Genomic DNA, 72,089 nt, shown 5'->3' with positions numbered 1-72,089 from the left:
CTTCCCCAGTTTGCTGGCTAGTTTGGGGAAGTTATCCTTGTAAGTATTATTGCTCTTTATTCCTTTTATCTCCTTTACTTTAGTTTCATTTATATTGCATTTGAGTTTGTATTTTCCTTTTCCTTATTATTCTGTTGGTGTATGCTGGAGGAGAATGAGGGCATTGTCCGTTTTGGTTTGGGGAGGGTAATGCATACTTTGAGTCTACATTTGCATTGGTTTTGCATTCACGTTTATTGCATTTTAGCTTGCATTGTCTTTTATTTCAAAACAATCAAAATTGAAAAAATTAGAAAATTTCAAAAAAATCAAAACAATACACGTTTATTTTTGCATTTAGGTTAAGTCGGAATGGAGTTTTTCTGTGATGACATTGCACTGTAAATAGTTAATTTGTTTAAGCCTTGCATAAATTACTACTTTTTAGCGAAATCTTTGCATTTTACGAATTTTTGTTTTAAAATTTAGTTGAACGAATAGACTTGACATAAATTTTGGCAAACTACTTATAAATTCTAAGGAATTAGAGCTCATTAAAACTGGTGTCATCCATGACCAGTTTCATGTAGGTTTTTGAATAGTTACTCCCTGCATAGCATGTAGTATCAAATGCATAAGTATGAAATTCAATTGCTTTTTGCCTGCATACATTCGGGTTAGTGGTCGGTATCACATGTAGGAGAGATGCTTGCAATTCCCTTTTTTTTCCATTACTACCCATTAGCTCCACATTAGCCAAATTTGCCTTTTTGACCCCTTAACTACACCCAAAATTTAGCCTACCTTGACAAGCTAGTTTAGTGTTTGTTTTTGCGGGTATATTGCTTATTGTGTCAAATTTGGTTTGTTTTGAAAAGTTAGGAGTTGGTAGTTTTGAAGAAGGAGAATATTGAAAAAAGAAGTTCGAGAAAAAAAAAAAAAAAAAACAGAAAACCGAAAAAAAAAGAGAAAAATGGAAAAAGAATTTGAATAATATCGGTATTACTCCTATGCTCTCATTTTATCTCATGAGGAGTTGTTTATATTTGGTTTAGTGAGTTTTATGCCGAATAAAGGCATTGTGTTCAGTTTTGGAGATGGATTAGAATTGGATATGGTTAATTGGTTTTGTTTAGATACTAGCTTGGCCTATACCCTCTCATTCCCAAAATGTTTTGCCTCTTCTTACCCATTACCTCACTTTTCCAAACTATTGTAAGCACTTGGCATGTGTCAGAACCTCGTTGGATGGAGTGTATGTGTACGGTAGCTAGAATTGTTTATCATATTAGATTGCATGCATATTTATGTAGGTCGTAGTCTAGGTTAGCGACTATATTTCTTTCTCTCTTACATTTATATGCTTACCCTTTGCTTCATTAAGAGGGAGTGACCCGTGAGAGTCCAATTTTGAAGGTCTAGCAAGGTCGACGGTTCAGCTATATTTATAAACATCCTTATAACTCGTTTGCATCTGACACTGTTGCTATTTTGTTGATCTGTTGCATTAAAATGGTTTAAGTAGACGATTTGTGGCTAGCTCTAAGCTTAACTCCGTTCCATTAGGTCCTTAGTTGCATATAGTTTGCTTGGGGACAAGCAAAGGTTTGGTTTGGGGAAGTTTGATGCGTGCTATTTATATAGACTCTTTGTGCTTATTTTGCACGCATTTCTATGCGATTCTCGTAGTTTTAGGCTACGAAATGCCCCGAATAGTCTACTTTGGTTTGTTTGGCTTTAATTGCAAGAATGAACCCGGAAGGAGCAAAACTTAGCCTCGAACTACCTCTATAGCTTGCATTTAGGAGATGGATGGAATTGGAGCGAGAATACTTCTGCCTTGGGATGCGTGAAATCATCTTGGAAGCAAATCAACGTCCTATGAGCTGACTCAGTGGTAGCCAACTCGATCGAGAACTTTGTTGGCTTAGTTGTTCGATCGAGCCCGTTTTTATGCTGGAGATTCCTCGATCAAACTCCTGCTATGTTCGATAGAGAGGAGGATTTATGGTGTTCCTCGATCGAGTATATTTTATGCTCGATCGAGAGGATTTTGCTGGAAGTTAATCGATCGAGTAGTTTCAATGTGCTCGATCGATCACTCTGTGATCTGACTTAAGATTCTATTGCATAAACTTATTTACTTATTATTTAAGTTATCTTATTGAGGTTAATAAATATCTCTCTTATAAAAAGGAGAGACCTAATTAGGTTTATAAGGTCATTAATTTCAGAACTCATTCATCATTCAGTTTTAATTATTAGTTCGCATCGGAATTAGGAGACTTGTTGTTCGACGCTTGCCTTTCATTTTCTCGGATCCTAATTTGTGTAATTCTTTACTCTCTTCCTATTCAATTTAATTCATAGTGTTTGTTAATTCCTTTTTGCAACATTTATTTCTCTTGTCTCTTAATTGTTGTTGGGTTATTAGAATTAATATCTAGTTTATGACCGTTCTCTTAATTCATCTTTTAACCATGTCGAATATAGTTCTATTTATCGTTATTTGTTTTACCACCGTTATGAGTAGCTAAATCTTAATTGCTGGGACTAGGGGAGTCATGATAGTAAACATGCTATAATTAGCTTTAGGAGGTTTTAATGTGAGAATTGTCTTATAGCAATATAACAGTAATTACTTGGTTGAGTGCACGCGACTAAATTAATTAACCTGGTTAAATTCAGACCTAGATCGGAAGATTGGAATGATTAGACCTGTTATGAACAATAGACTACCCTAATCAGAGCGGAAGCTATTTAGGAAGCATCTAGGGCGGATAGCGGACCGTAAGGACCTTTCCACTACCCTTCTCACTATAGACCGACTGACCTTACCTTTAGCTGAATTGCGTAATATCATGGTGAACCGACATCCTAGCATCTTTCTCCCTATTTGATCACACTCTACCTCATTCTTGCCAGTTATAATTGTTATTTCTTTTATCGTTTTAAATTCAGTTCATTAGTTTAGTTAATTCAAATCAACCGAAACCCCCAATTTGTGACCGTAGATAGACTAGATAACAAGTAAATAGCGACCACTTCCCTGTGGATACGATACCATGCTTACCTCTACTGCATAAGTTTAGGCCGGTTAGGTTTTATTTTTGATAGGTTGCGACAGCCGTGTCAGGTATCAATGGTTTTAATTAAATACAATAGTTATCTCCATAAACACACAAATAGGATCCTACAACCTGTTGTACAGTAGCATTGTACAACAGGCCCATATATTACATATTAAACTATCTAAGCCCAATAAAAAAAATCTACACATCTCCATTTTTCTCTAATTCTGATTTCTCTCCAGTCGACAAACCCTACGTCCTCTTTCTCTTCTCTAAATTTGTCTTAAACGACGACAAACCTCTTTTCTCCTTAATTCTGATTCTAATATGGTGAAAGAGAAGCAATTGACAGCATAATCAAGAAGAAAAAACGCATCTAACAATATTTTGGTGAACGAGAAGCAATTTACATCATCATCAGGAAGGAAAAATGGATCTAATAATACTTTGAGGTAAATTTTTACACCAATCATACGAACTATTATTAGGAGAATACAAGCTAAAAAATTCGAGCATATAAAAATATGAGCTATTAAGATAAGAATACGAGCTAATGTAAAAAGAATACGAGTTTAAAGGATTACGAGCTTAAAAATACAAGCACATAAGAATATGAACTATTAAGATAAGAATACGAGCTAATGTAAAAAGAATACGAGCTTAAAAGGATCAAGAGCTTTAAAATATGAGGACATAAGAATACGAGCTATAAAGATAAGAATACGAGCTAATGTAAAAAGAATACGAGCTTCAACTATTTTCATGATTTAGAAATTTTGGATAAAAAAATTTCTTCCTCACGAGTCACGTCATATGATTTGTTCCATATAGTCAATTAATTATAATAATTTAAAGGAGAATATGATTCATTAACTGGATGATGGATGAAGATGGAGAGGAGTTAGAAAAATATGGAAGCAGTCAGAGATAGAAAGAGGATTGGATTCAAAATTGGATTACGTTTTTTTTTTTTTTTTGTAAAAGTATTTGGAAAAAGACTAAAATAACCTCGGATGTACAATGCTCATTGTACATCCAGTTGTATAATCTTGAAACTGCCATAAACATAGTGCGGCTCACCAAATGAACCTCCCTTAATAACTGAGATAGACCTTTATGAGTTTTGCAAATTATTTTAACCTATAACAACTACGTAAAACTAAATGGTGTTACGTAAAGCAACACGTATCATAATTATCAATATTTGGTGTGTTTAGAGAAATTGTTAAATCTCCTATAGCATAAGTTTACCTTGACTATCTACAATTAAGAGAGTATTTTGCTCTTTATATACTTCTCGTAAAATCAAATCCATACTGAATTCCAATAAATTTAATAGTCTCTAAACAACAGTACAAAAATATATGTGATTCTATCACATAGAATGCATGAGGCTCCCATTAGGATCATCCTTAACAATATGCATGTTGAATGTTCTAAGAATTCAAACGATGGTTTACATTGTCATGGTTTGGTAGTAGAAGTCAACTAAGTTGATAAAAAAAAGTCCAACTATGTTGAAAATCGGAACACAAAATACTTTACGCTTGATTTAGTTGATTGTTGATGGATCATCAGTCCCTTTAACATAAAAGCTACTTTTTTTTGTATTAATTATAACATTTGTATAGCATCCGAAGACACATCAGTTGAATTATGTAATTACTTATTTTTATTGTTGTACGCACTACCGATTTTAGTTAATTTAAATCGTCATTCCCAAAAATGTGGTTTAATTCCATAAAATGAACACGTGATAACTAGACTGGTTTTATAAGATTCACAAATTAGATTAACTTACAACATTTACCAATATTCCATTTTGTAAGCATACGATAGTGTAAATATTGAATCATGGTACGCAAAACAACATGTATCTCAATTACATATGTAGCCTGTTTGGAGGATTTTTGTTAGATCTCTAAACAATAAAATTTGTTTTTGACTATCTATCATTAAGACTGGTTGTTCCCTATGAACTTCATATGAAATATATAATACGAAATCTAATTTTTTAGATGTGAGATATATTTTTGAGTGAATTAAAACTTTTCAAAGTTTGACTTCCAAAAAAACAAATCAGGAGTTTTGTGTGGATTGGAGAGAGTAGGATATTAGGATACTACTCTTAAACTCGATTAGTTTTAGATTAATTCTATTAAAATTATAACTCATTTTTGTTTATTTGAAATGTTATTTATTAACAAAATCAAGTCTCATTATCTTACATTTTTATTTACTGTTCATAAATTCTCATTTATGACGGACATATCCGTCGCAAGCTTGCGACTGGTCAAGTACTACTCATATGGGTAGATAAGACAAAAGCATAATGCCTAAGGAGTATCAATCTGTTTTGTCTTATCTACCCACATGAGTAGTACTTGATCCGTCGCAAGGTTGTGACGGATATACCCGTCACAAGGTAGACTTGGTGTCTACTCTTTATTTATAATAACAAAATGAATAAATTTTCAGAAAAGAGTTTCAAATTTAAGAAATGACTTCAAATTACTAAATATATATGTACAATCGTTTCACTTCTTAACCAACATATATGAGTTTGACCTAATTTATTACACTAAGGAGTACTTTATATTCAACTAAACCCATATGGGATACCTCATAGTTAACCATTAAAAAAAGGGTTATTTCCACTTTGCTGCCATGAAGTTTAGCCTAATTTCACTTTAGTCCCCTGAGATTTGCATAATTTCTCTTTGGTGCATTAAGGTTTTGACTACTTCCCACTATAGTGACTTATATACATAACATTCTTAGCATTTTATACTCCCTCCATTCATCTTTTATCTTCCCACTTCTCTAATATATGTGAGAAGTATTTTATTGAAATGGAATGGAGGGAGTACTAAAAAAATATTTTGAACATAAAGGCATTTTTTTGCAATATTATGTTGATTATACTATTTTGTACGCAGTTTAATATCTTTGCACTTTATTTTACTGAAAATGTAATTAAGATAAAGGTTGACTATTAAATGTTTGAGGTGACCAAAATAAAATATTATTCAAAACTCAGGTTACCAAAGTGGGAAGTAGTCGAAACCTCAGGACACCAAAGTAGAATTATGCAAACCTCATGGCACTAAAGTGAAATTAACCTGAACCTCAGGGACCAAAATGGAAATTTTTCAAAACAAAAAACAAAAATGAAAAGGTACATTAAAAACTATTGCACTTTTAAATATACAATCAGTACATTACAAAGTAATAAGTCTAATAACCAGCCTTACGCAAACCGCGATAAATAATTAAGTGAATAATAACACATGGATGAATTGGAATTTAGAAAGTAAAAATTGATATAACCGCATAATTTTGTATATTGGCAGTTCAATACATTTTTAACGTCTATTATGGATTTGATATGAATTTGAAACCAGTTTGAAGAAAAAAATCGGTGATATAATAGTAGATTATATATAGTTCTCACAATTTTTCTATATATATATCATACACTGATTTATTCATAGTTAGCTGGTTCTTGGATTATTAGTCCCGCATAAAATCATAATTCTTGACTTTGTTCATTTGTATTTAATTTGTTGGCTCATTTGACAAAATCGATATGAGACTTATTTAATATTTATAAATGGTAGCTCAAATTTTTTTTAATCTGACGTGAATATCATTGGTAATCTAATCATACACATTTGATACATTATAGTAAATCAGAGTTAAAACTATTCCATGCCATCGTTGAAATTGTTTATTTCTAATATTGTCATTGTAGAAATTTTTCTCTGCCAAATGTTAAGTAAATGTTAATCTTTACTTCTTTTTCCTTTTATGACGTGTTACTTTTTCTTGAAATATTTTTTTAAAAATAAAAATCAGGTTTGTCCTAAGGTTTTTGTAAGACTATTACGGGTTTGGTTATAATTAAAAACTCGTGTAAACTTTTAAATATTCAAAAAAGTTTTTAAATAAAATTATCTTTTTTACTACAAAAGTTTTACTAAGTAGTTAAAATCGAACAACTTAGATTTTTGACAATATTTTATATTTGTAGGAAATTAGGATCTTTTTTTCTCACAAAGATTAATTGTATGTCAATAAATATACAATTTTAACACTTTTATACGTTTATTATATGATTTTTTTTTTGCTTTATAAATGTTTCTAAAATAAATATTCTTTATAGAGTTATTTTCTATTATTATTTTAGTAAAGAATAATCGATAAATTATTAGATCTACTTCGACTAGTATTATTTTTCTGATAAATTATTAGATTTACTTCTATTAGGATTACTTTCTCATAAATTATTAGATCTACTTTGATTAGTATAATTTTCTCGTAAATTATTAATAGGAAAAAGCTAGATCTACACTTATAGGATTTCTAAAAAAGTTGGACTCTCTAATATCGCTCGAAAAGTTCATGCTTTATATATATGTACTAGATTTAATGCCCGTGCGATGCACGGGCCGCGAAAGAATGTCTTTTTTAGGTGAACTTGTCACATATTTGGAGTACTTTAATTTGTAGTTCGAACTTTGAAGTGATCTATCATACTTGATATAAGATTTACATACTCTCAAGTCTCGTCTTCTAACATGATCGTATAGTTAATGTATTACTCCATTAGTTCACTTGAATTTCATACATTTAAAAAATGGAAAAGTAGATAAAGTAAGGGGGTTAAACAGTGATTATACTAAGTAATAAACTATCCTTATTTATCTTATGTCCACTTTTCATGAATGGGAAAATATGAGTATATAATTGTATTTTGATATGGTAAAAGTTCTCCAAAATATGAATTTTCGAAATCAAAATGAACACCCTAAATTTTTTTTTTTTTGGCTCAATGTACACCATGAAAATGAAAACGTATGTAACTGATCAAGTGAACAAAGATAGTATTTAAGTACACATCTAATTTTTTCAGTCTTGATTATTTCTTGAGTACGGCTCCATTAGGCGATCCATGTCATCATACAATCATTGTGGTGCCCTTATATATGTACCTACGAATTTTTCTCATTTTCTATTTCATTTTAAATAAAAATATTTAGCTATTTATAATCCTATTTTTTGCATGTATTTTTATTTGATATCAAGTTTTAAATTATTGTCTTATCGCTTAAACCATCCCCGGGCAAGGTCAATTGTTAGGTCATGATCTAGATTGATCACCTTAATTACTAATTAAGGATCAAATTAGCATGATCTCCTTGTTAAAGAGGTCAATTGGTGACCTCTTCTTCACCTTATTGACCCAATTGGTGGCCTCCTAGGTGGCACACTCTAGTTGGTTGTTGGAGAAAAATAGAAGGAAAAAGAATTTTTGGTGGGGTATGGAATGATTGAAAATGTTGGAAAGTGAAAAATGATTTAGTTGATGATCAACATCATAACCTTATGCTTGGGAGGGTGAAATAGGTCAAGATAAATAAGGTGGGATTAAGAGTAAAACCGGATCGCGATCTAATTAGCGCGACCCTTGCTTGGGGATGGTCTTAGTATAACTTGTAAATCACATTATTACTCGAAGTCATAGGAGATAACCATTCTTAATGCAACTTAGGATGTTAGGAGTACAATTTAGAGTAACAATGTACTTGGTTAGTTGGTTCTTGGTTGTATATATACTAATTGTTAAACTAACAACATATTGTGGTATCGTACTAAAACTTGAGCAGAATTTGTTGCGACACGTACAAACGTGTTGCAAAGCCCATCATAAATTGGTTTCATCAAATTAATGACTTGTAAAAGTTTTTCATAGATTAATTCATCAATTGTATAAATATTTTATGAAGTTGAAGTTAAGGGATTAGGAAACACATTAAAGCATGATGAAATATATTGCTCATGAAAGCCTCAGTTCTCACCTCTCTTTCGTTAATCACAACCCTTAGGGATATGGGCATTGGGCAGTTATAGGGTTTAAACAGGTTTGCGGAATCGTGTTCATCAACTGAGATGGCCTAAAAGTTGGAACTTCATTAGAAAAAATAAATTATGTGAACAATAGATATCCTTATTCATCATACTCGCTATGAGGTTGGTTGTAGAGAGCTCCTACCAAATCCTTGTATTTATACCAGCCAGGATCACTTTAGTCATCTTCAAATAATGTAACACAAATTCGTGTTTAAGACGGCACAATCCGTCTTAACACAGGTCAAATATACCCATTCGAGATGAATAAGACAAAGGTATAATGCATAGGGAAAAATAATATATTTGTCTCATCCACACAAGTGGTGTATTATTACTTAACCTGTTTTATTTATTTAAGAGAGACCGACTGATAATGTAATGCAAAGTCGTACTATTAAAGCGAAACAAAGAGGTCATGAAAATTATAGAGTTCCAATCAAGAATTTGTGTAAGACCGTATTACACAATCATCAATCAATCATCAATCAATCAATCTATATATATAAAAGAGACTTTTTTCCAAGCATGTAATAGTCTCCAAGTTTTTTCAAACACCTAAAATTAATAATAATATATATTTGTATTAAATTTGACTATAAAAATAAAAGATAATGCAGAAGTTATATTATATAAATTTCCAAGTATAATTGTATCTCTATGCCAGAATTTGTTTTGAACTAAAACAAGTTACTCCATAATTACAAAGCTGTTATATATACCACACCACCTAGACATATAATAGGCTATCATCTTCAAATTGTTATGCAGGCTGCTTAATATTGAGTTTTTCATGGAAATACATACATACTTGATTTCATTTTATCATCTTAGATATGTAAGTTATTGATTCGCATAACAATATATCTTTTGTTCTATTTGTTAATCTCTTTAATTTTTCATCTTTGACAGATATTAGGAGCAAAGTAATTTTTTAGTGGTTGCATCATCATTAGAGGTACGCAGTCAACGTTATATCTGTTAAATTCCAGTTGAATCTATGTTTCGGGTATCAAATTGTTAATATATAACCAATATTAAACTTCAAATCAGTAAGGGTGTGTCGATTTGTAACATAATAGATTACTTGATGGATTCTCAGCCTCCTGAAATTGATAGTGTTAATTACGTTTGTGGAGGTACTTATTCTTTATCACAATTATTGTAATTGTAATGTCTCACATTTGCTTATTAACTTTGTTTTCCTTTACCTTTTTTCTTTTGCTTTACTTCACCCTGGATGTTGTGGTTAATTCATGTTTGTACTTTTGTTAATGTTGTCGTTCCTCTTATATATTCTATATCATAACATTTGTTTCTAATTTGTAGACCGTGGACAAGAGAATACATCAAAGACGGGTGATGTGATTCAATGTCGTTACTCGTGAGTGCATATACTCTATTCTTTACAAGAAAACATTGATACGTGAGCAAAATAGTTAAAAAGATTTTGATTGTATTTTGAAATAATATTATTCTAAGAATCAAGGCATAAAGACTCATGAAGGTGTATTTGTTCAAAATCTAAGACTTCATGTTTAGTGTAGCATGCTCATCAGAACTTTGTGATTTTAGTTCGGAAGGATTATACATTCTTCTTATTCGGAAGTCCTGTATTAAAAGTTGGTTTTGTAAGCTCCCACAACTTCACATAACAATGTTTGAATAAACAAATTTGTGAATTTAAGTATAGGATACTTAAAATTATTAAGGCAATATTAAGTCACCTTATTGTAAACTAATTAAAATTTACGATTTAAAGTAAAAAGAGTATTATAAGTAATAAAACAACCACGAAATAAACGAAACGAGAAAAGTCTCACATCTATGATATCATATTAGAATGTATTCTATTCCATGTTATTGAACCAAACGAGATGTTAACGAGAAAATGTCTCCACCTACAATTTATGATGTAAAATATTGTATTTTTTTCTTAAATCTACGATTTATGAATTCGAATTAGAAGTAAAAAAAGTAAAGATAAGTATATCTAATTGGATTGGATTTGAAGTGGTAGGATTCTACAAGTAATTGAACTTGACTTGGACACGAATGGAAGATGAAAGAAGTGGCATAATGTTTGTTAATTGATCTACAATCACTATAATTCGTATGATTTATTTTACCTAAATTTAGACATATTTTAATTATTTATATTACTTTTAATTAATATCAAATTAAAACTTTTAAGAGTAAATCTCCTTAGAGACGATATCTTAATAAACTTATTGAAAGACAAGTTATAAGTCTTAATATTAAAATAGGTTAAGTATCATTATCCAACTTGTGTATATAAGACAAATATGTTGTTTTTCTCTATACGTTATGTTTTTATCTTATTCATACTACTTGACCCATTTTAAGCTTAACATGGATATACCCTTCTTAAATAAGAATTTGTGATTCAGTTTTGGTGTTACTTAAACAACTTCACATAAAGCAGAATAATTTGACACAAAAAAATAACACCAAATTCTAATAGGACATTTGTAAATACCGTGCAACGCACGAGCATAAAATCTAGTTTGTAATATAATTAGAACACGGATTCAATACTCCGTATTATTTTGGTTTCTGAAGTCGTTGACTCGTTGGGTTGCCAGATAACTTTATCAACCGAAAAAAACTATTCTCCGAAAATATGGATAATTTTTTTTTATCAAATAAGATAGATATTTTCAGAGTATTTGTAACACTGAGACAACTTTTTTACAAAAAACATCAGAATCTTTGATCAATAGTCGAAAAAATTAATTTGACTTGAGTATACAATTGGCGAGTAGATCTTATACGTTAAAAAAATCTTAAAAGCAATACGGATATTGAAGCTTACCATTTCCAATTGAATTGTGTGAAGATTTGTTCCACCCGTGAATTATAAAACCATGGGATACATACACTTATCTTAATATTGTACCTGAAATTTCAACAAAAGCGTACTATTAGTATATTTGAAAGGCCATATAATTGACTAAGAAACACTTTAATAATATAATGATTAGCATAACAATTTATACATCTACAATATGATATATATAAACAATGTAAGAAACAATCAAAAAGCTAATTTAAGAGAGTAAAGGGGTTTCACGATTTTTAGGTAGGTATAATCTCTTTTGTATGTAACATTAAATACATTTTTGAAGTCTTTTAAAACTCCTCTTACTATTTATTACTAGATTTAATGTCCGTGCGATGCACGGGCCTATTTGTAATATCATATGAGTCAATTGCTTAGGAGCTTAACTTTTTCTAAACTGGACTTATATGACGTATAAATTGAACTTAACTTTCTGAACTAAACTTATAGGAGCCGAACTAAGCTAATAGGAGCTTGATTTTTCTGAACTGAACTTATAGGAGCTGAACCAAACTAATAGGAGTCTGATTTTTCTGAATTGAACTTATAGGAACTGAACTAAACTTAAGAGTTCAACTTTTCTGAATTAAACTTATAAGATCTGAGTTGAATTTAAAGATATTGACTTTAAATCCAAAAAAAAACACGGCCCAACTTCTACAATTTTGTCACTAATTTAAATTGCAAATTTTCATTTTTGATAGGCTCTTTTTCGTCAGAAATTATGATGGGTCCAAATGTGACCATTTTAATGAGAAAATATAACCATTATTTTATAGGTAACATTTTATGAGTGGTGAATTTTATAAGTAATCATATTTATAACCGTCACAACTCAAAAAGAGAGACCAGCTGAATTTAAATATAACTCTTAATCTCAAGTAATTAAATTAGATGTGACATTATCTTTGTAATCCATGGCTGAATTTTAATGTCACTCTTAATTCCAAGTGATTAAATTAGATGTCACATTATCTTCGTAATCCATATAGGTGTTGAATGAAATATTAAAAAAACAGAAAAGCAACAGGGGATAAGGTCAAATTAAAATCATCTTTCATTTTCCTATATATAATACGGAGTAGTATTAATTGTTTGAAGTGTACTAATACTCTTATTGCTTTTTATATTAAAAAATTAGAAAAGCAACAGGGAAAGCTTCGTAGGACAAATATGCCTCATTCATTATTGATAAGCTTCTCCGGACTTTACAAAACATATTCTCTTTTTATATAATCCGTTTAATTATGAGTTTTTCTAACATGTGCCATTAGGACACATGATAATAAGTTAAGTAATGAAAGATTTTCAAGATTATTACACTAATTATGGTAAATATGAGTTTCAACTCTAATTTATCATAAAATATTCTCAACAAAATTTCCCTAATTAGATTATTATCATGTGCGAGCACATGTTAGAAAATCCGATTTATTATAGTAGAACTTTTCTAGTTAAACATGACCACTCGTCCCCTAAATTAACGTCAAATTCCATTAATCAATCAATCAATCAATCAATCAATACATATATATAAAGCATAAACTTTTCGAGCGATATTAGAGCGTCCAACTTTTTTAGAAATCCTAACAAGAGTAGATTTCGAAAAAAGTTAAATAAATAAAACTATCCTAATAAAAGTAGATTTCTTTGTATTTAAAACAAATTTTAATAAAATTATCCTAATATAAGTAGATCAAATATATTTAAATAAAATTATACTAATATAAGTAAATTTATATTAGTAAAGTGTTATGTTAAGATGATGTAGTGTAATCTTACGCGATTACACGAAATATAAATTACGATTTCATCAAAATGTAATCACTAAATAATCATTGGAGTGTGTGTATAGAAATCATAAACATAAATGCCTCTATATACATTCAAGTTATCAATACATAAAACATTTCACTAATCTATATATGTTACTATTTTTGTTTAACTAATTTACTTTTTATAAGAATATGGAGATCATTAGATGGGGGAATGAAACCGAGAAAAACTGAAGTATAATTTGGGGGTTTAAACAACTCACAGTGTTATTCATATGATGAATTGATGATCGATTGTAGACTCACGCATTAGTAGTATCACCTAATTTCATCTACTACAAAATTTCATATAAACCACCCGCATATATCCAAGTAATCTAAACATTACGAAATAGTAGGTGCTACATACTCAAAATACACTATGTAACTAATTATATTGTATATTAATGTCAATACACATTATTCATATACTATATCTCAGATTTCATTATAAAAATTAACTGAAACCTAAAAAATGAGCTTAAAAGATAACTGAAAATTCGGAACCGATCAGTTAACTAACTAAATAAAAACTACTTTTTAAACTAACCGAAAGATAGTTTTTTTGATAATATGGCATAAAAGGACATAGTAAGTACTTCATATTTAATATTATAAATTGAAGTATTTAAAAAAAAAAAAAAGGTAACTTATTACTCACATGCTTCGCTTATTTTGGTAATAATTTGTCCACCAAATACTTACAACAAAAAACATAAATGAAGTTTTGGTTAGATAAATTTAAGTTTATTTTGTTCGAAACATGGCCTAAATATTAGATTTTTAATTCCATGATCTCTTAACCTTAATAATATCAAATTAATTTCTTTTTGATATTTTTTTGGGTCCATGTTTACTTACTTTTGAACCTATTGTTAGGAGTTAATCTCATGTTCCATTTTTAATTTTATAAACTTGATTAATAAAATAAATAGCTATTGGTTCAGAATAAATATTAGCAATGAGACATTATAACACAAAGTACGTATATATCATAATCATGAGAAATAGAATAAATAAGCAATTGGTTCAAAATAAATAGCATTCCATATTAAAAAATTGTTAACTCTACAATAACAAAAAAAAAACAAATTTTTTTTTTGCAAGAAAGGGTACATCTTATTCTTATTCATCCATAAAGGGTAGAAAATAGGAATGGTTTTCTTACAAAGGAGCATCCAAATTATCTAAGCATAAATAGAGCTTAAATGATCAATAACCATGTTACTATGCTTAAAAAAAACAAATTTGATCAAAAGGAAAATCTATCACAATTATCCAATTATATCTCTTTTGTCTTGCATACAGCGAATATAAATAAAGTTTCACAATCAAACTGAATTTTAAATCACGTCAACCATTGGTGTATGTTAGCTAAACATGGGTAAACAAAATATCGGAAATATTTGAAAACTATAGAATAAGCGAGAATATAACATTTTTATAGAACGAACTATTTTAAGATTTACACAAGTTGATCTATGGTTTTGAAATTTTTTACTTGTGACAACTAAGGGCATGTAATTTTTCTAACTAATATGGGTATGAGAAAACCTACATTCGTCCCGTCCCCTCGCCCATATGACATCTTTGCTTTTAGTATTTTTTTTCCCTATTATTCGAGACTTGGTAGAGTATTTTAGTCCCGTTAGACTTTGGGATCAAAATTCATTATCTTTTAGGAAATTCACACTAAATGTACGTCCTCTTCCCCAATGATCCTATGTATTTCTTTTGCAGAGTCGTCAATACATTAGTCTAACCATAAAATACTTATTTGGTAACTCAACGATTTTAAATGATGTCATAAAACTAATAAATGATGTTGCCCAGTGCATTCTATGCAATAAAATCACAAATATTTTTTATTGTTGTTTAGAGAATAATAATTCTATTGGAATTCAGTTTGAATTTGATGTTGCGAGAAGTTATACAAATAGGATTATACATCCAGTTGTACCATAAGCATTGTACAACTAAGGTATAAGAACCCGAGTTTATATGTATTTTTTCTGAGCTAATTCAAAGTTCATGTTTTTAATGTGTAAATGGATGAGTTCAATATATACTTTCTAATAAAGCTCATATTATTTAACATAAAGCTTAGATACTTTATCACAAAGCTCAGATTCTACATTGTACAACATATACAACTGGTTATATAATCAATGAATTAGAGAAGTTAATAAGAAGCAAATATTCTTAATTGTAAATATATATAATCAAGGTAAAATATGTTTAAGAGATCTAACATTTTATTTGAACACACTATATATAATTATGATAATTGTTGTTTTACGTAACATCATTCAGTTTACGTAGTTGTTGTAGGTTAAAATAATTTACAAGACTCATAAAGGTCTGTCTCCTTATTAGGATTCATTTTAGTGAGCTCCACCATATTTATATAAAGAGCGTTTTTTTATTGAATTAAAAACCAATTGTGCTTGTGATAATGAAAAAGCAAAGTACATATTATAACTAAATCACTTGATGTTATAAGTACTATTGAATGTCAACTTTTTAGGTAAAAGCACCAATAATTCATCAATCAACTATACCAATCATGATTTTTTTTTCATCAATGATTCAACATAGTTGGATTTTTTTGTTACTTAAAAATATATTTTTACAGATAATTCTAATAAGAGCCCCGTGCATCGCACGGGCTTTTCAACTAGTAAAAGCTAAAATACAAATAAAAGATAAAGATCAGGGGAGTATAAGATTTATACATTAGGCAAGTCTTCTTTCATATTTTTATGTTTTGATAGCGTCTACTTAAAACTACTACACTCCCGTGTCATAATGTAATCTATCTATATGTCATAATGTAGAACTTGCTTTTTTTAGAAACTATTTATAGCCACTAATGTTGTCGTATTTACCATATTTACTAAACATATGAGCTAATTCAATGGCATCAATATAATGTATTAGGCTATCGTTCTATCATTTTCTAGCTAGAGCTGAATAAAACTTGAGAGTAGGATTTGCAATTATCTGATCATTTAATGGAGTTCGAGTTGAGCTTGAGCCAATTCTAGATTACCTTATTTGTTTGGAGAGTTCCCTGCTAATTCCGAGCTCGAGTCGAATTTCTAAGCTGGTTGCTTAGCTCGAGCTCAAATCGACTCGGTTATATCCTACACGTGTATACGACCCCTTAAAGAACTTATTGCGATGCGAATACAAATCATAGGTCTTTTTCGACACATTTCTCTATTATATTTTTTAAAATTATTTTTTCATATAGGCGAATGAAATATATTCTCATTCTATACGTACTATTTAATTTGTAAGCGTTTTACCAGTGAAAAACAATCGAACAAAAGATAGAGTAAATAAACGTAAAACCATTTATTTAGTAAAATTAACTTTAGTTTTTCCTTTGACGTACTTTTATATTGCTATCAAACTAACTGTATACTCTTTCGCTTCTACAAAGTTGAATATCGTTGAAGTTCATCGGAAGGAAATATGTTATATTATATAGAAGGGAATAAAACATCATGAAAAACATTTGATATAATTCTATCGCAAAATTGTACTGATATTAAAAAAAAAATCCAACTTTATAGAACTTATTTGAATATCAGGCAATTGAATAGCTATAAAAATAATAAGGCTATCGAATGCTACCTTTTTCAATAGAATCATATGAGGATTTGTTCCATGCATATTTGATTAACCATGTTATACATACATCATATTGTACCTGGAATTTTATTTAAATTGCACTATTAATATATTTGTACGGGCATATAGGCTAAGAAACAATATGATATAACGATTAGCACAATAAGTAAACACACTATTAGCACATAGAACAATATACATATCAATATATCATAAACAAAGTTGGCGTATTGGAAGAAGAAATAGAAAAGCTAGGAGGAAAATAAGATGAAAAGGGTCTCAAATTCACTGTACCTTAAATATAATCTCTTTTATAATTATTAATTGATAATTGATACTATATTATTGTTATTTAATATAGACACTCTTGCCGTAGGTTCCATTGTTTTTTGTTTTGTTTTTGAGAGTACATGAACTTCTATTGTTATAGGAACACCACCTTATTTTCTAGTATTGTGTTGTCAATTTGCATTAATTTATTGGTCGAAAGTCTTTCGCAGAAGTTGGACTCTCTATAATCGCTCGAAAAAAGTTTCCTTTATTAATATAGATAGATAGATAGATAGATAGATAGATAGATAGATAGATAGATAGATAGATAGATAGATAGATAGATAGATAGATAGATAGATAGATAGATAGATAGATAGAAGCTTTTTTCGAGCGTTTATAGGGTCTCCAACATTGCCGAAACACCTAAGACTAATAAATAATGGAATTAAATCTAAATGAAAAAAAAAAAAAAAAAAAACCAAAGAGAAAACCAACGTACAGTGCAACACAAAAACTTCAATTTCAGTATGAATTGGAGACTTGCTCCCACTATTTACATATATATAAATAGGAGATATTGGTAGCCCTAATATGATCTTCTTACGTATTTTCCCTTTCCATAGTATAATGGCTTTTTTACATGTATAAATCATATTCCTATGTTTGTTTGTTTATTATAATAGGTTTACTAAATAATCTTCGTTTTTATCGCAGGAAATATATATGAAGACTAAAGTACGATGATCACTTTTTGGAGTTTCAATCGACGGGGAGGACCAATGAGACCAATGAGTATCTTCAGTTTTGTTATCTACTTTATAGTTTTATAGCCTTATTACTCTTCGTTATACCTGAGATGTTTTTTATAGTTTTTTTCTTAGTTATTATTATTGTATTATGTACCGCATATTATTTCTATACTAATGAGTATCTTCAGTTTTGTTATTAATTTAATGATTTGTTGTTTGATGACAGGTATGTATGTATGGGTATAATAAACCAAGTTTATTATGATGCTCTCGACAAGTACACAATCCAATTAAGGCTGGATTTTTCATTATAAACCCTTCATTGTTTGAGTTGTGCTTATTAGAATAATAACCAGTAAAAGTATTGATTCTAGATGAACGTATTGCTTATTTTTCACAATCTTAATCATCATTATTATAATTCAATTATTATTATTTCCTATTCATGCTTAATAGTTTTTGGATCATAATTTATTTGTTTGGGTATGTAATCTGCAGTACTTTTTAATTTTTCCTAAAATTTTGTACTGACTCCTAATCTGTTCCAACTTCCAACAGTGTTTTGTATGCCTGCGATTCTCTAAGATAAAATACAATAATTCAATGTCAAGCAACCTTGAAAGTAAATAAGACAATAAGACAATAAGTGTTGTCAATGTAACAAACAATTTGGAGAAGAATATTTTTTAGAGGAAGATTTTTTGTGATTTTTATTGAATGAATAAAAACTGAGAACTACAACAACTTAAATAGCAGACTTAAACCAAAGCAACTAACTCCTACTTCCTCTAACTGACTCCACTAAACATGATTAAGGAATCATGCCTAAAGAATAGGACATGATCAACACTTACACCAAAATAAACTGAACAAACTAACTGACACTCCTGAAAGATAGCAACTAAGTCTGACCAAGTTTGCTGAGTGTGTGAATCATATTTCAACACCACCCCTTGATTCAGACACTCTGACTCCAACCCTTTCTACGAAGAACTGATGCTTAGCATGAGACAATCCTTTTGTGAATAGGTCAGCATTTTGAGCATTTGTTCCACAGAACTTCAGTTCAACTTTTCCATCATTCACAAGTTTCCTGATAAAATGATGTTGGACCTCAATATGCTTTGTCCTGGCATGAAATGCAGGATTCTTTGTCATTGCTATGGTGGACTTATTATCACACCATAATTCAGTTGCCTCCTTCTGCTCATACCCCAGATCAGCTAACAATTTCCTTAACCATAGTGCCTGTCTTCCTGCTGCTCCTGCTGCAACATATTCTGCCTCAGAGGAAGACAGAGCCACTGTCTCTTGCTTCTTTGAACTCCAAGTGACAGCACCTGACCCAAGACTAAACACAGATCCGGACGTGCTCTTTCTGTCATCTATGGAGCCTGCCCAGTCACTATCTGTATACCCCACAAGCTTGAATTTTTCAGACTTTGTATACCAGATTCCATACTCCACTGTGCCTGCCACATATTTCAAAACTCTCTTTGCAGCACCTAAATGTTGCTTTGTTGGGCTATGCAGGTACCTTGACACCACACTAACACAGTCAGCTATGTCTGGTCTAGTATGAGTAAGGTAATTCAAACCACCCACAAGACTCCTGTAAAGCTTCTCATCTGCACCTGGTGTTCCATCATTTCTTTGCAGCTTCTCATTGGTGTTCATTGGTGTGATTGCAATATCAGACTCATTCATGTTGAACTTCTTCAACAAATCTTGAGCATACTTCCTTTGACTTAGAAATATTCCATTTTTCCTTTGCTTTACTTCCAATCCAAGAAAATACTGCAGCAAACCCAAGTCAGTCATTTCAAATTCCTCCATCATTGATTTTTTGAAGCTTTCTAGTAGTTGCTGAGATGAACTGAAGTATATGATATCATCAACATAAAGGCACACTACTAGAAAACCCAGTTCTCCATGCCTTTTGATGTACAAGGTTGGCTCATTTTCACTTCTTTCAAAGCCATCCTTTGCAAAGAAGTGATCAATTCTGCTATACCAGGCCCTTGGAGCCTGTTTTAGCCCATACAATGCCTTCTTCAACTTGTACACCTTTTTCGCTTCTTCTTCTTTGACAAACCCTTGAGGTTGCTCAACATATACCTCCTCCTGCAACTCACCATTCAGAAATGCAGATTTAACATCAAACTGAAATACAGGAAGACTGAATTGGGCCGCCAATGCAAGTATAACTCTCACTGTCTCAAATCTTGCAACAGGTGAGAATGTCTCACCATAGTCAATTCCCTCAAGCTGTGCATACCCCTTTGCAACTAGCCGTGCCTTATGCTTCTGTATGGACCCATCTGTATTATACTTGGTCCTGAAAACCCATTTCAGACCAATAACATTCTTCTGAGTTGGAGGATCAACTAATTCCCAAGTCTCATTCTTCTCGAATGCACTTGATTTCTTCTGCATTGCATCGCCACTCGATCGACTTTGCGCTTCAAAGAAAGGTTGATGGTTCTGTGACTAATAATGCAAAACCACAGGTGTTATAGATATCTACCAGGATCTTTTACCTCTTGGACCAAAGATCTTCTTCGAATCGAGTATTCGGTGGTAAACCTCCATGACCTGGTGGAGTAGTCGAAGGAGTGTTCTCAACATTTTCTTCCTGAACTTTTTCATCAGAGTTTTCAAATGTGAAAACTCTATGAATTTCCTTATCTTCAGACTTCTTTTCCCAGTCCCACTTACTTTCTTCATCAAACACCACATTTCTGCTAATAATGACCTTGGCATTGACTGGATCATAAAGTCTATATGCTTTTGATTGAGTTGCATAACCAATAAAAATGCACTTAGTAGATTTTTCATCTAACTTGGTTCTCAAATTAAGCAGGGAATATGCAACACAACCAAAAACTTTTAAATGACTGACAGTAGGCCTTACTCCTCTCCATATTTCATATGGAGTCTTATTTGCCACAGCTCTTGTAGGAGAAATGTTTAACAAATACATCATTTGTTGAATCGCTTCACACCAAAAATCATTAGGCAACCCTTTGAACCATAACATACTCCTGGCCATTTCCATCACGGTTCTATTTTTCCTCTCTGCCACCCCATTCTGCTCAGGTGAATAGGGTGCTGTAAGTTCTCTCTTGATCCCATGATTCTCACAAAATTCATTAAACTCTTGTGAGACAAACTCTCCTCCTCTATCTGTCCTTAGAATTTTTATTCTTTTTCCACTCTGATTTTCAACCATTGCCTTAAATTTTTTGAAATTCCCAAATGATTCACTCTTGGTTCGTTGGAAATAAACCCAACTCATTCTGCTATGATCATCTGTGATGAGTAAAAAATACTTACTCCCACCTAATGACTCAGTATTCATTGGCCCACACAAGTCGGCATGTAATGTATTCGGACACTCCTTTGCTCTCCATAAACTCTCATTTGGGAATGATCCTCTACACTGTTTTCCTTGAGTGCAACTCTCACAAAATGACAAATCACCTAACCTAGGTAATCCATCTACTAAATTCTTATTACCTAAGAACTTTAGACTCTGCATATTTAAATGCCCGTACCTCAAATGCCACAACCTTGTAGTGTCATCACCTTTCACAGTGAAGGCTTTGCCTACCTTTTTTGCTAAATCCAAGGAAAACATCCTATTTCTACCCATGAGAGCTTCAGCAACAATTTCACTTGTTTTCTTATCCTTTACAACACAGGACTCATTATCAAAAGATAAGGAATAACCACAACTCAATAACTGACCCACACTAAGCAAGTTATAGGCTAGCAAGGGCACATACTGAACATGGTGTAAAAGTTTTGTGTTACCTTGTTCAGTTTTGACAGCAATAGTACCAATTCCCTCTACTGTCAACTGTTTATCATCCCCTAATCTGACCTTGCTTTTTACAGATTCATCTAGCTCCTTGAACAGTGCTTTGGTACTCGACATATGGTTTGAGCACCCACTGTCAATGTACCACACACCATTCTCTTTGTCTTGTGCTTCCTGTGTTGTTATGAACAACTTCTCTTCTTGTTCAGCAACATTAACCTTTCCACCATTCTTCTGATCTTCTTCTTTCTGCCAACAGTTTGCCTCCATATGGCCTGGCTTGTTGCAGTAATAACACTTCATTGGACCTCTTGTTGCTTGAGTTTTCTGCTCTTGGTTCTCAGATGACTGGCCAGAAGATCTGCCACGTCCTCTACCTCTGAAACCTCCTCTTCCTCTTCCTCTTCCATAAGATTTCTTTGATCTTTCTTTGGAAGGCTCCTCTTTGGCTTGAAATGCCTTCTCCTCCTTCTTCTCTGAGATCTATTCACCCTTTCTTCATGTGCTTGAAGAGAGCCCACTAACTCATCAAGGGAATAAGTCTCTAAATCCCTTGTTTGTTCAATGGCTGCCACCACATGATCAAACTTTGGTGTGAGACTCCTCAGAATTTTCCCCACGACATGCTCATTGGTCATCTCCTCTCCATATGCCTTCATCTGCTGCACCACTTCAGTCATTCTGGACAAGTACTCTTGCAGAGATTCCTTGTCATTCATGAGAGAAGTCTCAAACTCTCTCCTTAGAGATTGTAGTCTCACCTTGACTACTTTCTTATCACCTACATATTCTTTCTGCAGAATATCCCAGGCGCCTTTTGATGTGGTGGCAGAAGCAATACGAGGAAAGATCTCCTCATCTAAGGCCTGTTGAAGTATGAACAAAGCCTTAGCATCTTTCTTCCTCTTTTCTTTGAGTGCTAGATCTGGTTCAGCTGGTTTAGCATCTTCAAACCCAGTCTCAACCAGTTCCCACAGTTCCTGAGACCTGAACAATGTCTTCATCTTCAACTCCCAGAACTGAAACTTCACTCCTTTGAAAATAGGCAAATGAGAGAGACCATTGGAACTCGACCCTGATCCATTGGACATGATGAACACTCCCTGAATCGAACCTAAAGACCTGATACCAAATGTTGTCAATGTAACAAACAATTTGGAGAAGAATATTTTTTAGAGGAAGATTTTTTGTGATTTTTATTGAATGAATAAAAACTGAGAACTAAAACAACTTAAATAGCAGACTTAAACCAAAGCAACTAACTCCTACTTCCTCTAACTGACTCCACTAAACATGATTAAGGAATCATGCCTAAAGAATAGGACATGATCAACACTTACACCAAAATAAACTGAACAAACTAACTGACACTCCTGAAAGATAGCAACTAAGTCTGACCAAGTTTGCTGAGTGTGTGAATCATATTTCAACAATAAGTAAGCCTTTTGCACGTAGATGGAGATGGTGTTAATTAGGACATTGACACACATGAAAGAGCATATTCATGGTAAATGGTAAATCCTCATACGTGATAACCATGTTAATATACGTGTAATTTTGATGGAGTAACGATAATCGATTTAACATTAAAATTGTGGGTCCGTTTCGAACATTATGGTAAGTCTCGCTGACTTCATGTTAATGTGTAGACAAGCACACAACACGATTTCGATGAGTTATATACTTATATTACTTAAACGTCTTTTTTATTTGAAGCTATAGTAGGTTTAAATGTCGCTCCCAAGTTTTTGTGTGTATAAGGGTAGAATTAGTTTATATTAATGAGTAGGAGGATTAACTATAATTATAACTATAACTATCAATTTTAATAACTAACTTTATATATTAAAAGATACCCCTTGCCGGTTATTTATTTACCTTTGGTTTTTGGACAAAGGGGGAGGAGAGGATTATTTGTGATATTACTCCGTATTGAAAATGACAAGTGAAAAACATTCTCAATATAAAAAGATACGGTAAATAAATGAATAAGACACCAAATATAGAATAGGTAAACAAATGACAAGACGAAGGGGTAAATTGATTTAGAGAAATTAGATTATATACGAGTATTAATTTATGGTTCACGTAGTGCATGCATGAGTCAAACAATATTAAAAATTAAATTTATAAATATGGCTATTAGAGTTTTATATGTTCAACAAAAATCGTTCTAAAATCCATCAACGTATTTGTATTATTATCTTTATCCAATTAGAAATTTTGGAACTCAACTTATACCATGATGACCATGATGAAGTGGACGATCATATTGGAAAGTACTTGCCCGATATTAATATTGTCGGTTAATGTCTGATGAATTTCTAACTCTTTTGCATCCGATAATGAGAAAGTACGGGAAAGTTGTCCCGATATTGGTTTTTGTAGGCGGACTTGCCATTGTTCATTCTACGGATATGCATGAAGATTGACAAAATTAGCACGAAAGCTTTCCTTTGCTGACTACCAAAACCGAATTCCATTCAGTCCTGTAATGATACTTTAGTGAACTTTAAATCTTTTTTAGGTTTTTATTTGCATGCATTACTTCACATTTGAATGGTGTGTTTATTTACGAATTTGTAGGTTTAGTTCGTGGTCCATATACATATAAAAGAGATATACTTTGTATTTTCGAGCGATTATAGAGAGTTTTAGCTTTTCTAAATGGCTTTGGAGCATTATTAGAAAATCCAAATTTTGGAAACTACTCTAAAGCTATATGATTAAAAATAGAGGAAGTATGTTGATTTTTGTTGAGATCTATTCCTATATGTGTGTGAGGGTGAAGGGACGAACTTATAAGTAAGTGGGTTATATGCGGAGAACTCAACAATTTTGTTTGAGATTATAATTGAGAATTATTTAATTTAATAATATGTTACACGTGCGTCTTTTACTTGGTCTAAGTAACAACATTTATTTAGTCTAAGTAACAATAATTGTGAATTTGCATAAGAAACTAAATTGCTTAGTACACGATTAGACATTACAAATAGGCCCGTGCATCGCACGGGCATTAAATCTAGTACATTATGATAACAAACTGTCATATATAATTTAAAATATATTAAAACTTTATCTATTTAACACAATTAGATTAGAGATTTTTATCTTTTAACAAAATGCTTTTATTTTATTTTTAAAGTGATTTAAAAAACTTGGAGTCGCTGAGAAGTGCCTCAAAAAACACTCTTTTATATAAGTATATACATTGATTGTTATTTAATAGATAGATATATTGCAGCCATGAAATTCCATTGCTATAGAAACACCAACTAATTTCCTATAATAATATAGATAGATGTATTGATTTGACTAAAAAGTCAAATGGGAAGGAGAAAAAAAATAGAATTAATTAATGGGAATAATCTGAACTATAATGGTGCTGCTCAAAATACTATTAACTATGTTTTAAGGGTTTTTTGTCAAACACAACCTTTAAATTTTTTTTTTCCAAACACCCCTTTAAGAAAAAAGTTTGTAAAACACAACCTTTAATAAATTTTTTGTTGTCAAACACGACTTTTTGGCTGAAGGACTTAGCATTTTGCAATGGGGTAACTTTCAATCGATGTTTGGGATAGCAAACAATGTCGGTTTGAGGTGTTCTAGGACTCGTTGGAAAGGTGGAAATACAAGCTTTCCATGGGTTATCAACACGATGGTCAAAAGTGGCCTTATGTGGGGTCTATTGTTGTGTAAAGTAAGGCTGGTCGGAGAGATTAGCGAGTCGTTGGGGATTTTTAGTGGGTCTTTTAAAGAGGTTATGATGCTTTGTTTGGTCTGAAAATTGGTATGTAGGTAGCGGGGAGTGTAAGGTAGGCCGTAGTTGTGTTGTTTTTTGTGGTTGTTGGTTACAAGTGGTGGTTTGAGGGGAGTTAATTTGAAGGTAAAAAACATTCAAAAGAATGTCAAAGTAGAATTTCCTTTTTGTGGGTCAATTCACTCACCTCAAACCAGCACTTACAACAAACAACCACAAAAAACAACACAACTACCGCCTACCTTACACTCCCTGCTACCTACATACCAATTTTCAGACCAAACAAAGCACCATAACCTCTTTAAAAGACCCACTAAAAATCCCTGACCACTCGCTAATCTCTCCGACCAGCCTTACTTTACACAACAATAGACCCCACATAAGGCCGCCTTTGACCATCGTATTGATAACTCCTGGAAAGCTTGTATTTCCGCCTTTCCAACGAGTCCAAAAACGCCTCAAACCGACATCGTTTGCTATCTCAAACATCGACTGAAAGTTACCCCATTACAAAATGTTAAGTCCTTCGGCCAAAAAGTCGTGTTTGACAATAAAAAATTTATTAAAGGTTGTATTTTACAAACTTTTTTTTTTTAAAGTTGGTGTTTGGAAGAATTTTTTTTTTAAAGGTTGTATTTGACAAAAAATCCATGTTTTAACTACCAATAAAACCAACAATTACCCACTTTTCCTTTAAATAGAATGGATATCTTTTTAACCTGTTGTAGGTTGTAGCAGGTTATTTTAGACAGGGTCCACAACTATCCCCTTTAACATACTCCTCCATCTTCCTTCTCCCTATTTAATTCAGCGCAACTTTTTTTTCAAATCTCCTCTCTCTCTCTCTCCTCCATCAAGAGTACTTTCTCTCTCGCCTTGTTACTTCCCCTCTAAATTGTTCCTCAAATATAGCGCCCATCATCATCTTCATCAAATTGTGGTTCGAAAAATATGAGTAGCGTTGCTTAAAATAGGATCCTTAATCCTATCATCATCTTCGTCAATTCATGCTGCTAGGAAGTAGAAAACAAACCTCAGAGAGGGACATCAAGCACTCGACCAACAATAAGATCTTTAGAAACCTTAATTTTAGAAACCTTAATTTTATCAACGTAGACGTCGTCGTACCAAAGTCCTCCGCAATCTGCTCAACATTACTCCCAGCGGCCACCAAGTATCCATAGTGGACCACCTTCTCCCCATCCACGTCATCACAGCTACAAGGAAGCAGGATCCACAACTTATTCCCAAGGATAATAAGATCCCATTAGCTGCTTGTATTTGTTGATAAGTAACTAAATCCGAGTAGACTTGCATCGCAATATGTGAAAATCAGTCATCCTTAACAATCTTATACTGGGGAACTTTCTTGGACAAATTGGTGCCGTTAACACAGCGGCAGGGAAATAGGATTTTGACGGTTGAATTGACCGAAACGGTGTGGTTTGGTGAGGTGGTTGGTGGGAGGTTGTTGATGGCTAAGATGGTGCGAACTTGGAAGAGGGATTGGGAGAGGGGAAGTAACAAGGGGACACAGAAAAGAGAGGAAAGGATAGGTTAAAAGAGGTTAGTAAACGTGACCTATTTATCGGGTCACCCGTCAGTCTATTGTATTTAAAGCGAATGTGGGTAATTGTTGGGTTTATTGGTAGTTAAAACATGGGTTAGAATATTTTGAGCAGCATCCTCATAATTTAGACTATTCCCATCAATTAATCCAAAAAAATAAAGGTAGAAGATAACTTGATTAAAAAGGATACCAGTAGGTAGGGATGTCAATTTCACCCGCATCCGATCGAAATTCGATCCACCCGATCCTAAAAGATGGATGAAAACCCGACTTAAATGGATGATGGATGGGTTGGACGAAGAAATTTCACCCGTCATCCATCCATCACCCGATTTTATTACTTTTTATTTAATGTTTTTTTTACATATAACACATTAAAATATAAAATATTCATATTTTTATACTCTTAATATAGATATTTTGTGAACCTACCCACTGTCATCCCGACTTAAATGGATGATGGGATGGATGATGGATGGGTTGGACGAAGAAATTTCACCCGTCATTCATCCATCATCCGATTTTATTACTTTTTATTTAATGTTTTTTTTTACATATAACACATTATTAAGATATAAAATATTCATATTTTTATACTCTCAATATAGATATTTTGTGAACATACCCACTAGAAAGTTAAACTAAAATAATAATCTAACTTTATTTTTGTAGAGAATAAAAAATCAACATTTTTTTAACTTCAAACATATAAATACACAACAACCGTTAATCACCCGATCCACCCGTTTCATCCTAATGGATGATGGATGATATGTTTCATGGATGACGGACGGGTTGGATGAGATTTTAAAAGGACGGATAGATGACGGATGAGGCTTCACCCGACCCGAACCCGATCTATTGACATCCCTACCACTAGGCAGTAACCCACCATTTTTCCCCGGGATCTTATAAACTGAGCCAAAAACAAAAAGGATAGCGAGCAAACAAGTGCAAAAAAGGTTAAAAACTCTCAACTTACTGCTGTTCTATCATTCAGATTTTTGTAGGTTAACAAACCTTACCTATGCTAGCAAATCAGAAAGTCAATTTTCAATCAAAAATTAAAAGTGATTAGTGAAACCAAAATATTACTCCCAACATTATTGTTTCCAGAACAAAATAGTAATATTCAAATCCACAAAACCCAAAATTGGCAATGGTAAAATACACTCACAGGTCAGTTGCCTTGATCCTACCATACATCGGTACATATAACTTATTGCTCAGTTGCCTTAATCCTGCCGTAAATGTTAAATTGGTAATGGTAACAGCAGCCATTCCCAGGTTTTCAATAGATCAACCAAAACAATACATCATGGAGAAGTCTCCTACCATGATGGCCAAATATTCACCGGGAGAATGTAGGAAGACACTCAGCTGCGCTTCATGCATTATAAGAACTACAATGCAAGAACACCGTGAATTAAAAATTCATACTATGGATGACCACAAAATAAATCTCAGTCTTAAATTAGTTTCAAATATATGAATTTAAAACAGGCAATATATGATGCAAATACGTGGGCAATGCTAAATTCTAGACTTTTTGTACAAACCATTCTCACATTTCGAGATATCTCTTCTAAGATCTCATATAACATGTGTGAAAATATTATGAAAACATATACCCTTGTATAAGTGTGTCTCGTTATGATATAATGGCATATGTTTCAGAATTATTCTTATGTTACATTTTACAAAATCTAAGAAATCAAAGGCTACCCTAAATAACGGCAATGACATGATAAAAAAACACGAGTATCACAAACATTACAGATTCTCATTTGAGACCATTGTATGGATCGTTATATGAAACATCCAGCCCCTTAAGTTAACGAGATTATTTGGATTCGTTGATTCACACAATCATTCGAAGTTTTTGAATGGGGCATAGGAAAAGTCAAAACAGCAGACAAAGCTTCTCAACAAAGTTACATATTATTGTTGTTAGGTCCAGAACTCCAGAAGAACTAAGGATTACCTAAACAGTAACAAACAGATCCCTCAAGAGAATCAACGTGAAGAAAATAAAAATAAAACTTACTTTTGTGAAAGTATTTCACGATATAAAACTAAGTATATATTTTACATAATGTGTAGTCTTATAAAATCACAAATAAATGGAGGACCTGTGAGAACAGCATGCAAAAAACGAAGGTAGTACATTTTCAGGCTTAAGTGCAACCAACCCCTCAACTACAGAACAGCCCTACACAACAGCTTCTTGAGCAAATGTGGGGAGCATAACGGTAATATCAACACGTAAGCTAATAAGATAATTTGCATTTCCTGATTCAGAACTAAAAAAAACGCGCAAGGTTGCTTATTGTAAAGAGACAAACCTCTTTCAACAGCTTCAATCATCCAGGTAATAGTAAGTTCCAGCTGATTTCTGCTCTCTGTCCTTTGTGGATTCCAATTTGTTGATCCTTGGGCGGTAGTTGGTCGGGTCCCTTCTAAATGTGATATCCAGATGCTGCGATTCAACCAAAGAAAAGGTGATAAGTAGTCTTTTTCTTTTTGCCCTTTTGACCGTAAAAAAAAAAAAAAAAAAAAAAAAAAAAAAAAAAAAAAAAAAAAAAAAGATAGCACAGTGCAACTTACAGATAGGAAAAGATTCATTCCAGTTAACAAAGACTGGGGGGAGTTTGCAGTACAGTCCACAGAAGGTGACCCCTCATAAACAATGACTCTGTCCGCCAGATATGTCGCCATAATAAAGTCGTGCTCAACGATAAAGGCAGTCTTCTTAGCATGGAGTATAAACCTCTTTATAACCTTTGAAGCTACAATACGCTGCTCGGAATCAAGATATGCACTAGGTTCATCTATCAGATAAATATCTGCAGGCTGCATTAGCATAGAAGGCAGTACATGTTAATGCAAGATTTCATAGTAAACATATACTAGCCACACGTAAAGCAGAATACATAACCAGGGGTGTTCACTGCTGCTTTACGTTTACTATGACACTTCACTTTAGTAGTGTGTCGCTTTGGTAGTGTGTCGCATGTCTGAATTAACGACATTTTGAGACAATACAACATTTCATGGATACGAAAAAACACGAATCTTCTTCACAAATTAATTGTCTAAAACCCGACATCGCTTGCAGCTGAATCGGAGAGAGTAACATACATGCTCGACAAGGCACCTTTCCGCAACTGATTCAATAGAATACAGAAACATGAAAGATACTGCACTCTAAAACTCGAATATCTCTAACAGAGTTATTTAAAAAAAGGCACATTGAGGCAACAGAGGCTGGTGAAGGTAGTGCACAAAGCAAAGGCACGTCTCTCATGCACACAAGGCACACAATTTTTCCAAAAAAATTGTGTTTTCAAAATATCTTATGCCGACACAAAAACATGTAAAGATATGGAAAATGACATCATAGGGCAACGGAAAGGCACAATACATTAGTTTAAATGAAAAAAATTATAGAACTTGCATACTAGTGTGTCTTGCTAGTTGGGCCTTCTGCACAAAGTGCACATAAGGCGCTCTCAGGAATGTTGAATAGTGCCTCAACGAACCTTGCCCCCTTTTTAAACTAAGTCTCAATCATGTGAACAGAGAGACTTCTACCATACATTGACTGCTCATAATCAACGAAGGAAAAGGAAAGGAGGTAGCAGCGAGAAGGACAGGAGTGTACAATGAAATTACTCAGCAAGTTATAAAGGATTACCTTTCCCAAACACAAAGCTAACGCAACTCTCTGCAATTCTCCACCAGATAGATTAACGACTTCTTGGTCCATTAATTGCTCAATCTGCAAAGGCTTCATAACATCTGACACAAACTGAGGATGCATATACGAGTCCCTAATCTTTTGATGTAGTAGGTGTCTAACGGAGTGTTGGAATTTCGGACTGATCTTTTGCGGCTTGTATGAAACATTAAATTCAGGCACTTCCACATCGGAATCTCCCACGTCGTCGGGCTTAAGCAAACCAGCCTGTAAAAGTTGGTTTAAATGTTAATTCACTTTTCAACTGTTAGCAAACTTCAATCATATATCAACTCAGCCATCATCATCATCACTCAATAAGTTAAGAAAGGAAAGTACCAGCATCCGAATAAAAGTTGTCTTTCCCGTGCCATTTTCTCCCAACATCACAACAATCTGGGAATCAGTAAATTCACCTTCACTGACACGTAGCCTAAATCCACCCTGAGTTTTTGTCATAGCAGGGTATTTGTACCGAGCATACGTCTCAATCTCCTCAGCATTATCTTGGGGAGTCTCTGCAACCTGATAATCTAATAAGAATACTGTCCCCCCACACACACACAAAAAAAAAAACATGGCTACTAGGTATCAGAGTATGTCCACAGGAAAATACCTTGAATGTAAGGGACTCGTCACGGAAACGCAGATTTTCAGTTGGCACAAATCCTGACAAAAATATATTGATACCTTCTCTCACAGAGAAGGGAAGGGTCACAACTCCATAAGCACCCGGTTTACCGTACAAACAGCAAATGAAATCCGAAAGATAGTCCAGAACACTAAGATCGTGCTCAACAACAATGACGTAGCTGAAATACAAAAATAAACAAGGCAAACAAACGTTAATATTAATAATATTCTAAAATCCCAATAGAGTATAAACTATAGACGATATGTGAGGAGCATAAAGGTATTCCTCATACTACCTAAATGTTATCCCCGTTTGACTTTGAATATTAATTTCTACAGATCAATTTAAAGATATAAACCTAAAGCCTCTTTTTTCATATTATTATTACGTTTAATTTATTTTCGCAGTACATATTTTACTCATTGTAGTACTTTTTGTACCAAAATTTTCATTTGTTTACCCTTACCAAAAACATGAAAAACCTAATTCTCTCTACCTTCTCTCTATTGCCACTCTCTTACCTCCATCAAAAATGCACAAAATTCTTCAATTACGAATGGTAATTCGATTATAGAGCGGTTATTTAATTCATTAATCAATTGTTATTATCAATTAAATTGATTATTTGTTATAATTTTGCATCCTTTTTTCAATTAAATTTATTAGGGTTTAATTGGTATGGCATGAAGGTATTGGTTCACTGGGATATCGCCGGCTACATGGGAGTGTGCCGTCGGCGAAGAGAAGAGAGAACGACAGGTGGTTGTCGGTGGTCGTTCGACGGAGGCAGGTGTGTGAGGGAGAGGTCGGATTGTGCGCGAGGACGGATGGAAGAGGGGTTGTGCGTAGACCGGTGATCGGCGCCGGTGGCTGCCTATTGTTGTGGTATTGGCGGTAATGTGTAGTACGTGGTAGTGTACTGGTGTTGGTAACAAGATGTGACGTAGTACATGGTGTACTGGAGTTGGTGATGGAAACATGATGAAGATGGGTAGTACCAGTGCCATTGTTCATTTGTTTGTAGATTTTTCTTTTTTTTATATCATTTTTAGAGATAGTACGTAGTACATTTATTCGTTAAATTTATTTATGCATTAGTGTAAAAATAATCTAGTGACGCAATAAATGTGTTTGTAAATATAATTTATCAATGAAACACATAATTTATCGACCGCATGACATAATTATCTGTGTTTATCAAAATAATTTATTGATGTAGTACACGTGAAATAAGAGGAGAATGTGTGTGAAATTAGAGAGAATATATTAGAGAGAGATTAGAGAGGGAAAATGGGAGGAGATAAATGAGAGGGTATAATTGTCAACATTGTACTGAGATGAGTAAAATATGCACTGCAAAAATCAGCACCCTATTATAATTATCTTTAAAAAGTTGTTGGCTAGGTTGAATTATGCATCTGAGACCCGTAACTCTTTTATATATAAATAAAAAATATTGGTCAAAGAAAAAATAGTTTTACCCCAAAAGTCAAGGAGAGACAATATAGATGGGAATCTAGGATGGGGCAATAGACAGGAGTGGATACCTGTTAGGCCTAAGCAATGATCTGACAACTTGTGCAGCTTTGAGCCTTTGCTTAACATCAAGGTAACTTGAAGGCTCATCAAACATATATATCTCAGCATTCTGCATAGCCACCACAGCAATAGCAAACCTCTGCAGTTCCCCACCAGAAAGATCCCCAACGTTACGATCCAAAACTTTGTTAAGCTCAAGATCAGTCAACATTTCAGTCTTCATATCTCTCTCATCTTTCTGATCTAACACCTGTCCCACATTGCCCTGGACAGCCTTTGGAATGTTATCCACATACTGGGGCTTGATAATTGCCTATTAACAAACATACGTCAGTAAAGAGGCAACATGAAACAACACCACCAACAAATGGAAGAGACGTGCGAAGTAAGATGTATGCAGCGTTACCCCTATGTTATACAACGAGAAATTGTTTCTGTATGACCCATAATGAAGACTGTTGTAAAATGCAGACATCTTGCTACTTCACGATACAAGAAGCATACGGAGTTTAGTAAGTAATTTTGATTCAGTCCATAATAATCCTAAAGCCAATAAATAGTGAGTTTTTGGCCTATTAGACGCCACACAAAACAAGAAGAAAAACTACGACTGCCCAACTGAGTAACACGAGTTCTTAAAGAACAACACTGTTAAAACGTACAACACTAAAAAAACTAATAGGGGAAAAGTAATAGGGGTGGAAAACTGAATAAGCAGGAAAAAAACACTTAAAGAGAGACAGCACCTTCAAATTATCTTCCAATATGCGCGTGAAATAGTTTTGCAGCTCAGACCCACGAAAGTACGTTAAAATCTCTTGCCAGTCAGGAGGGTTCTGCAAAAAACACATCAGCCTAAAGAATAGAAGGACAACAATAACTGAAAAACAAAACCCGCAGAACAAAAAATTACATTGAAACGCCCCAAATTAGGCTTCAGCTTTCCAGCTAACACTTTAAGAGCAGTTGATTTTCCAATACCATTAGTTCCAACTAAACCAAGAACTTGCCCCGGCCTCGGAACGGGTAACCTGCGGTACAATAATCTCACAAGTCAAAGCTGAAGAAAAAATCGGCATGAAAAATCACAAATCAACTCATCTAACCTGTGTAACTTGAATGTGTTGGGCCCATAGCGATGTGTTGTATCCTTGTCCAAATCTTTAGGCAAATTGATGATTTGAATTGCTTCAAAGGGGCATTTCTGCATCCAGAAATAACGTAATCTCTCTCAGTCATTTCACACACACTTACCAATGACATTACTTCATGACATGAACATGTACATCAGTTCAAGCATGTATCAGAGACGGAATAGAGCAGAGCATGGGAAACAGTGTTGACCTTGACACAAATACCGCAACCAATGCACAGTTCCTCTGAAATGAAGGCGACTTTTGCTAATGTAGTGACCTCTATACATAGCTTCCCTGCAAACCAGAGACGTAATTTAGAAATACATAGAAAGTTCACCAGTAACAGCTCGCATGATCTAGCGCCATTATACTACAAATTGATATTACATAGCTAGTGACCTAACAAGGTACCACTTAAACCTACACAAATGGATAGCAGCGCTTTTATAAAATGCACAGCTTTGAAATCCTTGTAAATGAATAGAAAACTATATGTTCACCACTTAACACCCCCTCCCCCCCCCCTCTCTCTCTCTCTCTCTACCAAATAGTAAGGAATATTGTATTATGCACAAAAACAAAACAAAAAAAGGAACCCCACTAGAGTCATCCTCCAAAGTAAAGTGCATAAATGCTTCAAGCAAAAGGTAGTAACAATAAATATACCTCAATAATTTAGTACGTCTACAAAATCTGTCAGACGACATGTTGCCAAAATGCTTCTAGACTTGACCACAATTTCAAGGAACAGTAGGAAAGTGTCTGATGACTAGTAACAATTATAAACAGCCCACTTGCTAACCCATCAACCGAAAAAGGGTAGTGCAAATATACAAACGCAAAGGAACTTAAATAACGAGAATCAACAAAGATAGATCACTCATGTACAAGCGTAAAACAATCTGTCAGGTTGCACAGGAACAAAACTATACCTGTCTTAACCACAGGACAGCTCTTCTTGCACTCTTGACGGCACTTCTTTGGCTTGCAACGATCTGAGCTTACAATGGCTATACGGGTCAAACGTTCTGACATCTTGCTTGTTGTTTAGAAGAATGTCAAACACTTGACCTCGAAAGCTGGGAGAAAGAGATGAAATAAAGTCAATAGAGAACAACAGAGCTGGCAAAATAACCACCGACAAACAAGAGAAATGGCACCCCATGGATGAGCAAGGGGAAGAAAGAGCCATTATTCGTAGTCTAGAAAATAAAGCACCCCATAAACCTATTATATCAAAAGTGATAATAATTCCAACCCTTCACAACACCATAAATCATTCCATGTTAGGTCCAGCAACGCATTAAAGCAGCACATCATGGAGTCTCAATGCAAATTTAGATTTAGACAATGATAACAGAATTCCTCCACTACATGACATTACCTTTCCAAATTAGAAATTACCTAGCACTCAGGAGAAAAGGACGAAGAGTTCAGTTTCAACACCTTTGCATTTAATTTAACATCATAACAACTAACACATCATATGGTCAGCCCCAGTGTGCTTAGTCGATCAGCCAGGACTTAAGTCAATCGACAACCTGTGTTCCGCATCCCGCCAGCACCGCATACCAAACTACCCACAATACAACCACCCTAATCAGCCCTCAAGACCGTCCCAAGACGGCAGCGAAAATAGCCACAAACAGCAGCCATACACGGCTTACATCTGTGTTGGTCAGCCCTCCAACACAGCCCCTTATCGCCCATACACCATGTATAAGACGGTCTTAAGACGAGGTATAAGATGGTATAACAATTGGGCATCAATAATCCTAACATACGACTCAACCAGGAACGATTCTTAGTCCAACAAACCCCAATCCATGGTCAGTCAACACATATATAGCCGTCTCAACAAACTATAATTAAAACCCCCAAATTTCTATTCTAGGGTTAAACAAATCGACATATACACTACTCTAATTAAGCTAATAATCGAATGAGAGATGTTAGAATGAGTTTACTTACGATCTAGGATGAAAACGAGCTAGAAAATCGTCACAAAATCAAATCAATGACCCTCTTCCCTTCGTCGTTCGTCCGTCGCTCCTCCTCTCTAATTAAGCTAATTTTGTTTGTGTTTATGTGATATAACGTAATAATTCTAATTTTTGAATACATATATATGATTGGGTACTTTGGGCCTTCAAACAACTCGGCCCAACCGAGTAATTAGTCTTTTTTTTCCTCAAATGTAACTAATAACCCGTCTCATCAATCAATCAATCAATCATCAATCAATCAATACTATATATTAATTCCAGAAACCAAGGGACTTCAATGTAATTAAAGAAAGATATACAAATTAATTATACTATATAGTTTTAAATCACTAGCACCGTGTGATGGACCCGATTAAGGGATCTCAATGCAAATATTATATAGTTTTGGTTAAAATTAAATTATATAGAAACTTGGTAATTTTCCTAAACATTTATAAGACTCTAAAATAAACTAATATGGTCAATTTCCTTAAAATAAAATAATTAATTAAGATGGTCAGATATACAAATTAATTATACTATATAGTTTTAAATCACTAGCACCGTGTGATGGACCCGATTAAGAGATCTCAATGCAAATATTATATAGTTTGGGTTAAAATTAAATTATATAGAAACTTGGTAATTTTCCTAAACATTTATAAGACTCTAAAATAAACTAATATGGTCAATTTCCTTAAAATAAAATAATTAATTAAGATGGTCAATTTCCTTAAAATAAAATAATTAATTAAGATGGTCAATTTCCTTAAAATAAAATAATTAATTAAGATGGTCAATTTCAAGGAGACTAAAAGAAAGAAGATGCTTGATAATTTTTCTAAATATTTATAGAAAACTAAAAGATGATCAATTTCCTTAAAATAAAATAATTAATTATTATAAACATGCACATTTATGGTATTAATTATTATCATCATAAACTTATATATTTAAATTTAACTAGTTGTTGCACCGCGCCCTATCGGGCGCGGTGCCCCAATTCGGTAGAATGCCGAGTGGAATTCTGTTGGTAGTGTGTTGGTGAATGATGGTCGTTTAATACTGTAGTTGTCAAACATGATTTTGGTTACGAAATAAACAGTGGACTGTAGTGTAGTGTATAAGTAGATGGTAATATGATGCTGTTAATAAGGTGAAATAAAACTATACATTGATGGCAAAAGATTTACATTATAGAATCAACAGTCTAATTGACGAGAAACATGATGAATCAAATCCGTAATGAAGGATCAAAAGCAAAGGGTGTATTGCTTTTGGACAGAACACTTAGCATAGTAAGCTTCGGTGTTCTCAAAAGGTTAGTCAACATGCCTGCACTGGGCATTTGTCAAAAGCATTGATCGGCTACTCCGATTCAAAAGGACGCTAAGATTAGGCTAATTTTGACCTTCACATTTCAGATACGGGAATTTTAGCAGATGATGGTGCTAAATGACTGAACGCTGAAGATCGGCAAGTTTTAGCAGGACACTGTTTATGACCACTGCGTACAGAATTTCCCAAAGAGTTTAAAAAGGAATCTGGTCCCAGAATCAGAATGATTATCAATCTCAGGTGAGTCTGATGGCATCTCTTCCATATCAAGTCCTTGTTCCACCACATCCTCCCTACGCGCAAGCAAAGAAAAAACAAAAATGGTAAACTTTACACCCAAGTCACTGCCCAACATTTTCGATAATGTTCTTCATAATACTCAAGTTCTCAACCAGACATGAAAACCATATCATCCATCCAGGCAAGGTCCTGGGTCACCTGTCGTCGTAACGGGTTTGGTCATTTCAGAATCGGGTTGTTTTTTGTTCAGTTGTTACAGTTTGGGAAATCAGATTATTTTGGATTGATTTAGGCTGTGACTAATTCACCTTTTGCTTAGATAAATCAAATAGGCATCATTTTGGATCATTTCCTTTATGGTTGGTAGTTTAGAGTTTGGACTGGTCAAATCGGGTCCACTTCAGGCTACTACTACTACTACTACTGAAAGTTTTGTTCAACAAGTGTTAGATTAACTACCTCAACAAACTCCCAGAGATGTGAAATTTCCAATAATAATTAGTTGAAACATGAGAATGTTTGGCTCTACTGCTGATAAAACCTAAATTAAAAGAAGGATGGGTAATGGGGTTGAAATTAAGGCCTACTCTTGTGGTTATAATAGGAATATGGCGTTCAAGACATACGAACATGATGAACTGGTCAGTACCTGTCATTTCGCAGTATAAAGAGCAGCTCGCCTTCCCTCTTCACAGTAAGCCAGCTTCCATAGCTTGGCTCCAAGCTGTAAACGATAACATCAGCACCTAGCAAATTGGGAAAAAAAAAACACTAATCCCTAAGAGAGACCACTTCCAGCAAACATACATACAAATGACCCAAACAAAGCACAGTTTAATCAGGTATGCATATGCCACGACAAGGAACATCTCAATGCATAATGACCGCTTGAATTAATATGCAAATACTTTGATTGACTATTTTTTGAAAAAGATATATTTTGGAGACAAATTAACGCCCTTACCAGGGGCGGCAATTGTATCTCCTCATCACTAAACTGGACCACATGTAAGCCTTTTGATACTTTAAGGGGACACGATAACTCGGATTTCCAAGCTGACTTCTTGGCCTTGATTAGCAAAATGAGAAACACACAGTTCATAATATGAATATCAAAGATCACAGCTCGAGCAACGATGTTAGCGATTTGTTATCGACTACCACCGACAGTGTAGTGTAGAATTGTAGAAACATTAAATGAAATAAACTGATAAGAGCAGACCGTCTCATGATAGGACACGGTGGAATTCTAAGGCCTTGGGGAAAGTTTTCAATTGGAAGCCTTACAAGTTAACCGGAAACCTTGAATGTTCAGTCCGTCTAACTGGTATAAGCTTAAGAAAGTCGATATATGTAGAGGGTAAACATTTATGACAGGAGCTGACCTGCTCGCTGTACATTAATACGGCATATTTGTCTGTGGCCTTGAAAATCCTGAAGAATGCAGTTGTCTACTCTTCTAAGTCATCTGAGGCAAGGGTTAGGAATCCAAATGGTCCAAGGCAAAGAAAGATTCCCCAGAAAAAGAAAGTGCTCCGTATAAGTATCAACACCATCAACCCAAAGAAAGATGGATGACATAGCGCAGAGATAGGGAGGGGGAGAGGTTGGAGCAGAAGATGAAAAGAGAAGCAACCAAATTCCAGACTGGACCTCAAAACCTGGTGATCGGTACTTGCTAAAGCCCTGAAATAACCCAGGAAGTTCAGTTAGCCTAACTTATTTTATGCAATCAATCTTATCCTCTAAAAATGCCCAGATTACTACAAGCAATCAAGCTAATTCCAAAAGCTAAACCCTAAATTACCTAAACTAAATCACACTATATTTTCATATTCTGTGTTTCACAGTATATTTTTTTTGTGAGCCCTATGGTGTTTTACAACAAAAGAGTAAGGTTTTAAGATAATAAGGTGGGTGGTATAACTCTACGCCAAGACAATTATTTTCACAAAAAATATAGTATTATTAATAATTGGCACAACAAGTTAAAAATAATCTTCAATCCAAACACCACGATACTCCAAAATAGAGCAAAATGAAGCAAGAACACAAGAGTTCTACCAAGCAGCTAAAATAACTACGATCACCCTGAATTAAGAAACAAAAAGTAGTTCCAACAAACATCAACACCTAATTTGGTAGTAGTATTTTGAAAATTTGTTTACTCCGCTGGCACTTCAGTTACTTTGTGAACATTGCAAGTGCATCTTCATTTGCGTTGGAAGTTGGAACTTGGCAAGACATCTTTCGTGAATTTTCTTTTCCTTCTTTTCTCCATTTTCTCAAAGTTTTTCGTGGTTGGTTATTATTGTTAATTGATTGACGGTTCATAAAAGTAGATGACCATAAATCATGTTTTGACTAAGGCTTTGTTCTTATTGCTAACGATCAGATTGCCAAATGCACCTTAGACGAAGATCTTCACTTTATGTGGAGTTGGCATCCCAACCGAAAAAGCATATGTATATAAAGTAACCCCTTCAGCTGACTCAGTATCCCATTTCAGATAGATATATCAGCTAATATGGGATCTCAAGATAGTTCTTTGGGTTTGTGTCCATACTACTTACCAAGTGATCATATAATTGATTTGTAGCAATATGGTACATTTGCCAGGAGCTGAGGGCACATGTAATTAGGTGTCCCGACAACCTACGCAGAAGAAGCAGCATTGTATTAGAAACGCACATTAGCTTATACCATCATTGTGCAATGGCCTAAAAGGTGGCAAAAATTAACACCGAAGAAGAATTGCCGTCAGGCATGACAAGTTTTGCAAGTCCAATGTCACCCGTCAAGAGTATTGTTTTAGATATCAAGAACAAGAAAACGATATTTGTAATCCTACACATGTTTCAAATCAGTAAAATTTGTATGACATGCTTTCACATGTGAGACCAGCACAAGGCCTAAGCATTCCTTAAGCTCACCCTTTTCCTCCCTCACTCTTAAAAAATCAACCAGAGACTCTCTCTCTCCCTCACCCCTTCCTTCCCTCTCTCCTCCTTCCTTTTCCCCTTCCCTCCCAGCCTCTTTTGCATGGGTCCATGCTGAAAATTACATGGTGCAGAAATATAAGACCTGATACGGTAACAGGTGTACATTTTGTGTTGATGCGATAGATGTGCAGCTTCTCATATAAGTCGTACTTAATAAGGGTATAGCACACATGCAAAGGAACGACGGTCTCCCTTTTTCTCTCTTAACATCTCTCAATAAACCAAAGCCCAAACGCTCTCTCTCCCTTCCACCCTCCGCCTCTCCCCCTCGCTCCCTCTCAATCTACACACAATCAAGCAGAAACAATTCGTCCCTCCCTTTCAATCTAAACAAAACCAAGTCGAAACTATTTGTCCCTCTCTCCATTCCCTTTTTCCTGTTAAACTTATTTCATAGTAACAATCCTTGACAGACCTACAATCCAAACCCCAAAATTGAAAAAATGTTGAGATAAAACCCCATCAGAACCCATTCTCAAAGAAAACATCTGAATTAAAATATTTCTAATGTACAAGCACTAACCTTGCTCGGGCTGTGAGCAGAATATGCTCATTGGTAATCTGGCCTCAATATCCCTGAATGGCCATCAATCCTGTGATAAGGATCCAACTGATGACTCGGGAAAAAATTACTCAAGCAAAAGGGCTTGGTACACTTATACAAAATTTGCAAAACACTATCGTTGGTTTTTGGATCCCTTACATGCGAAACCTTGGTACAATATTGATAAAGAAACTAACTTAAGGTGGGATGGGAAAAATGCGTTCTTTATCCTCCTTCCCCGTCTCATTCCCTTTAAGCCGGGAATTTGGTGACTACACTTTGAATATCGCATATTGAACCAGGAAATTGGTTAAAGAAACACATAGTATATACATACCGCGTGATTACAGACTTCAGCTGGGAATCAAGACTCTTCTTTCAAGGGATCTCCTTCAGTTTATTCCACTTCTACATTGCAGCTTTGGCCTAATAACCAGCGACAAAGGTCGCGAACTGCCAATAGAATTCTAAAATTAATCATTCTTGCCATCACTTAAGGAATACTTCATCTTATTATTAACCGTATATCCATGCCATCATCTTAAAGTATCAACACCTATCAGTCTTTCATGTTTCTCCTATGTGTCTTTCATACTCCCTCCATTCCAATTAATTTTACACATTTGATTGAAATATAACTCACATATATTGAACAAATTAATGAGAGTACACCACATATGCAAAGGAGACGCTTTCCCTTGTCCCCTCCTAACCTCTCCCCATCTCCCTCTCCCTCTCAATTCCGAAAAAAAAAAACAGCCCCCAGTTGCTCTCTCTCCCTTGTTGCTCTCCCTCCCTTCTAACCTGTGCCCCTTTACCTCTTCCTCGCTCCCTCTAAATCTATATTTCCAATGGAGTAGGGAAATTAATTAAAGAAACTTTACGCTAACTAAAACTCTCACCCCTCCTTTTTGTTAGTATTTCTCCGGTAACTGAAACTTAGGCCCTCTGTTTTGACGAAAAAATAAATAAAGGTTACGATGAAAAAGGCACGTTGCATTAGAAGTTTTGTAAGTTGACCAAGATAGGTAGAATGAAAATGATAAAGAAGGTCTAGGACTGTTCATGTGACGTGACTTGAATCGTAGTTTTAACTATACCTAAATTATATTACTCTCTACCTAACTTGATAAATAATGCCAAAGACTTCTAATTACCACTACAAAGTACAAACCACACATTACGATATTGAAGAGCGGGCTGTAACCTATCATCAAACTAATCATCAAACCAATTCGTGATTTAGCTAACTTCGACTGTAACTTTCTTAGGTGCCTAATTTAATTCTTAGATTAGAAGTTAGAATTCGCCTATGACCGTAACCTATATTCAAACCAATCTACAATTTAGCTAACTATGTTAATGCACTGTACAATCTCCAATAGCTAATAACACCACACTAAACCAAAATTTCCACTTATTGGACATTAGCTCACAAGTTAACCATCTCATCAAAAAATCAAAATATCATCTCAAGCAATTCCGAAAAACTACACAATCAATAACCATTTTAGACTCTAAGCTTATGAATACCTACACAACCAACATCAATTGATTAGTCCCTTGAATTCCTAATGAAAATCGTCAAAATTAGCATGGCAGGAGTCATGTACGTAGAGGGGAAAAAGGGAAACGTTGCGGGTTTCATTTAAGGTATTAAATATCCAGCGCTACTTAGTCATCAAGATTACGAAGTTAAAGGGATCGTCTTTTGAAGTGGTTTTTGCCGCATTTACAGTGCAATTACCAAGAAGAGACCACCAAGACATATTTAAGGATCAAATCTCAAAACCGATATATATAATCCTGTACCATAGTTTGGAAGTAACGAAGCACCATGCTTAGCGACAAAGATAAATAAAACCTGCAAGGATTAAATCTTGAAATTATTTGTCAAATAAAAGCAAAAATAAATCAACCTAAAGTAATCAAATTGATAAGGTAATTCAATTTTGCAAAGTTGGCAATACTGCTCATAACTTTCCTTCTTTTCCAGGGCCCATCTCTTCATCTCCCTGAACACCAGCAGATAAGCACAGTGAGGCAACGAGATTACAAGACTATGCATTCAACTTTCACACTTCTCGGATGTTTTTCTCCTGCTCCGGTCGAGCTTTGAATTCATGTTGATTCATCTCAGCCATAGCATGTTCCTATATGGATTTGTAACATAAAACTTAATTAAACTACTTTGAACCTGAACATTAGTTCAGAAGCAAAATAACCAGTATGGCTTAAGAATGTTCTCCGTCATGATCTAAGATAAGCCATCGATCAAGAAGTAGATTCATAGATCAAGGTATACATGGTATATAGTGAGAGGTAAGACATATATAAAGTAGGAGTTTATGTAATGTACCACACTACTACTCTCCAATAAAGCAATGATATTAACAAAACTAAATATATTAAAATTTTGCAGCCTTTGGGTTAATTCATTTTGACTTAAAAGTGGAAAACTAATGACGGGCTATTGGAGCTGAAGATTAGCAATTATGAGAAACAAATATTTGTTTGTTAATGTTCTAACTTCTATCACTAAAAATCAGATGCCTTTAAACATTTAAGTATATGAAGGGACCTCTTGCCTCTAAAGTCAATGACTCTCGACTTCACTACTCAAGCAAGAAAAAGGGCTCCAGATATTTGGAGTAAAAGGAGTGCATAGACTTATTGCAGAGTTCAATGAGAAGAGATGGGTGATCAATTTAAATTTTCCCTAGCACCACCATTGCCTTTGTTCTCCTCTTCCCTTTCAGTTCATCTAATACACACTAAAACATTGAGGAAATAATAAATCTATGGATGATAAGACTAATCAAGGCAAGAATTTTGGCCCTGCTTGATGCAACTCTTTCGTACAAGCCTCCCTGGTCCGAGACTTATAATATCATAGCTCATGTTTCAAAATCATTTAAAGAGACATCTTTAACGCTAAAAACAAGCAATGTGATAAAACCTATGAGTGAATAAATCCAAGTGATTATCCAACTCTCCATTATAAAGACCACCAGAATGGTGTTCTGAATCCTCGGCAACCGGAACAGATGAAGTAGTGATGAACTCATAGCATCATGCAAATCTTGCCGAGATGTATCACCCACCAATTTTTCATGCTCTTTTATATCCTTATTTATTTCATCAGAAATTTCACTGAACCATGGCTTAAATATAAGGTATGTGACCCTTTTAATGTCAACAAAATCTCCAATTAGAACAATCACTTTGATTCGGCTCATTAGCATCATTCTCGTCAAGACTAATCACCGACCGACTACAAGTTTCATTCACTACCCGAGCAAGGAACAACCAATGTATCATCATATGACAATTCAGATTTCTAATACACAATAAAAAAAAATGATTCAACCATTAACTACTCTCTTATCCTTTCGACTACAATCATTTTCCCGAGCACTCTATCCTACTTTGTGTCGCATCTCCGCCATCTGAAACTTTTGTTGATTAGGCAATTGGGCAAATTCTAATGAAATGTACAGCCACACTAAGATTCCATAAATCTCATTTCTTAATCTAGCATAATTCCAAATTTCAACATTTCTATCCTACCACAAAATTAATGACGCAACACAAAGCATAGAAGTGCATATAATAAAGTAAAAGGGTGTATATTTTTCATTTTTGGCATTCCTAACAATCTGGCTAAACAAGGAAAGTATTGTACCACACCATGGTACGCATTTCATATTATGTGCCACTATTATACAGTTATTAGTAGTGTACACAGTACATAGGTGTAGCACTCACACAGTCACGCAACAAAATCAGTTAAAGAAGTTTGCTTAAGTTATAGAAACATATACCAGTAGACGCCACACAAAAAGAGCACATCATCTCTTTCTTAAAGTCGTCTCTCAATGACCTCGATCACTGCCAATAGCACACATGTCGTGTTATTGAAAGGTAACAATCTGATCAAAGAATAATAATTTGTTGTTAAGCATGAAGTTGAACCTTTTTCAGCTTGCCCGGTGTTCAGTAGGAAAGTATACCATACTTCATTGAACACATCGAGTTGTTCCTCCCCTGTACTTGATCAACCTTGTTAAAAGACTGAAATTCCTCCTAGACAAAATATTTTTCCGAAGCAAGTATTTTTGTCAAAAATCAACCAAAAGTAACATTATCAAACACCCAGATGGCGTAAAAGCTAATAACTCAAGTTGTTAGATGTGAATCTATTCCATTTGTCATGGCCCTTTTGCAATGATAATTGTGCTTTTTGTTTGCATATATTCTGCTGAAATATCAGCTCGTAAAGGCATTTCTATGGGGTCTAACTGAGGACAAAGTCAGTTTGTCAAGAATTTTTGGGTGTCAAAAATTCAACCATATATTCTGTCAATTAACTTCGACTATGTGACCATTTCATTTTCAAATGACTTCGTGATTGAGACATGAAAAAATGAGTTCGTCATTTTCAGTTGTAATGGTTGCGTTGATAGCAAAATCTATCAGGTTGATATTATCAATAACCATTAAAAAAATGAAGAAACCTACGTGCAATTTTATAGTAAGCAATCAACTCCCCAAGCCTCTTTGCATGAATAGTTTCATGATCCGCGTGCTGTAATAATTTAAGATTGAATTCATGATAAACATCGCAATTGGTGAATAAAATGGAAATGAAATTTCGGTACTATGAAATTCAGGCCAAAACAAAATTTAAGCATAGTTTCTTACCTGCATGTAAGTCATCTGGTCAAAAGTAAGTGCCTTGTTTCTGACATTTGGGTCTGGTCCATCCTGCAACATCAGTACACCTTAATTCTACAAATCATTACTTAACACATCCTTGTTCCAGTAGAAGGGTAGATCATTACCAAAATATATGCCTGAAATATAAAGAGCGCATACTTTGACGCAACGTTGCTATGATATCTGGAAAAGAACGATTAGTTGATCAGAATATAGAATCAAGGTCACTAAAATATTTCACACATAAACACTGAGTGGTGGCCAATGGGTACAGATGCTAAACGTGGAACGAGACACATGCTTCAAAATCGATTTAATAGTTCTTTCCAGGTAATCAGCACGATTGTAGGCCATGGCAATGATAGCTGCCACTGGTACCTATTGGTTTCAGCATATTAGAAAGTTAATGAGTCAGGTGCTCAATTAATGTTCCTGAAAATGAGAACAAGGGCCTAAATTAAATGAGTTGAACCTCTATTTTCTCGGTCAACTGTTGATGGCCTTTCCCTACTCAACAAAATAGAATAATTGAACACAAAGCCTCAGTAAAACATCAAGTTAAAGTAAGAACGACATATTAACAAATTGACGGAACTCAAGTGAACTTTTTTTATTTGTAGTTATGAACATGAGTTCTCCAACACGTACCGTTGTATCATTATATGGATTATATCTACACGGCATTACTACTATACCTTAAGGCTTGCAGTCTACGACATGTTAAGGAGGTCGAATGTACACAGGATTTCCTCAGAGACTGAAACTACACAAAGGTTTTTCTGAATGACACATAATGAAATAACCTGAGAATAAAATTGACCGACTGCTATTTCACAATATAGAAAACACCTACAGCCACTTGTCTTTACGCCATACATCGATCTAGCTGTTAAACTCAAAGTTCAAGTGCTAACAAAAAACAGAAGAATGGAGACAGGCATCCTGAGCAAAATAAATCAACAAACACACACAAACTAATATAACACAAGAGCTACCCCTAACAATGAATCGATGATCTTGAGTCTTGACTCGAACAAATCAACCATTATTTAATCTTTGTATTATTGTCCTGCTAATTACACCAACCTATCAACGATTATAATGGCAAAAAAAAACCATGGTAATAGATTGAAAGACATGAATCCATCATATTTATTGTAATTTGTAAATTTCTACCGAGTTAATTATCTTCAAAGAGGATTCACACAAGGTTTTATTGCTTAATCTCACAATAGTTTCACAAGAATTCATTTAAAGATGCTTGTCCAGGAGCAAAAGAGCTACATAAATTCCAAAACTAAAAATGATCCAATGCATAGATTTCTTCACTACCATGGCAAGCGAAATCAATGCATTGTAGTAGTCACTTATACTTAAACCTTTAAAAAAAGTCCAGATCATTGCATGCAATCAAATGAAGCCCTAAATTATTTAAACTAACTCACAAATCAATAATCCATCCCAATAGGTAACATATAGGAAGATAATCACAACTCGAAGAAAGAAGAATATGCTTTACAACTCTATAAAATAGGAAGACAAAAAAAAAAGAGGAATCAAGGAAAATCACCCGTGATTGATCTACCAAAAGTAGATGAAAGGGGGAAAGTGGTAGTAGTGCTTCTCGATGATTTCAATTGTCTTCAAGAACAACTATTCTAATCGCATAGCAAAACTCACAAAGGTAAGTACTAAGTAGTACGGAAATCGTAAATTGATGAAAAGAGAGAGAAGAGGAGAAGGTGCGAAAATGGTGGTGTGACGATGGAGATGGAAACAAAAAGGAATTTAGAGTGAGTGAGTGCAGGAGAGACGGGTTTAAGAGGGAGAATGAGGAAGAGAGGAGAATGAGATGTAAAAGAGGCGAAAAAAGGGCAGGCAAGTAATAAAAGACAAAGGTAGGGGCAGAATGGGTAGAAATGCTTAGAAACACTGTTACAGCTACAGTAAGTCCCTTTTGGGTTTTTAAAAGAGTATGGAAATCTATGCAATTTCATTAATAAACTTTATAGTTTATTAGATGTATAGAGATGTTAATTATTTAACATACAAAAATATAATATAAGTAGGTTATAAATAATTCAACTTAGATTCCATAATATATAATATTGCATAATTCTTTTGATTTGATTTAATGCATATATGTAATATATTTATATAAATATATAATCCTCTTAAAATTGCATGCTTAAATACTAAACGTAATTTCGTCAGTAAAGAAAAGAATGTAGTTTGGATATAGTTATATGATATGAATAGTAAAAGTAGCAATATTATCAGCGAGATTAGTGAAAGTGGTAGAAACAACAACGAGAGTAGTGAAATAATCAATATTAATGCGGCAATAGTGAAAGTAACAATAATTACGGCGGGAGTAGTGAAATTATCAATATTAATGCGGCAATAGTGGCAGTAACAATAATTACGGCGGGAGTAGTGAAAGTAACAATGATTACGGGGAAGTAGTGAAATGTTATTACTATTATTTCATTAATAAGAGTAAGATATTAATAGCGGGAGTAGTGAATTTGTCTCAAATTTATTTCATCATATTTTTAGGATATGTCATTGAAAAATATATTAATGATAAATTTATGGGTTATGAAACTTTAAGTAATTTTATTTACTGAAAAAAAATTAATGGTAAGTAGAGGTAGCCCGGGCGAAGCCGGGCACCAATACTAGTAACTTATTAATCCCGACTCATAATTACCTTATTAAATATATATATATATATATATATATATATAATATATAAAATGCTAATCTATAAATATTATTAAAAGGCTAGACATTAAACGCCACGTACACAAATGTGACATGGCAACAATTTATTGTGACGTGGTAAAATATAGTCAACGTGGAAATACTAGCATAATAATAAACATGAGAAAAAAAAATTACCAATTCCACATTTAAAAGTTACTCTCGTAATTAATGGTAAAAAACTAGATTTAGATAATTTTAATTTCATAGGATAATTTTTAAATCACTCTCATGCAAAGTGAATTTAATAATAATAATAATAATAATAATAATAATAATAATAATAATAATAATAATAATAATAATAATAATAATAATCTATAAATATAATTAAAAAGTAAGCCAAACTATTAACCATCAACTATATGTCTTATTTTAATTTCATAAGATAATTTATAAACCACTCTCATGCAAACCTTTTACATTACATTTATCCTTGCTCCATTTTTGTGTATGTAAAATCAATAACTCTATAATCTAAATACAAAATCTATATATCTAACTTAAAGGCATGCTAAATTACCTATCATAATCTACATGTCATATCTATACACTAATATAAAAAAGCTACCTTGAGCATATGTATAAGACATGCGACAATGTAGAATCACTAAGAAACTTTCATTTGATAATATGTGACTAATTAATAATATTCATTCATATAATTAAGATAGAATACTTATTATCACGTTTATGACCCCTTATTCATCTCTAACAGATAGGCTTGTCGTGTACCTATGCAAAGATAAATTCCCTAAACACAAATAAATGTAGTAATATGGGTCGAACCACAAGAAAACGGGAATTGCGTTGTGAAATGCTATGGAGAGATTCTTATCAAGGTCGATTTCGTTTTTAGTTTGGTTTTGTTGTTAAATGATTAACAAAGGTTGTAATGTAAATTATATAATAAAATGGAGTCTAATGGGTTCGGGTCACACATGCAAAGGTAAACATATGATTATGATAAATTCGGTACTAATAACATTGTCAATTGCTTAGGCTTAGAGACACCCACCTTACGATATTAGTGTCAACCATAGACTGAGTGCTAGAGAAACTCTCGTCCATGACTAGGTCGTCCTACTATACATGCTTAGTCTAATTCAATTCCGTGCCTCTCGACTTATAGAACGAATGAACAAACTTAATCGATTGAATAAGGCCTTAAACAAAGATTAAACGTTGTGGCACAAGCATGCGATAGAAGCAATTTGAACAATATTATTATTAACCTATTTTATCATGTTACATATTTATTTTATGCATGGCTCCCCTAGCCCTTAGACTAATTTTTTGCCGAAAAAATAGAGAAATTTTTTTTTTGGAAAGTTTTTTTTCCCTTGTTTTTTTTCCTATTTACCGAATTAGAATAGGAAAGAAGTTGTTTTTTTTATTTATTTCAGCCGTGACAAAAAAAAAAAAAAAACTTTTCGTTTTTTTTTGGCCGAGACAAATTTAGAGAATTGGATTTTATTTTTCTTTATTTTGGCCAATTAGTTATTGTGAATCGGTTCACAATTTAATGATACCGAGTTATTTTAAAGCAGTTTAAAATTTTTGACGGATAGAATTCATATTACAAGTATAATATGGATTAAGTATGAAATTAATGTGATTAAATTGCGGAATTGTCACTTAATTTAATTTAAATAGGTGGTTTGGATAAATTAATCAACATAATTAATTTATTGTATTATGTATGTTTAATTTATTTTTAGTTGATGCTTTTAATTATGATTGAATGAATCGAATGAATGAATTTTATTTACGTATTTAATTTTGCAATCGGTTGTAATTTGTAATACTTAGTGTGGCCTTAGTCAATTATGTTTTCGTAATGAAGGAAACATAATTTTTATGTAATTATGAGATCTCGAATCTCCTTTATTTTAGTTTTGGGTTTTGAAATTAGAATATAATTAATAGGTCAATTATGTAATTTTAATTATTGTAATTTCAAAGAAGACTAAAGATGAAGATACAAGCTTACTCCCGCTACATGGATCAAGATGGAACATCAAGACAAGCTTTTCGGGTCCAAGGATGGATTCCAAACTTGTATTTATTGTTCATTTTGATAGGATAGGCCACACTAGGACTTTTACTGTTTTTTTTTACGTTTTTCATTTTATTGCTTTTCATTCACATGCTAGTAATTGCATCATATTCCGCCTAAAACCAAACCACCTACTACTAAAATGCATGAAAATTGACTCATATAGGTTGTATGTTAGTTTTCATGGACATGCAGATGTCACAGTCTTTAAGCCATCACCTTACTTTAAATCATTCTCGCATGCTAGATTATAGTTCACTTAAAATGAATTAAAAAGTTGATGTGATCTTCCTCTAAAACGGAAATTGAGATTAGTCTTTATAAGGGCAAACATCTATGAATCCCTTCTTCGTCGGTAGGCCTAATATGGCCCCTTCTACGTTGGGTAAGTAGTTGTGTTGACTTAGTTTACCTCAACATTGTAGTCCGAAGAGTTTCTCGTGATTATGATGGACTAAAGATAGTATTTACAGAAATTTATCGACCAAGAATTCTAACGGTAGAATTAGCTAACAAGTTAGCTTATCAATTTACAGAGAATTGAGTCTTGGGGTCATTTATATAATTCTTGAGGGAGGTCAATTGTATAAATGTTTTTGAGTCTTCGCGTTATGACATTAGTTCATTAGACTTAAAATAAAAACGATGCATGCTTATTATTTTATTCTTCTATCGCAGTGTAGAACACGCTTATTATTAATAATACTGTTACAACAAATGGCTGGAAATAACGCAATCCCAATGCCTAGTGCCACACTAGATCGTTCTTCCTGGCTTAAAATGTTCATGGACCAAATGAATCAGTCCACTCGACTGAAGAATGATGGGTCCAATTTTGCGGACTGGGAGGCGGCACTACGGAATGTCGCCATCGCGACGGTAAGCTCAGGTATTTAACTGAGCCAATACCGGTCAACCCAGGCCCAAATGCAGGAGTCAACGAGTCACTCGTTTATAGTGAATTCGTTATGGAAGCGGGTGCGATAAAGAACGTACTCATCTTGAAACCAATTTGCAGAGACGCTTCATTGCCCAAGGTGCAAACAAGATTTTCACCACGCTCACTAACGAGTTCTCAAAGGCACCGAGAATCGTTACATATGAGCATACCTGTCGCTTCTTTGATGCGAAACTCCAGAAGGGCCAACCGGTTAGCCCACATATTCTTCACATGATTGAGAATGTCGAGAAACTGGAGTCACTGAATTGTAGAATCAGTGAGAGCATTGTCATTGACCGAATGCTTCATTCTCTTCACGATGGTTTTGCCCTTTTCAGGGCGAACTACTACATGAATGACTTGAAAAAGAGTCCTCATGAGCTACACTCCCTTCTCGTACAGACCGAGAAGGATATGAAATTGAGTGGGAGCATGAAGCAGGATGTTCTCACGATTCACAACAAAGGTAAAGGTAAGGGCAAGGCTCATGGCGACCTAGGCGTAGGTAAGCCAAAGTTTAAGAAGTCCAGAAACGGTAAGAGTGGGCCTGGTGAGACTAGTGGCTCACGGGGCAAGACAAAGAGCAAGGGCGGTGACATAGAGTGCCACCATTGTCACAAGACTGGACATTGGAGGAGGAACTGTCCCGTCTACCGTGAGGACATCAAAGCGGCCGTGTCGCTCCCGTTGGTATGTCATCTTATATTCATATGATTGAGATTAACCATGCAAGTTTCGGAACTTGGGTACTAGATACTTGGTTGTTGTTCTCATCTGTGTAATCATTTGCGGGGCCTAAAGAACATCATACCTCTCGAAAAAGGTGATGTGGACTGCGAGTCGGGAATGGAGCACGAGTTGCTTTCGCCCTCGAAGGGGACATATGTAATCCAACTCCCTAGTGGTTTTGAGTTATCTTTAAATAATCAATTCATTACTATGTACCCAGTTTATCTAAGAACATTATTTCTGTTTCCGTACTTGCTAAAGACTGTTTTACATTTTCAATAAAGGATAATAGTTGTATTTTCTCTTTTAATGAAATGATTTATGGCAAAGCAGTTTCCATGAATGGAATTTATATCTTAGATCAAACCACGGAAGTATTACACATGAATAATAAGAAATTAAAGGTTGGTGACAAAGATCAAACCTATCTATGGCATTGTCGAATGGGACACATAAATGAGAAACGCGTAAAGAAACTCGTCAATAATGGGACTATTCCCTCATTCGGATTTTACTCGCATATGGCACGTGTGAATCATGTCTCATTGGCAAGATGACTCGAATTTCCTTCAAAGGTGTTGGAATGCGCGCTAGTGACCTATTAGGACTCATACATACGGACGTATGTGGACCTATGTCAATTACCGCTAGAGATGGCTATAGATATTTTATCACTTTCACGGACGATTTGAGTAGATACGGATATGTCTACTTAATGAAGCATAAAAGCGAGTCCTTTGAGAAATTCAAGGAATACCAGAATAGGGTACAGAACCAACTGGGTAGAAAGATTAAAGCACTCCGTTCAGATCGGGGTGGCGAATATCTTTCAAATGAGTTTGATCAACACCGAAAGACTGTGGAATCGCTCTACAGTTAACTCCACCTGGAACACCTCAATTAAACGGTGTGTCCGAACGGAGAAATCGAACCTTACTTGATATGGTTTGATCCATGATGAGTCACATCGTAGTGCCTGATTCATTATGGGGTTATGCTCTTTTTGTCACCGCTCTTATACTTAACCGAAGTCCGTCTAAAGTCACGACAAGACTCCATATGAAATGTGGAAGGGAACGGTACCTAACTTGTCCTTTATTCGGGTTTGGGGCTGCGAGGCTTATGTCAAGTGGAGACACGAGGATAAGCTCGGCCCGCGATCGGTCAAGACATACTTTATAGGTTATCCAAAAGGAACATTTGGTCATTACTTCTATTCGCCAACCGAACATCGAGTATTTGTTGCGGCTAGTGCGACGTTCTTAGAGAAAGAATTTCTCGAGAACAAGTCGAGTAATAGAACCTTCGAGCTGTCGGAGATTCCAGAACCAACAACCGAGGAACAGATGGAGAAAGCTGTACCTCCAACTGATGATACGGTTAATATTCCTGAGGAACCTAGGAGGTCGGGTAGAGACTCTCATCCTCCGGACAGATACATTGGTATAGTCGAGGAGAATGATGTTTTACTTTTAGAAAGTAATGAACCCGCAACCTATAAAGGTGCTATGGCCTGTTCCGACTCAAAGCTATGACTTGAAGCCATGCAATCCGAGATGGACTCCATGTATGAGAATAACGTATGGGATCTAGTTGATTTACCTAATAAGGTAAAACCTCTACAGTGCAAATGGCTTTACAAAATAAAGTGTTCTGTAGACGCGCAACCTGATATCTATAAGGCACGACTTGTGGCAAAAGGTTTCACTCAAGTGCAAGGATTGCATTATGATGAGATTTTTGCAACTGTAGTCATGCTACGTTCAATTCGGATAATCTTAGCGATTGCCGCATTTCATGATTATGAGATTTGGCAAATGGATGTGAAAACCGCCTTCTTAAACGGTTATTTGGAGGAAGAGTTGTACATGGTGCAACCCGAAGGTTTCATAGATCCTAAACATCCTAAGAAAGTATGCAAGCTTAAGCGTTCCATTTATGGACTTAAGCAAGCTTCTCGGAGTTGGAATCATTGTTTCGACCAAGTGATAAAAGAGTATGGTTTCACTCGATCGGTCGAAGAACCATGCTTATATATCAAGTCGAGTGGGAGCAAGATTGTATTCTTGATATTGTATGTCGATGACATACTCTTGATTGGGAATGACATTCCTCTCCTATCTTCGGTTAAAGAATGGTTGAAGAACCATTTCCAGATGAAAGATCTGGGTGAGGCACAACGCATTTTGGGAATCCGTATCTACCGAGATAGATCACGACGGATGTTATCACTTAGTCAGGAGTCTTATTTGGATAAGGTTCTTGAGAGGTTCAACATGACCAACTCCAAGAAGGGGAACCTTCCAATGACGTGCGGGATGCGATTGAGCAAGTCTCAGTCACCCACGACGCCTGAAGGGGTTGAGCGCATAAGTCGTGTTCCTTATGCATCAGCTACAGGATCAATCATGTATGCCATGATATGCACACGTCCAGAAGTGGCATATGCATTGAGTATGACGAGTCGGTACCAAAAGAATCCATGTACCTACGGAGGACTAAGGATTGGGTATTGACTTATGGAGGAGATACTAAGCTATGCGCAACCGGTTACGCAGATGCTAGCTTCCAAACGGATCTCAGTCCGGTTCGTCTTCACTCTTAGTGTGTTGTAGCAGATTCTACTACTGAATCGTTGAATTATGATAAGCATGTAGGGCACGTCATTTCCATGGGAATTAAACATGTTCCTGAGTTGTAGTACTTGATTATGGATTTGATACATTATCTTTTTCATATATTATTTATAACTTCATCGTTTTATATATATAATATTTTGTTTTTCATGTGGATTGTACTGACAACATTGAACTCCACAAAGTGAACTGAATTACATTATATTTGTTTTGGTCTGTAATCGCCAATGTGAGCTGATAACTCCGGCTATTATATTGTGCAGTCGATTGATGGTGGGTTCAACGAGCCATAAGTTAAACGATTGACTAATCGATCACAGAAACGAGATTATGACGATACCTCGTAGGACAATTTTTATTTGTGACAACGTAATGGAGTCTTAAATGTTTTATAACATTCGGTGCCAGGTCGTGGATAGGACATCTATTGTGTACCTAGAGTCGATTCTTTTGACTATCAACTGTCTCTTGAGATTAAGGCAGTCTTTGGGTGACTTTGGTTTCTTTCTCACGATCTCATGCGTAATCGGGGCTAAGTAGATTTTTTCTGGGTCATTTCATACTGTGCTTACATCTGCAAGATTTGAATTGAGGAAAATATACATCCCTTATCGGTATAGTTATTTCTCGGGGCCACTCGAGGAGTTGAATCAAATGCATGGCCATGCTCGAATGTTGATTCGTTTATCGGTTAAGTTACTCTCTAGTCGGGAAAACCACTCTTGATACCGATCGCTTGTAAAATACGACCTTTGTGAATTCGGATTTGCAAATTGTTTTACATTGAGTGGGAGAAATTTTAAAGGATATGAGAATCGGTTATCGCACATACACTTGTGAGGACAAGTGGGAGTTTGTTGGAGCTTGTGTCCTCCACAAATTAGTGTGATAACATTTGTAAATCTCTTACGGGTTCACAAGGGTATACTTCGTATATTTAATCGGTTGATTAACGTTTACCTAATAACGGTTGGCTTGCTAGAAAGTTTGACGTTATTATCATACAGATGGCGGTGATCAACTGGTCCCTAAAGGTCACACCTATAGGACGTATTTGAGAAATGTGGTTATAGAAATATAATTACATTGATGCCCAAAATGACTAAAAAGTTAGTCAATGTGGTGATGAGATAATTATTTAATGAAAATTAAATAATATTAAGTTGAGACGAATTAACTGTCAATTCGTAAATTAAATATAATAAGTTATATTTAATTAAATATATATAAGGTTAGTTTGAAAGAATTAATCTGTTAACTCGTAGTTAAATATAATCAGTTGTATTTAACATCAACAAGTTGAATGTGTCATAGTGGTAATAGTGAGGGTACACAAGCCAAGAGGTCATGGGTTCGATCCTCACTAGATGACAATTTAACACACTTTATATATTTTTGGAAAGACCAAAAATAAGGAAATTCTATTCCTTATTTCGGTCAATGTTGGCCGAAAATTAGGAGATATATTTCTTTCCTAATTGATTTCGGATTTTGGTCTATATAAAAAGAAAGGTAGAGAATTATTTCTGACCTAATTCTTTTTCTGACCTTGCCTCCTCTTTCTCATCACAAAACACAAAGACAATAAAATTTTACAGAAAATTTTAGATTGATTTCTAGCATAATCAAAGGGTATATCTTAGATTGTCTTGGGTGCAACTAATAGGCGAATATCAATTTTGATATTGTTCTTAGGCCAATTTTGCTAGGACCCGAGGTTAATTCTAAATCATTTTACTTATGTTTATGTATTTTATTTTATGACCTTAGATCATCATATATATCTCTAATGCAATAGCCAAAAAAACGACGTGGCATCCTATTTTTACATTACAATCCTATGTGGCAGCATAAGATGCTAATACTTAATTGTTGCAATAAAAGAAAAATCATAAAAACGTTAGCATAACAAATTCATGCCATAGAATAAAGAATTATTATAGTCAATGGCTTGAAATAAAATCATGAAAAAACCGGAAACATATCAAATTAGTGGCATAAAATGGAATGTGCATTGGAATATTCTATATATTATCCAACATATGATGATTAATAATTATCTTTTCCAAATTTGTTGAGATTTTTTCAATAATTCAACATTTTCAATTATCTCCCCTAATCTCGAGATTTATTCCATAATACGAGTATATTCCTTATAATCACGCTCAAATTAATAGAAGGAAAAAAAGACTATAAATTTCTTATGTCAAACAAGGCTAAAATCATTCTCAGTAGTCAGCATTAATATTTCACGACTCTAAAACACAATTTTTTATTTCAACCATGCCTTTTAATCTTTATTTGCACTCATGTCGCCATACATCACTTCAAAAACGAACATGCTTATGGCGGAGATCACCATGCTCAGTTTGGAATGACTATGCGAAACACAAACAACAATTTGGTAAACTACATAGACGAAAACAGAGTGACAACTATGAGACATGATACTCGCTTCTATCTCAACCCCACCATACAAGAGGTAATGATTTTATTTCGAATATACAAGCATTCCAAAAATCTAAGGTGATTTTCTTATTCCGCCATACGAGACAAGGGCAGTGGGACTTGGGAGTATAACCGGCTCAAACAAGCATTCCAAGAATTCAAGGTGACTGTCTTATTCCGTAATACTGACTTTTATATAAGAATATTAAAATTATAATATCTGATATACAAAAATGTGTGTGTTTTCAGATTTTAGGTAAAGTTTCGTGTGATTGACATGAATAACGGGACCTCTAAGTTTGTTGTTATCTCTGAAATCAAGATGTGAATTTGATGACGTAATATGCAGCGGGCTTGCTAGCCTACATCAAACGGGTGATCCAACAAGAATATTGGCAAATTTAGACCATGAATCAAGACCAGCCCACAAATATGAAATCTCATTAGTATAATGAGTGTTAATTTATACTTTGCAATGGAAATACATATGTTAATTTAGCCACTATAAACAGTAATTACTACTCCCTCCTATTCTATATATTCTTCCCTATTTCCATATTCGGTTATTCGGGTTTTCTTCCCTATTTCCTTTTTTAGGTTGATTTGTGTGGTCCAAATTCAATGGCATGTGGGGTAGGGTGTATTGTGTGGTCCAAATTTAATTTCTTATTTTTTGAGGCAAAATGAAAGGGGAAGAATATATAGAATAGGAGGGAGTACGTAAGATGGTTTCACACTTTGAGACGATTTCAATACCTGACCATTCCTTGGTAAAAGAAAAAAAAAACAAAGTTGAAATTTATCATCGTAAAATTAATATAAAAGTAACTATATTACAAATAAGATTCGCATCATAAAATGAATGTTATCATTATTAATTAAGTAATAATAATAAAAAGTAGTAATAGGAGCTTTAAATTACAAATATACTATATTAAAATATATAAAACAGACCCGTGAATTTCACGGGTTTAAACCTAGTCTTCATTATATCGTTATAATCCTTCATGTTAAAGGAAAGTATACAGATTATTTCCCACAAATACCCCTCCAATAGACACACCTGCAGCTACTCGATCGAGTGAGGGTCACTCGATCGAGTGGCTTCAGGTAAAAAATGCTCTAAATTTCAAACACAAGCTATATAATCGCATAACCACGAGTCGGGATGATATCCCGACCACCAATCCTGTAAAACAAGTTCAAAATAAGCAAGTACGGCCTTATGGCCACCGATACAACCAAGTTCCAAAATAAAGTACCAACCGAAACAACTAACATCCATAAAAACTACAAACATAAAAGAAAGGAACGGAGTATCACTCCTGCTGCCGCTGCTCGTCCATCACGACATTTTCATCTCCACCACCACTCGAAGTCCGTGCTCCCAACGTACCAAGACCCGCATCACCACCGGCTCCAGCATCTGGCCTCACGTACCAAGGGGTCAATCCACCGTAAGGGTACGCCTGAGGCTCTCCCCAAGTCGACATGTCCACTCCATAAGAGTGGAAAACCCCGCTGCTGTTCCCGACTCCCCTCCACCAAACCGGATGAGGTCCCGAGGTCCCAATTCCTTGAACATACTGTTGGAGTATGTGTCCTCGACAATAATGCGATCACATGTTTAAATCTCATATTAAAAATACATAAGGGAATGTAACATTTTATTGTCAACCGATTCACATTAATCGGTAATGATTGGCTGACTAGAGTTTGACATTAATGTCGTGCGACGGTGGTGATCAGTTGATCCTTTAAGGTCATACCTCTAGGGTAACACTCTTAATTGATTAATTAATTAATTGTATGTCGATACAATTTAATTAATTCCTTAAAATTGAACGGATGATTTTGTGAGTGAAATTACGTATCTTATTGTAATTCGATTAAATAAGATTCGTGCTAAGTAATTAAATTGTTTTATTACTTAGGTTTATTTATTGTTTATGAAACAATTGAAATAAGAATGAATTGTTTATTATAAATACAAGTAGTTGTGATTTATAATTATATGACCTATTTTAAATAATGGTAATTGTGAATTACTAGTTAATTTTTGTATGTGATTTATTTCATTTACATAATGATTTTTAAGTTGTTAAAGATGCATTATTTGAATGACATGTCTAGCAACATGTCCAATTTGTCACACTACACAAATTGACAATTGACAAAGTTAAAATGGAGGTCACCTATTATGAGGTAAAACCGAAATTAAGAAGGTGATAGTGGGTGTTGTTTTATCAATTATTTTAATAAGCATGCTTAAGGACATAATGATGTGCCTTTTGCATAAAACAAGAAGAACACCTTACCCCATACTTGGATAAGAGAAAAAGGGATTTTGAGAAGATAAATCCTCTCCCCCATGAGGCTAAAAACCGGTGGCCTCCAAAACACACTCAAGGAGTGTAGTTTATTATTCATTGTTAAAACATAATTATATGGATAATTTCTTAACATTCTCTCTAGATCTTGTGAAGAACTAATATGAAAGAATAACTCACATATCTCTAATATTATTCCCATTACTAGTAGTAGTATACAATAATATTAGTTGTTAATTTTAGGGTACTTCTACTAATTTCTAGTAACAAATTAGTAAAAGTATTATGAGTGATTATCTTGGTACAATCCTTGAGAAGAGATTCTATATTTGAATCTTGTTCATCCATTAGGAAAGCTCAAGAACTAAGTAAGGTAGGAGACCTTACTAGTGCCCTAATAGCCGAAAATACATATGTAAGTAACCGATTTTTTTCACTCTTGTATTTTGTTTTGCATGCATAAGATCCTTCAGTTTTTATGACTAAAACTTTAAACCAAAATATGTGATATTTAAAACATGATTGCTAACACATACGCCATCTCATGCAAGTTCCAGATCATCAAGGTGGAGGACACCCTCTCAGCAAGGTAGCTCTCACGCATCTCCGGGGTATCAAAAGAAGGGTAACCAGGAAACGGATATTGTGGTGGTACCGGCTGCTGTGACTGAGTCTCTGCCACTCTCTCTCGCACTCGGTGTGGCCCTCTCCCAATCCTAGGTCGATCCTTCTCAGCCCTCACGTTTTCCCCCTTCCTCGGCTCAGGCATGACTCGGAGGTCGAGGCCTTTCAAGGAGAGCACAACAAAGACTTAAAGGTAGAAATTCCTTATTTTCATGGTAGTTTAAACCCCGAGGATTTGATAGATTGGTTTAGAACCATTGAAAGAGTCTTTAAGTTTATAGCATACTCGGATGCTATGTGTTTTAAAGTTGCCATCTTAAAACTTAAAGACTATGCTTCACTTTGGCACGAGAACTTAAAGAACCAAATAAGAAGGGATGGTAAGGAACCTATGAAGTCTTGGCTAAAGTTGAAAAAGAAGCTTAAAGATAAGTTTGTGCCTAAAGACTACACCCAAGATATGTTCATTAGGCTCACACAACTTAAGCAAGACCAAAAATCCCTTGAATCCTACCTTAGAACCTTTGAACAAATCACTTTGCAATGTGAAATGAATGAGAAACCCGAACAAAAGTTTGCTAGGTTTGTGGATGGATTAGATGATAAAATTGCTAGTAGAGTTAGAATGCACCAAGCTTGATCCTTTGATGAGGCTGTGAACTTGGCCTTAAGGGTTGAGAAGATGGATAAGGCGAATACCACTAGCTTAAAAGTAATGCCCAAAACAGCCCCTAGACCCCCCCTTTGTCGAGACCAAACCCAAGGAAACCAACACTCAAACCAAAACTCCTATGTTTGACAAAGGTAAAGCACCCGAATCCTCACAAAGAAAAACCGTTGGCTTCAAAAAATGCTTCCAATGTCAAGGTTATGGTCACTTTCCTAAGGAATGTCCTACCAAGAGAGCCCTTAGTAGCTTTGAAGTGGTTCATTGGGGAGATGATGAGATTCTTGTTTGTGATAAGGATGAGGAGGATGTGGAACAAAGGGAGGATGAGTTGGTGATGCCAGATGCGGGTCTTAGGTTAGTCACTTGGATGATAATGCACACACAACCCCAACCCTTGGAAATGGACCAAAGACAACAAATATTTCAGTCTTGTTAACAAGCTATCCTTACCTACACGAGACCACCCACGTCCTTACAAATTGAGGTGGCTCAACAAAGGGGCCGAGGTGAGGGTTGATAAGCAATGCTTGGTATCATTCTCCATTGGCAAAAACTAAATAGATAAGGCTTTTTGTGATGTTCTACCCATGGATGCTTACCATCTTCTACTTGGTAGGCCTTGCGATTTTGATAGGGATTCGGTTTATCATGGGAAAGACAACACTTATACTTTCAAATTTGGCTCAAGAAAGATAATTCTCTCACCCTTACCACCGTCCATCAAGCCTTCTACACACCCATCCATGCTCGAGCCTTCAAGGGAAGTCCTATTGATTAATGAGGCCGAAATGTTACAAGAATTGAACGGAGAAGAGGATGTCTATGTTCTAATTGGTAAAGACTTGCTTGAATGGCAATAAATGTCCCTTCCTAGTGAGGTTAAAGAGTTTGTTGGTTTCTGAAGAGTTAAGAACGATTTAACACCTAAGAGGGGGAGGGGGTGAATTAGGTGTACCTTTTTAAAAATTTATTCTTAACTTGGTTAATTAGTTAACTTAAGTAAAGAATATTGAAGTACAAGACTTGAGAAACTTAATTGAATGTAAGTTCACAAGAGGTACAACAGTTCTATGTCACGGTATAGGTGACTGTGACACAGAACTTGATTAGGTACATGCGAGAAATAGCAAAGTGGAAGAACGTAAAAGTAAATGAACAAACAAACGACATTTTAAAAATTGGTTCAGCCTCTACTCCGAGGCCTACGTCCAACCGTTATTTTATTGCTTGTTTAGAAATTTACTCAAACTTACTAAACCCCTTACAATGAAAATAACTCGCCAACCTACTCCGGTTGCACTCAAACTTAAAGCTACTCCGCTTCAAGAGTTTATGGGTTCTATCTCAAGGTGTTACATAATCTTGAATCTCAAGAGTTCACTTAAATGAACATGGAGATTACAATGAAGATCTAACACGAGAATCATGGAACAAACTCATCATGTCACAAAGACAAAATGAACGATACTTGGAGGTTTTACAGCTTTTTCGAAAACAATTTTGAAGACTTAAAAACAGAAAAACGTTTTGCAAATACTTGAAGAACAAAGCTTTCAATGCACAAATGATTTGCAAGGTTTTTACAATAAATGCTTTGGAAGTCTTAAGAAATAAATGTGACTAAGACACTCTATTTATAGTGGATTTAGTCTTAGGTAAGTACACTTAGAAAGATTAAATCCAATATTAAAATGATAGCTTTGAGTGATGGTAAGTGTTAGACTTGTAGGTTTGGGGCTTAAGAAATCAGAAAACTTAAGCTTCTACACTCAACATGTGACAATTTACCAAAATGGCAAAAAGCTTTTCTTACTTTAGAAGTTTGACAAGTCTTCTTTGCCATTTTAGTAAAAGGTGTTTGCACAAATCTAGAGGCTTAGACAAGTGGGCTTGTGACTCCAAAATTTCAGATTGTTTTCAAGCTTTTGAAAATTCAAATGTTTAAGGTTTAAAGTTTGCAAAGTTTTGACACTTAAAAACATTTGGACGAAAACTCCTCCGTATGATAGTACCGAAACCACGGTACAGATGCCGTTGCATGGTTTTGCCATTACTTGACTTAAATGAGAATGTTACACTTACTCTTACATATATTGACTAAGGCTTTGGAAAGTATCATTGTCTTGACTTCCTTGATTGACTTGATCATCTTGAATCATTGTTGAAAGTCCATTTGATTACTTCATTCACTAATTATTTCAACTAAGAGCAAACAATCAAATAACAAGGGGACTTGGCATCATCAATCTAATGTGTTCTAACAGTTTCTATGATGATGTATTTCCAAGTGAGCTTCCTAGTGGCTTGCCTCCTCTTAGAGGCATTGAACATCAAATTGATTTCATTTTGGGGGCTACATTGCTCAACAAAGCCGCTTATAAGAGTGATATTAAAGCCAAACTACAAAAACAAATTGGAGAGCTTATGAGCAAGGGCTTTGTGAGAGAGTCTCTTAGTCCATGTGCGGTTCCGGCCTTGCTAGTGCCAAAGAATGATGGTTCTTGGAGGATGTGTACGGATAGTAGAGCCATCAACAACATTACCATCAAGTATAGGTTTCCTATACCAAGGCTTGATGACATCTTGGATAAGCTTAGTAGGGCCAAATTGTTCTCAAAAATTGATTAAAGACAAGGTTACCATCAAGTAAGAATTAAGAAGGGTGATGAGTGGAAAACGGCATTCAAGACCAAACATGGTTTATATGAGTGGTTGTAATGCCCTTTGGTCTTTCTAATGCACCAAGCACCTTCATGAGGCCTCACTTGGGCAGCTTTTTAGTTGTTTACTTTGATGATATCTTGATCTAAGTCCTTTCAAGGAAGAGCATATCAAACACTTATAAGTATTGTTTGAAACACTTAGGAGTCACAAGCTATATGGCAAGCTAGAGAAGTGTTCTTTTATGCAAAATGAAGTCCATTTCTTGGAGTTCATCATCTCTGACCGTGGTATATTAGTGGACCAAGAGAAGGTTAAGGCAATCCAAACATGGCCTATACCAAAGAATATCACGGAAGTGAGGAGTTTAAATGGGCTAGCTTTATTCTATAGGAGGTTCATCAAGGATTTTAGCACCATTATGGCTCCTATCATCGACTGTATGTAGAAAGGAGAGTTCAAGTGGAGTGATAAGGCTGAGAGTGCCTTCAATACCATCAAAGAAATGCTATGTGAGTCTCCTATTCTTGCCTTACCCGATTTCAATAAGTTGTTTGAAGTTGAGTGTGATGCTAGTGGGATTGGCGTTGGAGTCGTGTTATTGCAAGAACACAAGCCTATTGCCTACATTAGTGAGAAATTAAGAGGTTCCAAGCTCAAATATTCCACTTATGATAAAGAATTCTATGTCATTGTTAGAGCCTTGACTCATTGGAGTCACTACTTGAAACCAAGGCCCTTTACACTCCATTCGGATCATGAGGCTCTTAAGTACATCAATGGCCAACACAAGCTCAATCATAGGCATGCTAAATTTGTTATAGGGATTTCCCTCAAGATCATAACCAACATTGCTTAACCTCTATGTCCTTCTAGAGACTACCACAAGGAGACATATCCAGAATCTTGGGAATTCTCCTCCAGATCATAACCAACATCGCTTCACCTATAAGTCCTTATAGAGACTGTTATAGGGAGACATATCTAGGATTCTGAGAATTCCAACAAGCTCGTAATATCACACCTTAACCATTAGGTTCCAGACTTGGAAATGTGATCCCGCATTATTTACTAACCATTTCGTGCTCAGGTCACATCAAGCCTGAGACCTCATTCCGTACCATATCCGAAGCAGTAACCGATTAGTCTAAACACCACAAATGCAAGCTCCAGATTTTTATCTGTTAAACAAACCTCTTATTACCAAGCTTCACATTCCAAAATGCCAAAGCCATTTTACCCTAACCCAGATACGGAGTCATTGAATACTTTTCTACCCGGAACGGGACATACCGAGTCTACCCTTAGGGTCAACTTTTTAGTGTGCTCACATGGCAAGGAACATTTTCAGAAATTATATATCTTCGACTCATAATCGTGGGGAATTCTCTAAATTAAATTTTTCGAGTCACAAAATAGAATTTACCGTTGTGACCCTCACACTTTAAGGTCTTAACAGCTAGCTTAGGCACACACGCAGAACTATGATGTGGTTTGATTTCACTTCACGTGAATACGTAGACAGTCCTTCAAGGACGCAACCATACACCTCAATTTCAATTACCAACACACGCAAGAACTACAATCTGGTTTGATTTCACTTCACGTGAATACGTAGGTAGTCCTTTCTTATCTTTGATCTGCAAATCAAACTCCTGGAGAAGGAGTATGCATCTTAATAGCCATGGTTTAGCCTCCTTCTTAGCGAGGAGATGCCTCAAAGCTGCATAGTCAGTAAAAACAGTAACTTCTGACCCAATCAAATAAGAACAAAATTTCTCTAAGGCATAAACTACAGCTAGCAGCTCTTTTTCAGTGGTGGTGTACTTCACTTGAGCCTCATCCAGAGTTCGGCTCACATAGTAAATTGCATTTAAAGCCTTGTCTTTTCTTTGGCCTAGCACCGTTCCCAGTGCATAGTCACTGACATCACACATTATCTGGAACGGCAGATCCCAGTTGTGAGGCTGTATGATCGGCGCAGATACCAAAGCTTGCTTTAACCTGTTAAAAGCAGAAAGACACACACTAGAATTACTCCATACTTTTACCAATCAAATCCTATACTATCAGATCGTTGGCCTCTATAAAAACGATCATATCTTAAGATTAGAAAATGTCAATTTTTAACAGAAAGTAACCATGGTAGTATAAAATGTTACTCCATAACTAAAATCGTCACCTTTTGATGAAAAACTATTGTAAAAAGTCCGTTTGAAACAAGAATTTGTCTCAACAAAATTAAGACACTGATAATTTAATCATCTTATAACAACTACAAGGATTGTGGACATGAGATCATTATTTATTAGTTAAACGCCTTCACAAGGTCGAACGATAAAATGTTAGCAATACAATCCGGATAAGACTCCACCCAAACTCGGGAGGAATAATCAAAAGAGAAATAATGCGCTATAGCATGAGCAGCTTGATTTCCTTCTCACAAACTCTATCCACAATAATCCTATAACAAGCCAAAGCTATACAAGTACGTAATATAAATGAAAAAATGATGCACAACACGCTGTGGGAATCGTATCATAGAAATTGTGTTTAAAGATCTAGCATCTCAGAAAACTGAGAGTAGAGTTCACTGTTTGCTCAGTCGTCAACAACATTATTGCAGCCGCATTTTGAGGCGGTATGCCAGTATTGACTATGTTAATGGCGCAACAAGTAAGATCATGTTACGACAAGTCCGACGACCGATTACAATCTCCAACCGCGAATTAATACGTACTATGAACTTTAAAGAACCCATAGGAACATGTAATTTTCAAGCTTTCCTTGTATGCACCCTAAATTTATGATTCCACATAAATAATGAGCATGGAAAGACATTATCTACGAGAAAACATTTCCTTTTACAGTCGTTTAACAGCAGTAGACAAAATTACTGTTCGAAACAACATAAAATTACATAATAATAAGTTACATTTCATTTAAACCAAAGTTTAATTTGATACGGACTTTTACATTCTACGAGTACAAGCTTAATGTTTTTGAAAGAAGCTACTGACTGATGCACTACAATTATCAAACCAATTGTATTATCAATTGAGAGAGGGGAAAGCATAGAGGAAATCGTAGTATTATTGATGATCGTTCGTTCCTTTCAAAACTTACAATAGCTCCGTATTTATAGTACGGATAAAGATCTAAATATAATAATAATATCTCTTAATAAAGGTAAACATAATAATATCGATATTATTCTGATTACGGTATATCACAATAATATACCGTAATCTCCTAACAAATTGTTTTGATAACTTAAACAAATCACGCCATTTGGGTGCTCCTCGGCTAATTATCTTCACGGACAATCCCTTTAATCTTCATCAGCTACCCCGCAACGCTTTAGTATCGCAATGATCGATCTTGCTTCATCAATAGTTAGATGTTGAAGATATGGTTTTGGAATCACAAATTTATGATTCTCATCTTTTGACGTCAAGTGCTCTTGTATGGCTTTGGATACAACGCGCCAGCTTTTGATGAGCTCCTTTATCATTGTCGAAAAAAAAACTTCATCTAAAACATCGGCACTTACGACATTTCTTATTTCATGAGCTATAAACTCATATCTCACGGGTTCGGCAACAAGCACGCATAGAGCACGGAAACTATTTTCTACGCCAGTATTGAACCACAAGTTAATTACCGACTGTCGTAACCTTCGAACCCCGATTTGCCAATGCCGAAATTATTTGCAGTACCACCACCCTCATATCGTCCATTAAAATTCGCTCGTACGAAACCGGGTATGGCGTGCCTAAAATCATTACATTGAATCCATGGCTCGTCATTAATATTCGGGTCGCCTATCCCGCGACGCCAAGCGATAAAATATACGCTTGACCCTCTCATACTTGATGGATATAATTATAAGAACATGATTATCATAAGGAAGCTCAAACACCAAATTCGCGAGCGGCGGATTAGGATTATTGTTCGTGATATGAAAGCCGTGAAAAAGCTCGTCATCCGAACAACTAACCCGCATCGCTTCCAAACACGCTTCATATTTTTCCCAAAATAATTCTCCAAGAGGAGTTGGGCTTTCATCATCATAAGGAATATCCAAATTGAACACAATATCGTCCATTGCAACTTATAAACACACAAACAAAACTAATTAATAATGCTAATACATGAAAACTAACGCAAATAAATATTTGGAAACATTAAAGAACATAGAGATTAACTAATAAACAATGGAGATTAAGCTTAAACAACAAATGATGAACCCATATTTTAGTAATAATCTGCCACTTAATTGCTCCAATGATAAACCAATATATCTACTACGACTCACAAATTAAAGGTTTAGATAAATCATGCATGCAATCCTTATTTCTGCAATAACTTAATTACTCGATCATCTACAGAAATGACAAACAAGGAAAAGCCCTTTCCAGTTGGTAATTAAATTACCCTTCAGGGTTTTACGATCATCTATGTCACAAATATACTATGTCCACACCACACAAACAAGCTCAACGCTTCATTTTCTACTTGTCTATTCTTATTCACTTTCTCAACTTATAAAGGAAAGCAATATATATGAAAAATGGGACAAGAATGAAGTCATAGTATTATTTTAGTAACATTCACTTCACATGAGCTGATGACTGATGAGCATGCATGAAATCATGGGGCGGAGGGAGGGGGTGGGCTATATGGGTTATAACCCAACATGATTTTATGTCAAATAATTTTTACTATCAAGTTAAAACATTATAATACAGTGAAATGTAAATGTGAAATGTGAATGCATCAAAGGTTGTGTGTTCAATCCTTTTTTCCATCCTTTTTTGTACTTTACATTTTTTAAAAGATCTCTAAACATAATATCTAGTACTCCCTCCCTTTTTTAAAAAAAATCTTCTACGTTGTTTTGAGGGGTCAAGTAAAAAATTCATAAAAATAATTTTTAAGCGAATTTGTATGTATATATGCCGACAATCAAGGTCAAATTATCGCACACTAGAAGCTGGGTAAAAGCAATGTGAAGATCATTGTGAATGAGAGGAAATATCATTTCTACCCCCATGAAATACAAATATTCGCTACATCATTATTTGAGCTTAACTTTTTTTGTACTATGTGATCAACTTTTGTAAATTTTAGAATATAGCCCTAAATGTATTTATAAATAAAACACTAATGAATTTACCAACAAAATATAAAGTACGTACTCTATAATTATTTTTACCTTGGAGATTAGGTTGGTCTTTTGCAAAGTGATCGAAGTGCAAATGTTTGATAGTAAGAATTTGTGTTGAATGTAAGATTATTAAGTTGGTCTTTTGCAAAGTAAAGTGCAAATGTTTGATAGTGAGAATTTGTGTTGAAATTGTGTTTTAGGTTGGTTTTTTGCAAAGTGAAATGCAAATGTTTGTGTTTGAGAATTTGTGTTTTAGGTTGGTTTTTTTTTTTTTGCAAAGTGAAGCAAATGTTGGATAGTGAAAATTTTTGTTGAAGGTAAGGAGGCAGACGGGTGATTTTCCTTTAATAAATAGGCAGGAATTTTGTGCATGAAAAGAATTGAAACTTACGTACGTACTTTGAATACGTAAATATGGTTTTACCACTGTGCAATACCGCAATACTAGTTTTAGACCCGTGTAAAAAATGCACGGTTGTTCTTGAACTTACGATATTTAGAAGATGGTAATTAATACTCCCTCCTATTCACTCATTTCCTCCCTCTTTCCGTTTTCATGGTAGTCGGATTTTCTTCCATCTTTCCTTATTTGGAAGGTTTTGTGTGGTTCAAAAGCAATTGCATGTGAGGTAGAGTGTTTTATGTGGTCCAAAATTATTTTCTTATTTCTTGTGCAAAATGGAAGGGGAAGAAATGAGTGAATAGGACTGAGTACTACTTTCTCTGTCTAAGTGAATAAGTAAAAGTTGAATAATAAAAAGGCGCTACCGGGTGACATCCAATTTGGGAGCCACCTCTCACATGGGATGAGTGAGGACCCCTTCAATAAAGAATGGTTGTGAGAGAGTGACACCCAATTTGGGCGTCACCCGGTGACGTGACGCCCTATCACTATAGAGATTGAGTGTATAATAATACCAAATATTGTTAAAAGTTAGATCGACACATATATATAATTGCACTAAGTTGAATATCGACAACTTGACTATATATATATAAATATTGAAATATAGATTCGGTAGAAATTCGATTTAATCTATTAATTAATAACATCTACTGAAAGTTGTATAGAAAAGATAAGTAATCTCTAAATTTTAAAATATTTATTTCTAAATTACTTTAGATGTATTATAAGTCTACATGTTATTGTCGTAAACCAAAAGTATGTATCTTTTAAAAATAAATATTCACCTATTATAATTTTGAGCATTTTTGTAGATTTGATTTTGCTCTAATAAGTTGTTAAATCCGATAACTATTACACTGTAAAATACTGTAAAATACTTTTCTTTTCCCAACATTTATACGTTTTTTTGTAAAAATGTTACTAAATCTTTACAAAGATTTAGTAGTGGCCTTCATTTTAGAAGGATCAATGGTCACTTAGGTAGCACCAAAACAGATTCGAAAACGTGACACGACATCTCATCAAATGTATAACACGAGATACGTTATTTAAATTTAATAAAATATATATTTTATAGTTATAATTAACGTACTATTTTTCTTTTCTTTTTTTGTAAATATATTTGATATTAAATTTAAATAATTGAAGCTAAAATTTGACTGGCTATAACTCTTATTCTCATTTTTCACCCAAATCCGTATTCTAATTAATCTCTTTCAGTAATTCGATATCTCATTCCTCGTTAATAGGTATCTGACACATTTAGGCGTAACTGCGTGTGTCCTAGAACTCGCTAATAATAACTCGCTATAATTTTCACCTAGAAGAAAATTAACTCACCAAAGTTAGTTACTCTAGTTGTTCATTTCATACGCCGCCCTATTTACATTTAATTTCCTCTTGTTCTCTATTTTCACTCCTCCTCTCTTTAATTTCATTTCTATTTTCAAAGTTAATTTTGAATCATCATGCATGCTTATCAGTATTGATGTAGAATTGTAGATCCATCAACATTTGATCTATCTAGGTAAATAGTTTCATACCCTTAATTAAACTTCAAAAACTTTCTTTGATCTATATATCAGAATCAATTTTTATAGATCTTTTTATTCCTTATTGGTTGCTTCAACTCAAAGTAATTTCAATAAAATTACGAACTAATAATGTTTTATATTTTGTTGCCTGTTGGTTGCATTTTTTATATACAAATAATGTTTTTTTTTCTATTCTGTACATTTGAATTTTTCATAATTATGAATTAGTAATGTTTTCTAAAATACGCTTATCATCTTCACAATTATGAACTAATAATGTTTTCAATTTTCTATTATGTACATATATTTTTAATAAACTTTGTTCACATTCGAAATTTTCAAAATATCCTTATCATCTTCACAATTTATCCTTATCATCTTCACAATTTATTCAATCTAGATCTGGGTACTTAAATGTCAGAAAATATGGAAAATCTTGTACTTTTTTTTTTTTAACCATCGGTTTTTTTTTTTTTAACGTGATATAGACTATAGTACTATAGTATAGCATACTGTTAAATTCTTCATTCTTAAAAGTGTGTATGTGAATAAAATTCCTTGAGAGAACGTGGGGTAAGGATATGTGGACCCATATCAAAAGTCTTTTTTTCTTTCCCTAAATTAAGTAGTCAATCAAAACTCTCTAAAAAACCTAGCTTTTATACTAGGTAGATTGCAATATGTGAATAAATTACACGTATTGTATAAATAAATTAAATTGAAAAATGACCCATCCTTATATTTTTATTTGAGATTTTTTTTTCAAACTTTAAAATTAATCA

The 72,089-nt window shown here is 34.4% G+C and overlaps 2 protein-coding genes across 3 annotated transcripts; both read right to left on the bottom strand.

Annotated features, from left to right (window-relative positions):
* Positions 1-21,756: 21,756 nt before the first annotated feature.
* Positions 21,757-23,547, bottom strand: LOC141619427 (uncharacterized). The gene has a single exon (XM_074436472.1). The coding sequence runs from the start codon at positions 23,210-23,212 to the stop codon at positions 22,421-22,423; it is 792 nt and encodes a 263-aa protein (XP_074292573.1). The 5' UTR covers positions 23,213-23,547; the 3' UTR covers positions 21,757-22,420.
* Positions 23,548-28,507: 4,960 nt separating this feature from the next.
* On the bottom strand, positions 28,508-36,605 carry LOC141614730 (ABC transporter E family member 2). 2 transcript variants are annotated; one of them, XM_074433477.1, is made up of 13 exons: positions 36,477-36,605; positions 35,438-35,584; positions 34,714-34,799; positions 34,476-34,573; positions 34,283-34,400; positions 34,116-34,205; positions 33,378-33,682; positions 31,813-32,008; positions 31,536-31,721; positions 31,155-31,424; positions 30,065-30,310; positions 29,803-29,936; positions 28,508-28,860 (listed from the first exon to the last, which is right to left on the bottom strand). In XM_074433477.1, the coding sequence occupies exons 2-12, from the start codon at positions 35,538-35,540 to the stop codon at positions 29,817-29,819; spliced, it is 1,818 nt and encodes a 605-aa protein (XP_074289578.1). In that variant the 5' UTR covers positions 35,541-35,584; positions 36,477-36,605; the 3' UTR covers positions 28,508-28,860; positions 29,803-29,816. The 2 variants fall into 2 exon arrangements, with proteins under 2 accessions (XP_074289578.1, XP_074289582.1); XM_074433481.1 differs by lacking the exon at positions 36,477-36,605 and adding an exon at positions 35,910-35,934.
* Positions 36,606-72,089: the final 35,484 nt, after the last annotated feature.

The sequence above is a fragment of the Silene latifolia genome, chromosome 1 (genome assembly GCF_048544455.1).
Source record: "Silene latifolia isolate original U9 population chromosome 1, ASM4854445v1, whole genome shotgun sequence".
Classification (NCBI taxonomy): domain Eukaryota; kingdom Viridiplantae; phylum Streptophyta; class Magnoliopsida; order Caryophyllales; family Caryophyllaceae; genus Silene; species Silene latifolia.
This window is presented reverse-complemented; position numbering and strand designations above follow the sequence as displayed.

What these genes read in the sequence shown, in the direction of transcription:
- LOC141619427 (XM_074436472.1), bottom strand. Translation starts at nt 23,212, where the DNA reads ATGTCCAATGGATCAGGGTCGAGTTCCAATGGTCTCTCTCATTTGCCT.
- LOC141614730 (XM_074433477.1), bottom strand. Translation starts at nt 35,540, where the DNA reads ATGTCAGAACGTTTGACCCGTATAGCCATTGTAAGCTCAGATCGTTGC. An exon ending in TATTGGAAGATAATTTGAAG is followed by an intron (nt 33,683 to 34,115) that starts GTGCTGTCTCTC and finishes GTTTGTTAATAG; the next exon opens with GCAATTATCAAGCCCCAGTA. An exon ending in CAACTTTTATTCGGATGCTG is followed by an intron (nt 31,425 to 31,535) that starts GTACTTTCCTTT and finishes CAACTTTTACAG; the next exon opens with GCTGGTTTGCTTAAGCCCGA.